This window comes from Haliotis rufescens, unplaced genomic scaffold (genome assembly GCF_023055435.1).
Source record: "Haliotis rufescens isolate VD_foot unplaced genomic scaffold, xgHalRufe1.0.p SCAF_16, whole genome shotgun sequence".
Classification (NCBI taxonomy): Eukaryota; Metazoa; Mollusca; class Gastropoda; order Lepetellida; family Haliotidae; genus Haliotis; species Haliotis rufescens.
Window position 1 is genome coordinate 26,370,293 of NW_025963846.1, and position 72,089 is coordinate 26,442,381.

A 72,089-nucleotide genomic window follows, 5' to 3' on the forward strand; every position below is an offset into this window, starting at 1 on the left:
TGACACATTTAACCACAGCCTGACCACCCGATCCCTATAGTAAAACTTACCGACAATCCAGTGACTGATATCATGAGCAACCATCCATCCCACCAGGACACCTTGACACATTTAGCCACAGCCTGAACCCCCGATCCCTATAGTAAAACTTACCGACAATCCAGTGACTGATATCATGAGCAACCATCCATCCCACCAGGACACCTTGACACATTTAGCCACAGCCTGACCACCCGATCCCTATAGTAAAACTTACCGACAATCCAGTGACTGATAGCATGAGCAACCATCCATCCCACCAGGACACCTTGACACATTTAGCCACAGCCTGACCACCCGATCCCTATAGTAAAACTTACCGACAATCCAGTGACTGATAGCATGAGCAACCATCCATCCCACCAGGACACCTTGACACATTTAGCCACAGCCTGACCACCCGATCCCTATAGTAAAACTTACCGACAATCCAGTGACTGATATCATGAGCAACCATCCATCCCACCAGGACACCTTGACACATTTAGCCACAGCCTGACCACCCGATCCCTATAGTGAAACTTACCGACAATCCAGTGACTGATATCATGAGCAACCATCCATCCCACCAGGACACCTTGACACATTTAGCCACAGCCTGACCACCCGATCCCTATAGTAAAACTTACCGACAATCCAGTGACTGATAGCATGAGCAACCATCCATCCCACCAGGACACCTTGACACATTTAGCCACAGCCTGACCACCCGATCCCTATAGTAAAACTTACCGACAGTCCAGTGACTGATAGCATGAGCAACCATCCATCCCACCGGGGCACCGGGTTACCTTGACGCGCATTTAGCCACAGTAAATTTTACCGACAGTCCAGTGACTGACAGCATGAGCAACTATCCAACCCACCGTCTGACCATCCGATCCCAATTAAGGCAACCCTTATGACAATGGTTTATACTATGGCTATCTGATATGGACCCACATGGTCTTTGTAGAAGATATTTTTTCCTCCTGTGTTCAATATAAATGCATTATGGCTCAAATGCATAACTCAAAATCAAAAGACCTTTGTGTCTTGGTTATTTAAGATTTCGATGGCATTACCTCTTTAAATTTCATAAACACACGTAGCATAATGGCCCGCCAAATGGATTAATTCACGGGAAATGTGTTCAACAAACCGATACTAATAACTACCGGGGACGCACACTGTCACAAAAAAAAGTTTTATTTCATGGAATAATGACATTAGTCACGCACAGATTTCGATAGGCAATAATTCCAACAGAATAAAAAACAACAACATTGTTTTCACACAGTGTCATGTCCAGACGTACGTGACTTTTCGACACACGCAGGCATATCCTGATTTCGGGGCAAGGCATGATCGTATGAAATTCTTTCCTCATGTACATAGTGAATCAGGAAGTGATTATACTAGGTAGCTGAAGTAATATCTCTGTTGTGTCAAATGGCATGACATTACCAGAGTTATAGCCTTAGTCATTAATTATATATAGGCATGTGCACATGTAGGTCACACTTAAATTTATTATCCTAGGTCCCTTGGGCATATGAGAAAAATGGTTTTGGGTTCGAATTCCGATTCGCCCCAATTATGTTTCTAGATTTGTCAGCATACCCGTGCTCGTTGGTTTCACGGAAGTGGTAAACGTCTGAGACCTGCATCACCTCGGGCTTTCCTCCCACATTAAGCTGACACGCCGTGATGTAACTAGAATACTGTTAAAAGCGGCGTTAAACCCAACTCACTCACTCGTTATCCTAGGTATGTCCGATGTTATTTCTCCGTGTCGTGTTGTCAGTTGCATACATACAGGGTATAAATAAATAAATAAATAAATAAATAAATAAATAAATGAATGAATGAATGAATGAATGAATGAATGAATGAATGAATAACGAAATAAATAAATAAATTAATAAAAAAATAAACGGATTAACCCATTCTTTAAAGGGGGTGATGTCATTATTTGTCAATTTTCAAAGTTCCAATGGGGCATATTTGAAATACAATAATTACGAAATACGCACATTACAGATACATGTATATCCAATTTATATACCGGATTTTTTGTGTAGTCAGGTTCAATGAACTACATACTACCTGTGCGTTTCTTTTTTGGAAGAGTGTATGTATACTCTACCACTATGAAACCCTGAGCAAAAAAGGTCGAACCACAAAAAAAATACATAAAATAAGAAAAATCGTTTTCTGAATACGCCACATGTAATAACTTTCCAACTGCCACAAACACATGGCACGAGCCAATGTTTAACAGACACCTATCTCACATCCAGCGACAGATGCCAGGACACCGCACGTCTAATGTTGCTCTTCCTTAAAATTGACGATACATACATATTCACATAGCCTTGCTCCAAGGCTCTACTGAAAGAAAGGTCCATGGATGCGTAGTAATTCTATCCTCCTAATGACAAGTCTAGATATGTGGACATTAAGGACTCCTGTCTCTTATTGGGACAACTTGTTCTTATTATTTACATAATCTAAAAATAGATTTAAACTAATAATAATTGCCTTAGAGGCTTGTGCAAGTCTAATATTCACGCAATACTCTGAAACAGATGTGTCAAAACAGGATCACGTGATCGAATACTTCGTGTTAACGATATTCAGATAGACAATGGAGAAATGAAAACATGACACCGCGCGTATGTTTTGTGTATTTATATTTCAAACCATGGTCTCCATTACATCGAGTGTCAGATGATCCGATCGCGAGCTTTATTGGCGGTTAGAGTACAAAGGTTAAACTCTAGCAAGAGACAGTGCGTCTTCTGGTATTTCCCCCGTATGACGATGGAGAAACGTGGCGTGTTCGTGTTCCTGCGGTGTTGGGAAAACCTCCGTATTACATAAGATGTGCTATTCATATCCTCGTGATGGTGGTTCGGGGCAGTTTCGATTCGGCTCCTGGGCCTTTCGGAGTTATTCCCTGCCCCGAGGTCTGATGGTATTGCGGGTTGAGCTGAATTCCAGAACAGTTATTAGTGATAATGGATGCATTTGCTCAGATTGAAATGAGTAGGGGCTCACGTACAAAAGGGAGCATTTGTTTATCATACCACCAAGGTGTAAACCTTAGGCGTGCGAAATTTTACCTACATATCTACATATTGATGTAAGTACCTACACCGTCGCAGTGCGCACATGTGTAACACAGAAGGTAAAAAAAATTAAATTTGCCTGTGGTACTTTCAGAATCAGGAATGAGAACATGGCACATTTCAGTTTAAATATTTATGTAATATACAAGATGATATTATGAAAACATAACTTGTAATATGTTTACACAACAAAGACTTTCTGAAACATTTGTTGTTGTTTTTAGGGAACATATGGTATTTTTAAACATGAACCATCCTTCTCTATGAGAGTTACTTCATATACTTAATATACCCGTATATGAATACACAATGCCATTTACAAAGTAGTCAAATGTAACAATAGCATCAATGGGATAACACTTTCTTCGTAAAGTACATATTCCAATACTTTTTGGGGTTGAGTTCCATCCGGGATTTGAACCCACACTGCCAGAGTGAGGCACCTAATCGCCAGCACACAAAGACAACGATCTATCCCACTCAGCCACCGTGGCTTCCACAAAATGAAAGTCCGACAACTGGCAGCCTAGATCACGTGCTTTGTGTACCCCTCTGACAAGTGTAAATTGGCACGGCTCCCATGACCGAAAACGATGAATACACACAATACCATTTTGAAAGTGGTCAAATATAACAAATATTAACGTTACGGGTGGGAATCAACCCCCAAAAGTACTAGAAAGTGTACCTTGGGAAATAAGTGTTATCCCAAATATAACATTTGTTATATGCGTGTATACATGTGTGTGCATATCGGAATGGTAACGTGAGAGAGTGAATGGTGTTTTACGCCGTTGGAATATTCAGGCAATTTCACGGCGGACTGTGAATAATCGAGTTTGGGCCAGGCAAACTTGTGGTTGATATCATGAGCATCGACCCACGCCGCTGACCCGCTCTACCAGCAAAGACACGCATTATGACCAACTCAGTCTCAGTTAGTTGGTTGTTATATGCATGTGTTATATATGTGTGTGTGTGTGTGTGTGTGTGTGTGTGTGTGTGTGTGTGTGAGTTGGGTTTAACGCCGCTTTTGACAGTATTCCTGTTATATCGCGGCGTGTCAGCTTAATGTGGGAGGAAAGCCTGAAGTGATGCAGGTCTCAGACGTTTACCACTTCGGTGAAACCCACGAGCACGGGTATGGTGCTGACAAACCTAGAAACATAATCGGGGCGAACCGGGATTCGAACCTACAACCATAGGTTTCTGGCGTGCCCAAGGGACGCAACTCTGCACAGCGAATTGTGTGTTATAAGTGGCCAGTGACGGAGTTGTTCTGATGGGGAGAGCTGTACCAAGCAATCTGACCGCTAAGTGTCGTAGAGACAGGCCACAGCGATGTGGTCGTGATGCAGAAATGTTCCAGAAGAAACCCAAGTGAACATCGTAGAGTAGACTAACAATTAGTCTCAGAAATATTATCTAAAAATAAAGATTTACAAAATCGAAAAATGGCGCCCAGAACAAAAGTTAATTTCAGCTGAGGCAATCTAAATTGCCAGATCAAGCTAGCCTTGAGTTGTCACTAGAAATATTGCCACTGTAGACATATTGTCACTGTAGACATATTGCCACTGTAGACATATTGTCACTGTAGACATATTGTCACTGAAGGCATATTGTCACTGAAGACATATTGTCACTGTAGACATATTGTAACTGTAAACATATTGTCACTGTAGACATATTGTCACTGTAGACATATTGTCACTGAAGACATATTGTCACTGTAGACATATTGTCACTGTAGACATATTGTCACTGAAGGCATATTGTCACTGAAGGCATATTGTCACTGTAGACATATTGTAACTGTAAACATATTGTCACTGCGGGCATATCATCACTGTAGACATATCATTACTGAAGGCATATTGTCACTGAGGAAAAGTTCATTACAGAGGCAGAAGTCAGCAATAGCGTAATGAATAACACATATCGACGTCATTCAACTCAAACAAAACACAACCATCTGGTCTTCTGGCGTGAATGTAATTTAACTCGTGTATAGAATTATAATTAATAATTAATGGCTATAAAAGCTAGAACAGTTCCGTGACTTAAATTAGAAAATGAGACCACGTGTCTAGCAATATCAGTATATTTCTTCCCTTTACAATAATGATGGTGGGGTGGAGGGGTGGGGGGGTGGGGGGGGGGGGGGGGGGGGGTGCTGCTGGCATGCAATGTAGAACAATAAACAAAATGATTGTGAGCAGTATTGATTTTAAGGAGCTTGTTATTAATTAGACATTGAATTCCTCTACTGATCGAGTTCCGTGATTACACCCCTGTACTGTCTCCAAACAAAGACCACAATTAACGCAGTATTGTTGTCTGAATGCCTCTCATAATTGCACTGAATTCCTGGCCTGAAAGCGGCTCATTTGACGATGTACCGAGTTTGACCGAGAAGCTCTCCGAGTTCCGCAGTAGCCTCAAACCTAATGAACCTCTCGTCAGCTCACAACACAGTCGTTGATCAACCTTTGAACCGCGGCTATCAAGACCACAATCAAAAGGACGGGGAACGACCACTGTTTTCGTCCATCTTCTATAAAATAACCACGTGACTAACACGTTTATAGTCAAAGTATCCCGCGGCTCTTCAAGCTGGGCGTCTATCCTGAAGAGCGCCGTATAACGAGGTGTACGTTTAATGTCGGGCAGTCGTGTACCTGTGAACATAAATATTGTGCTGTGCTGCTACAGTAACAGTCCATGTGCGATCCATCTGACTAGCAGATCCTTTACGCCAGACACAGACCGGAATTCCAACAGAAATGGTGCCCCGATAAGGTTGTAATTATACTGTGTGTACAGCGAAAGTGTCACTGGCAGACGACAATGGTGTAAAACGAAGCTCCACGTCGTTGACAACTATTTTTGTGTATGTGGAACACGTTTATCTTGCCAGTGTCAGTCAAGGCAGGTTTACCACGCTAACGAAGGACCTTTCATCGCAGCTGACGAGCAGACGACACTTTGTTTTCGTCATTCGGAGCAGACGGCAAGCTCAGCGTGGGATCAAAGTAAATAGAGCGGGGCTACAAAACTCGTTTTTTCAGTAGTCATCGTCGAGGACGTTACCAGTGAACATTTTGGACACGAGAAGTTTCCAGTTGACATCTCGTCACGCGATTAGGATACAGGTTCTCCATTTCCACCGTCTCTCATGGTTGTCACAAGTGCGTTCCTGTTTACAATCCTTCTCGAGACAGTCACGGTGAGTAACCACTGTTTTTTTATTAATCTCCTAATGCTCACGTTGAATCAATAGTCGATCAATGCCATTAGTTGTTTTGTTGCCCCCTTTGGATAGAAATGATACGACGTAACAGCATGCGTTTTTTGGGAAACTGTTTATGGTGCCCATTCTAACCAGGCCTCAATTGACACTGTCGTAAATAGTTTGTGCAGTCACAATATCACGTTTTTTCTCCTTACGCTTTGTCCATGGTATGTGATATATTAGTATGTTGACCGAGTTAGTGGTGCACAACGGGATATTGTTGGTTATTCTGTTCAGTGACAAATTTATTGTAGGTGGGGTGAATGGGGCTTAATTAATATCAGCTTAAAGATTATAGCACGTATATATATATATATATATATATATATATATATATATATATATATATATATATACCGACATGCATGTGTTGTGGCTGTTTGTACTAGTCCTGATTATCGTGATAGCCCATTGAGATACCTTCCCGCTTGACATGGATACCCCACTCGTGCACAGTATACTGACTCCGTGCCGACCAGGCTTTGTTTTATGTCCTTAATGCCGAGCGCCAGGCAGGGTAATATGAAAAAAACATCTTATGACTCACCCAGGGGATCTAACCACCGACCCCCCACTCTCCACACGTACTCCAGCTGGGAGCAGTATTCTATAGTTACGTCCGTGGCCCGTTATCCGATTCATGTTTGTTTGTTGTTTAACGCCGAACTCAGCAATATTCCAGCTATAGGACGGTTGTCTGTAAATAATTGAGTCTGAACGAGACAATCCAGTGATTGATATCATGAGCATCGATCCACGCAATTGGGATCAATCACTTGCATCAACCAAGTCAGCGAGCCTGACCACCCGATCCCGTTTGTCGTCTCTTACGACAAGCATGGTCACCTTTTACGGCATCATCAACATATTTAATGTCGGTCGGGGGAAGTGACATCTTATGTCTAAGCCACGGTTTCAGATGAGTCATTCAAAATGTGCAAGATGTTTTTTTGAAATATGGTAATCATATAGAAGATATATCCTATCAAAAGTTGACAAATCTCGAAAATATCGTAATGCCATTTGTCTCTATAAAAAAGCCAGAGTCTGCTTTAACAGGCTTGTATAGAGAAATAGGTACTGCCGTGTGACGATTAGTTAATATTATCATAATCACAGTCTCATTATCTCAGCGACAGGTATACAGAAGGTTTGTTATCTACCCTCATCCTGATACTCCGTCATCATCGTCATCCCCGGGACATGTTACGATGTCGTCAAAATCTGACATCGCCATCATGCACCGAAAAATATAATCCTCATCATAATAATGTGAAACGGCACATAATTATTGTCATGTTATCACAATCTAATATCATCAGCATGTCTTTGAAATAATAATAATGATGATGATGATGATATCATCAGCATGTCATTGAAATAATGATGATGATGATGATGATGATGATGATGATTTTGATCCGAAACGGCATATAATAACTGTCACGTCATCAGTAGATATAGTACGTGAGTATGGTTTTCCGCCACTTTTAGCAATATTCCAGCACTGTCACAACGGGGTACACCAGAATTGGGCTTCACGCATTGTACCCATTTTTAGATTCGAACCGGGTCTTCGGCGTGATGAGAGAGCGTTAACCACTAGTCTACCCCTCTGTCCAGTGTATCAAAACGTCATCAAACGTTTAATCAAAATCTATTCAATTAACATGGACAAAAGAACCGGTAAACGCGTACGTGGCGTTCAGCACATAGGCACGCATGGCTATCTACCACATACACATGCATAATGCACTAAGGCCATTAAGACCAGCTCAAGCTTTGATTGTCACCTTTTAGAATATATTACGAAACATGGTAACACCACGACCATCGAAATGTCGGAGTTGCTAGGATCTGGAGGGTAATAAACGGTTAGTGAGTCGAACAGGACACGTGGTCACGTGATATATTTTCTCACTTGTATCTGTACAAACCTCTCATACTAGTGCAGCGATTTATATCTTATCGTATGTTGACATTAGTCCGTAATAAATCTTGTAGGTCGTTGTCGTGTAGTATTTCTACATAGGAAATTGATAACAGTAGATTGTAAATACAGGTATGTCTGAAATGTTTGAAGCATGTTGTAAATCTTCTCTTAAAACCACCACTTTGACCGACCTATAGGGGGAGAATTCTCATGAACATGTCTACCAAGTCAGCAGACCACCCGATCCCGTTAGTCGCCTCTTTCGACAAGCATAGTCGCCTTTTATGGTAAGCGTGGGTTGCTGAAGACCTATTCTACCCGGGATCTTCACGGGTCAGTTGTATACGTTGACAACGGGTATACAACGATTCAATCTGACGAACACTACTATGAGCTGATCCCAATGTGGTGATTGGTCCTCAGTCGTGCTTGACCTACCAACCGATTAAAAGGAGGGTGGAGTAGGGGGGTGGGGGTGGGGTTGAGTGGCTTCAAGGAGTGACCTGAATAGTTACGAGTGACCTGAATAGTTACGAGTGACCTGAATTGTTACGTGTGACCTGAATACTTACGTGTGTACCAACCCCCTCTTCACGTGGGGATCCCGCGTTAGAATTGGTGTCCATTATCTAATTTATATGCTTGTCGTAAGTGGATTGGTTGGTCAGACTGGTTATCGCACTCCAACAGAGTGGGGCGTTTCTCATATTATCAATCATTGGATTGTCTGGACTCAATTAATTACAAGCGTCGCACCGCCTTTAGTGTTGCCAGAATATTGCGGCGTTACAACTCACATGTCATCATTAAACGACGGCGTGGAGCGGAGCTCATAACATTAACCACTAGTTCACTGGATCTAGCGGTGATACAATTGGGATATTGCTGACACAACGGCGTACAACGCACTACATGGGACATGTGTATAATATATGCTTACTGATTATACATGATGCGAGCACTGATACTTCCTATAATTGGAGTACTGTTGGTTTTGCGAACTCGTCGGCATGTGTGACGCTCAGAAATGAAGGTACGTTAAATGGTAATGGGTATAGCAATATGCAGCAGCCAGATCATTTGTTAAATGCACACGTGTTCACAACGAGCCATGTCTCGTAGTTATAGCAATTTCAAATTAAACGAATTCAAGTCATACGTCATAACTTAATGAAGTGCAAGTCACGTGTCCCATTGTCATGCCAACTGTAGGCGTGATCCATCAGTCCACCAGTTGTTTTTGACGAGCCTGTGCAAGTCTTCTTTCACCAGAGTGAACGCGGAAACTTTCTTCCTATTCGATACAGCGGATGAGCCTATACAAAATGGTAACAGACACGTTGTGTGTGTGCATGTGTGTTCGCCAGTAGCCTTACGTCAAATATGTTTCCGCGATTGAAAGGTGTAGAAATAGATCCCACGCACGGGTCGTACAGTACAGTTGAGCGTTTCTGTCGGATAACATTACGAACAAGCATATTGTCCCTTTAGAATTCCTGCTCTACAGTACCGTGCGATATCTGATACACTGACACGCTACATTACTACAAAAACTATTTTGATTTAATTTACTAAATTTATCATGCTATTAGAAACAAACCAATTCTTGATTATGATAATTCCCCGAAATATGGCTATGTACACGGTATATATCAATAGAAATAATTATGTAAAGGAAAAGAGCTGAAAGGGATGAATTTTGGCTGCTAGAGCTGACAAGATAGAATGGTGATTGTGTTTTAAATACTATTAAATAAATAATGCTCAGGAGTCTGAAATAGACACTACATTTAACCCGGAACAGTGCAAAGATATTTCGTCAAATTAAGGGCATACGGGTGTATGTTAAACAGACAGAGCTCCCGATAAGCTTTTGGTGTTGTTGGTATTTTACCCATGCGATTAAAAATCATTGGGTATCAGTAATTCTATCTTGGTATTCAAATTTCTGTTACCAACTAGTTTTTACACATGTGGGTATTTAAGTTAAATATTTAAAAACACTATCCATCTAGGCCCTGCAAACTGGTTTCGTGTGGGTTCGAAAGCTTTATAGGACTAAAAAATACCACGATACTTCCACAAGAAAGTGTGATGGCAAATGATCATGATGTAACTGTCATCGTGGAGTTCGGCAAGGTTGACGGAATGCCCGTTGATAATTTCATAATAAGTTGCTGATTTGCTCATCGAATACGCAGGGTTACTTCACAGTATTTTGATGATACGCACAAGTTTTATTTTTGTAGCGTATCTGTAATGTTCGTTGTGTATTTGATACGCTTGGATTTTATTTTATTGCGTATTTCTGATGCGTATTTTACGCAGATACGCAGCTTATCTGGAGCTCTGACAGATCAATCGGACAGATGGAAATTCGGAAAGAATGTCATGTCATTCTTTTCGGGCGTAAATTCACACATTTATCTCCTACTCTTCACAACATATTGACATTCGTCAGTATTTGGAGTAGAAAAAATCATATCCTTGTGGTAATTTAATACAACATATATTTACCAGGATATGAACAAATAATATGCCATATATAAGTAATTCCCGTTAAACCTTTAATCTTGTACCTTAAATAACTTCGTCTAATACGTGACATTGTGTTGTTTCCCGGCCACCTGAATCGCACGGGTCTCATATCCCAATTGCGTGGATCGACGTCCATGTTATCAATCACTTGATTGTCTGGTCCGGACTCGATCTTTTACAGACCGTCGTCATATAGCTGGAATATTGCTGAGTGCGGCGTTAAACAACAACAAACTATTCCACGTTCTTAGATATACGGAAATCACAGGCTTACCGCAAATATCTTCAGACTGGTGACTTAGAGATAGGTTAGTCCCAACACAGTATTTTAGTTTTGTTGTTTTTTTGTTTTACGCCGCACTCGGCAGCATTCCAGCTATATGACGGCGGTCTGTTAATAATCGAGTCTGGACCAGACAATCATGTGCCCGATGGACACCATTGGCATCGATCCACGCAGTTGGGATTCACCCAGTCACCGAGCCTGACAACCCAATCCATTTAGTTTCCTCACGAAATAAAGATTACGACAAGCATAGGTTGCTGGGGACTTGCATGCTTGCCCGGAATCAACACAGGAAGTTTCCTCTTGCGATATGATAGGTTGTTGGACGTAATCCACACAGGATTGGTCTGAGAAAGGGACCTATATTATGTATGTTACTATTTCCAGATGCATATATGTTATTGTAATTGTCATAACATTACCAAAACTTGTCAGAAAAATGATGATCGTTTCAGGTTATTTTATTGCCTAAATCTGGGCTGAATTCGTGAATAATGTTTGGCGCCGCAGTGAGCTTTTTCCCCTGCCGTATATCACTTCTGCCTGAACAATGTGGGCCTGAACCACACACATGAGTAAATTGATGATCAAAGTTCACTCCGTCTGGGCGACCCGTGAAGATCCGGGGTAGAATAGGTCTTCAGAATCCCATGCTTGTCGTAAAAGGCGACTAGCAGGTTCGGGTGGTCAGGTTGACTTGGTTGATGCATGTCATCATATCCCAGTTGGGTGGATTGATGTTCATGATGTCAATCACTGGACTGTCTGGTCCAGACTGGATTATTTACAGACCGCCGTCATATAGCTGGAATATTGCTGAGTTCGGCGTTAAACAACAAACAAACAAACACTCTGTCTGGGCACGGGTTCGAGCAACCACGGAACCTTATCAACCGATGTTTCTTTTGTCGCCTCTTACGAAAAGCAGAAGGCAACACCAAATCTCCATTCCCGGGGTTTTCAAGAATAGAAGTAGAATAAGTTATGAATCAAATATATCGTATATAATATATAAAGTAGGACAAAGTTGTCAGGTATTCATAACATCTTGATCACATGAGATTGATCACGAGTGTCACGCGTTATGTATCGAGTTTCAGGTTGAAGTGTAGGCCTGTATCATATGTTTGTGCTTCTTCAGTGCTTCGTATTGACCGTTCTATACAACAGATGCTATTTAAAGTATTGTACATGCAACGAACACTTGAATGTCAAATTTATGGATTCTTTGCATTGCAAGGGGCGATGCGGTAGCCAACTGGTTAAAGCTTTCGGTCGTCACGCCGTCAGCTGGACGGCTAACATGGAAAGGAGAAACGGTTCAGAGGATTCACAGGACAGGATACTCCATCAACCGAACTCTGTACGCTTAACAAAAGGAGTTTAATTTAATCCGGTTGCTAGACTGCAGCTGCTGTTTCCGATATATATCAAAAAAATCCTGTTCGTTGATTATCTTTTTTATTGATTACAATGGGTTTTTTAAAGTTTGTTTGTGTGCTCGTTAAGGTTATTTGAAGCATCATTTTTGTATTTATTGTCATCATTTTAAAATAGAGACTCCAGTCTTCGTGTAACCTTGTGGCCATCCTCCGACAATTCATCAAAACATTATTTACATGGATTTAAGCATTTGAGTATTAGTTTTAAATGATTAAAATTAAGTTCAACATACATTACCATGCCACGAGGCGGTGGGGTAGCCTAGTAGTTAAAACGTTGGCTCGTCACGCTAAAGACCCGGGTTCGATTCCCCACATGGGTACAATGTGTGACGCCCGTTTCTGGTGTCCCTTGCCGTGATATTGCTGGAATATTGCTAAAGGCGGCGTAAAACTATTCTCATTTATTAACTTTGCATTGCATGTGTATGTTATGACCAAGTCCTCTGGAGGAACGTGGGGTTGTTGTACCAACCTTTCACTTTCGGTGGTATCATTAGCAATTTAGCCTGTGTAAATATTTCTAAACGATGCATGGAATAAACGAAGGGATGATCCTAAACCGTTCTGCAAGTGTATAGACCGCCTCCGTGGTCTGGGGGATAGAGCGTCTGCCCGGAAATCGGAAGGCCGGTGGTTCGATCCCCGGGCGCGTCATACGAAAGGATGGTACTTATTGTTTCCTTCGGATGATAAAACAAGGACTGTTCGGCTCAGAGTCTGTGTCTGAGTGGGATGTACATGTGAAAATGCGGTAAGGTGGACTAGCACTTTAAAACCGGCATTACTCGGGACTTAGTACAAGCACACGCCACACACACTCGCCCCGCCCCGATCCCGCACAATGAGACAAAACATTTCATAAGATCCCCGTTGAGAGGCCATTTTATTCAGTTCGATTTGTGACCTGTGTTAAAGTCCAACTGGGCGTGTGTGGTGTATAGCGTGGGCAGTCGATAATTGGATTTTCGTATGTGAGATGCTTTATCTTTGTGGTTGTCAAGGACTTCTCTGCGTCCACAAATACAAGAAGTTCAAATTCAATATAGTCGTATCTCGTTGAACGTCGTTGTTTATGTACTGATGAGAGCTCTCTGTCATTCCAATATCATGTTCTGTTTGAAAGTATTGGAATGTCGGAATATTTACTTTCTTCGTGTTGTAGAATTGATTCTATTCTCAGAGGGAAGTTGAACCGCTTATGTAATGTATTATTGCTCGAATAATCGGAAATCAAATAAGTCATGGCGCGCGTCGACAGCCAACGTTATCCAATGTGTTGCGTTATCATTTCACGAGCGCGTTAGCTTCTCTACGCAGAATGTTGTCAAACCTTTGAGAACGTTATCTGATGAACTTTGATTTTCCATTTCCGTTCCTTACAGCAAACCCTGTCTGAAATATTTCCTGGTCCGCTCTAAGCTACTCGTGGCTTTTCTCCTTTTCAATTATTAAGATATTATGAAAAAGAAAATGGGTTCAGCTGTTTGGTCTGAGAACAAATGGAAATGGTAGTGCTTTATGATTTCCACCACGTGTAAAAGCAACACTGATTACAGGTCGTTTTGTACGGTGTGACCATATGATGCCTCTCAAATGATAAGGGGAGGCAGAGTTGCGACCCTTGGGTACGCCAGAATCCTATGATTGTGGGTTCGAATCCCGGTTCGCCCCGATTATGTTTCTAGGTTTGTCAGCACCGTACCCGTGCTCGTGGGTTTCACCGAAGTGGTAAACGTCTGAGACCTGCATCACTTCGGGCTTTCCTCCCACATAAACTGACACGTCGTGATATAACGGGAATGGAATACTGTTGAAAGCGGCGTTCAACCCAACTCACTCACTCAACTGAAAACAAGTTATATCTGGAAATTTGAAACTGGTACAAGCATTTTTAATTTGTTTCGAATTTCGTTTCGTTTTCAATTCTAGCCACAGAGATTCAAAAGAAAGGAAACAAGCAGACTTTTTTACACTTAAAAACACTATATGACGTTAGTGTGTGAGAGGGTATGGTTTTTACGCCGCTGTTAATAATATTGGAGCAATGCCGCATTAAATTGTATGGTTTGGTCTTGACGCCGCAGTCCCCTATATTAATTCCAGCCACCTAACGTTGCTATGTACAGTCGAGTGGGTCAAACAGATTAGTGGTTGTGATATGAACAACGACGGGGGGTGGCGATGACGTGCAGTCGACAAGGACCTATCATTTGCTATTTTCACCTCTTACATGCATGTAGATTAGCGTCACATTAAAACTATGTGTCCGGTTTCCCGACCGACCGCCTCCGTGGTCTAGTGGTAGAGCGTCCGCCCGGAGAGCGGAAGGTCCGGGGTTCCATTCCCGGCCGCGTCATACCAAAACACGTCCGGACCAGTACAAGCAGCCACACACACATGTGCATGCACGTCGCTATATAAGTGCAATAATCTTGGTCGCGACGTTAAACCCCATTTTACCTCACCTTAATTTTGAACCCCCGACATTTTATCTTTTTCTCGAGCTACACCATAGCTTTTACAACATCAATATTCTTTTAAGTGTAGGGGCGGTCGGGTAGCCTAGTGGTTAAAGCGTTCGCTCGTCACGCCGAAGACCCGGGTTCGATTCCCGACAAGGGTACAATGTGTGAAGCCCATTTCTGGTGTCCCCCGCCGTGATGTTGCAGGAATATTGCAAAAAGCGGCGTAAAACCCATACTCACTCACTCTCTTAAGTGTAAGTTTATATATACCTTATTTCCCTAGCGCTCAAAGTTTGTTTACATTTTCTGTCAGTTTTATTCAGTTTCAATCTGTAGCAAACTTGTTCAGAACTATCGCCCCCAAGTGCTACAGTCTGTGAGGCCTACCATCGTTGTCATCGGCTGAAGTTAGTGGTCTGGGCCTGCGGTCAAGCGTGATTTAGGAGCCTGTTTTATAACCACGCAGTATTGTCTAGTTAATTCTCTAGCGTACATTTGTCGCGCTTCACCATAGTCATTTAAAGAAACAAAACGACCCACGCTTTTTTAATGTACTGAAATAGGAAGCAGACATATTTTATTTGTGTGTGACCAACTCTACACGGGCGTCTAGCATTACCGTAAAAGTAGGAAATTTGTAACACCTTCAGTGCGTTCATGACTGATATAAAGATCCGGTAAACACGTCAAACTAACGCAAATATGTTTTATCCACTAATAAATATTAAAAGGAAGAATGATTCAGAAAGAATATCAAGCAAATTACTGAATGCTAATATTTTTAAAAACGAATAATTGAATAGACATTTACATGCAGTATTTTTGGTGGTTTCTAAGGACGAAAAAAACATGCAATTTCTAATCATACACTGCTGTGTAAGTTAATCAGCCGTCGCTGCTAACGATGATGTATATTAATATGTTGCTCAATTTATCATGGTGCCGTGATTAAAGAAGAGGAAGTAATCATGACCTAATTAGCCACGTGATGACCTAATTAGCCACGTGATGACCTAATTGCTTTGATGAATGTGGTGTTATCGTGAGTCATATGGAATAAGACCGAATTAATTATTCATTTCTGTCCACGACAGGGAGTTCTGATTTATTATTACGATACTAATGCGTTTATGAGTATTTTTATCGGGGTTAATAATTTACACCCACTTAGGAGGTAGTTTCATACTTATCACGAACGCAAGCAGAAAGTTGCAGATGCGGATGGAGGTGATTCGCGACCAGGACAATGGAATAATAGAAACAGGATGCTTGGATCATGCTGTGCTATATAAAATGATTCATCTGGCTACCAATGTGAATCCGCCAAACATGTTCACTTCCATGTAGATGCGTTAAGCCATTTGTTATTATTTATGGTAAGGAGTTATGCCGAATTTGTGTCGAATGTTTGTTAGTGCGTTTACATATGAAATACAGATAATGATATGGTGCTATGCTTGTTTTTACTTTATATCACATTCGAAAATCCCGCTAGTCCGCCAGCCCGGGACTACTAAATTGTGCTGAGGGCAAATAAAAATAAAATTATGGTAGTCCTCATTGACTAGAAGCATTTGAGGTCTATAATTCTGAATCAGTTCTGAATGCCTCAATTTTGCTACAGATTGGAACTAAAAAACTACTGACAGAAAATGTAATCATAGTTAACATTTTTGTTTCGTTCAATCAGGACGATCCATAAACGTTGAGAATTAGTGAAATAAAGTACAGTAAACTACGGTTATAACGAACTAAAAGAGACCACTATTATTAGTTCGTTATAACCGTAGTTCGTTATAAGCACATATACACCGTAAATACAGCAAATCGACGGGACCCCAAAACAGTTCATTATATCTGTTAGTTCGGTATAAACGTGTTCATTATAAACGTAGTTTACCGTATACACTTACACTTAAAAGAGTGAGTGAGTGAGTATGGTTTTACGCCGCTTTTAGCAATATTCCAGCAATATCACGGCGGGGGGACACCAGAAATGGGCTTCACACATTGTACCCATGTTGGGAATCGAACCCGGGTCGTCGGCGTGACGAGCGAACGCTTTAACCACTAGGCTACCCGACCGCCCCTACACGTTAAAAGAAGTTTTAAGGCTATTTAAAAGCTGTGGTGTAGCTCGAGAAAAAAAAGTTTAATGTAAGGGCTTCCAAATTAAGGGCGGTCTGGAAACGACACATATTTTTGTGGGGCGCTAATTTACATCCTCGTTGAAAAAGCATTGAGGGCTATTATTCCGAACCAGTTCTGAATGCCTCAATTTTGCTACAAATTGGAACTAAATAAAACTATACAAGTCTCGTTTAAGCAGGTCCAGCTACATACTCCGAGGTCTAGTGAAATACAGTTTACACCGGTCCACTAGACGAGGATTAAAAACGAATTTCGAAAGCTTCTGAAAAAAGACATTCAAAAGATTTTCCCCTTCCTTTTGAAAACGTTCATTTGTGGGTTGCTGGGCCGCTGGTTTATCGTGAGTTCAGTATTCCAGGTATATGACGACAGCAAGTTATAAGGCTGAAAAGGGGGTGTTGCTCTGGCATCACCGTGTCTCTTCATGCGCGTCAATCATTCTTTTGCGAAAATAAATTTTAAAAATTCAAATCTCCCGCTTCATTTAAAGTGTGCTATACTTTACAACTGACATTGCGAGTTCAAGGTGCGCCCGATTGTTTTTGGTGATATTCTTGGTGGGCTGATCATAAAAAGTTTTTTTTAAAAAGCCTACCTCGCTCCTCGCTTACAGCTTTCTTATCCTGATGGAAAGTGTTTTGTCGCTTTTAATTAGTCTAACAAACATGTGCTCGATATGTTATTTTCTTTATGCAGCCTTATCGAGTCCAGGACAGATTAGCCAGCGTTCCACTGGTATAATGAGTTGAGGGATTCGTGTTGGTCCTCAGGGTTACCTTGTTAAGAGAGCCATGTTGACCCGTGGGTTTGTGAGTTAAGGGGGAGTCGTGTTCACCCAAGGGGTTAATGAGTCGATGGAGTCGTGATCCATTGAGTTAATGAGTTAAAGGTGTGGTGATCCACGTGGTTAAAGAGTTAAAGGAGTTGTGATCCACGTGGTTAATGGGTTAAAGGAGTGGTGATCCACGGGGTTAATGAGTTAAAGGAGTTGTGATCCGCGTGGTTAAAGAGTTAAAGGAGTGGTGATCCATGTGGTTAAAGGAGTGGTGATCCACGTGGTTAAAGAGTTAAAAGAGGGGTGATCCACGTGGTTAAAGAGTTAAAGGAGTGGTGATCCACGGGGTTAAAGAGTTAAAGGAACGGTGATCCACGTGGTTGATGAGTTAAAGGAGTGGTGATCCACGTGGTTAATGAGTTAAAGGAGTGGTGATCCACGGGGTAATGAGTTAAAAGAGTGGTGATCCACTGGGTTAATAAGTGAAGGGAGTATCGTTGATCATGGGGGTTAATAAGTAAAGGTAGTGGGCTATGGGTGGTGATCCATGTGGTTAAAGAGTTAAAGGTGTGGTGATCCACGGGGTTAAAGAGTTAAAGGAGTGGTGATCCAAATGGTTAAAGAGTTAAAGGAGTGGTGATCCACGGGGTTAAAGAGTTAAAGGACTGGTGATCCACGTTGTTAAAGGAGTGGTGATCCACGTGGTTAAAGGAGTGGTGATCCACGTGGTTACTGAGTTAAAGGAGTGGTGATCCACGGGGTTTAAGGAGTCGCGGTGATAAGATAGTTTAGTGGACCGGATCCAGTTGTAAAACAAAATAACATAAAATACGTGTAGCAACATATCCGCTATGCACTTTTCGAGCCACGTTCCCGTTGTTACGGAGCGGCCGGGATAGATACATGTTACACAAACAGTACATCTCGCTCATTAGAAGCGACGCGAGTCTTACTCAATTATTCATATGACCCTTCTGTGATCCTTGATGAAGTCAGTCTGATGTCAGTTTCACCTTGCGCTAGATAGACAGTTCCGTCTCGTTTGCGAGTGCAGCATACGTCAAACAACTGCCTTGCAGTATGTGAGCTGTGTTTATTGATCCCGAATTTACCACTAAAAAACATTGTATACTGCAGTGTGTTGGAAGATTTCAAATTTCCTCAAACCATTGTTACACTAGAAGCAGCGCTTAATCAATAATCCTTGAATGTGGTGCTTTCGCTTTATTTGACACAGAATAGTTGTGTCGCTTTTAAAGTTGCAATTGAGTAGTAGTTATAGCAGTACAGTTTACAGAGCGGCAAGGGCGATTTAATGCTTCTGGGGGCGGCTGATGTGGTGACTTGGCAAGAGTTGGGTGCTCTTGGTACAACCTTGTTCTTTGGCCCTTTTCCGACCGAGTTTGTGAAAGATACGGAAGCCTTTTAGGGCCATTTGTTTTTTTTATTTTTTTCGATACTATCTTGAAATTTCAAGATACTAAGTTGAAATTTCAAGATTATTCACTTCAAACGTATTTTTACATCTTAGGATGTTAAAAACTTATTATCTTGAAATTTCAACTTAGTATCTTGAAATTTCAACTTAGTATCTTGAAATTTCAACTTAGTATCTTGAAATTTCAACTTCTCTATCTTGAAATTTCAACTCAGTATCTTGAAATTTCAAGATAGTATCTTAAAATTTCAACTTAATATCTTGAAATTTCAAGATAGTATCGAAAAAAATAAAAAACCAAATGGCCCTAAAAGGCTTCCGTAGAAAGACCCTTGACATTATTGATTTGCATTCAGATCACTAATTATATATACAAGAAGGGATATGATCCCCCGACAACAAAAACTGATGATTGTGTGAAGTTCGGGTCTAAAGATCTCGTTTCTCTTGGGACTCACTGGGGACATTTACACTTCAATATTATCGAGCGTGGTAAAAAACGTCTGTGTCGGCGCCAGGTAGCGTGTTAGTGTTATGACAAGCGAAAAGACCCGTGAAGATCCGTGGTGGAATAGGTCTTCAGCAACCCCTTGCCGTAAAAGGCGACTATGCTTGCCGTAAGAGGCGACTAATGGGATCGGGTGGTCAGGCTCGCTGACTTGGTTGATGCATGTCATCGATACCAATTGCGTGACTCGATGCTCATGATGTCAATCACTGGATTGTCTGGTCCGTACTCGATTATTTACAGACGGCCGTCCTATAGCTTGAATATTGCTGAGGGCGGCGTTAAACAACCAACCAACCAGCGAAGAAAGGACAGGAAAAGTATATTACGGTTATAACGAACTCGAAGGGACAACTAATTTTAGTACGTAATAACCGTACTTCGTTAGAAGCATATATACAACAAATGGTCAGGTCTAAAGAATAAGTTCGTTATATCGGTCTGTTCGGTATAAGCGTGTTCGTTATAAACGTTGTTCAACTGGTAATGCTTGCGAAATAGAATCGACTGGCTTCTTCATGGCCGAGGGGCGGTCGGGGTAGCCTAGTGGTTAAAGCGTTCGCTCGTCACGCCGAAGACCCGGGTTCGATTCCCGACATGGGTACAATGTGTGAAGCTCATTTCTGGTGTCCCCCGCCGTGATATTGCTGGAATATTGCTAAAAGCGGCGTAAAATCAAACTCACTCACTCACTCACTCACTATTCATGGCCGATGTTTCAGCGTACATTCTTAGTTGTCTGTAGTTATTTGTGTTGAAATATTAGTTATGGCAGGCTGTCTATCAGCTGGGATATATAACTGAATATTGCCGATTGTGGAGCAATTAAGCCATCATACAATTACTTACTCTGATCTTGAAGTCTGTTTTAAACGAACAAAAGTCAAACCGAAATTACGAAAGTTGTATATATATAATATCTATATATAATATGTTTTATTGCGTTGTTAGTTATACGGGTTACTAGTTCACAAGATCAGCTGATCCGACAATTTTGAAAGCGAAATTCGAACCTGAACTTAATCTTACTATGATAGAAATTAATAATTTATTTTGACCAAAAATACATTTCACACAAATGTCGATGGGTCAACAATAGAAATAATTTATATTAGAGCTTTCAATTTAAAAAATGAAATAATTTCATCAAGGTGTTATTCTGGCCCACAGCGTTCCGAACCAAGCGATAACTGTGGCTTCATAAGCAGCTGTGTGTAATTCGTCGCTGTGTACGTGTTGACCTGATAACTGTTGGTTTGACCTACATAAGTAAGGAACTATACTTGCCTAAACGCATGTTCGTATTCATAATTTAGGAGTAACACCGGGTTTTATTTCGAGTTTCTTCATATAATTATGTTAATCCATATTTTCATAAATTCATTTGTTGTGAGCCAATCTTTAGCGACATGTTACCGTTTTATGTAATATGTACACCAATTACGTTGCTCAGTGCGTGACCGACATCTGGAAGGTTATTCCGGGACAAGCCTAGGGCAAGTGACGGGAAGAGACGAACATGAACGACTACTTTATTCCGTAACCTCTCTACCAAATGTGCGCTGACCGCCGCTGTTTTGGGATGGGCTTGGTCCACTTCCATCATGTAAATAACACAATGCTGTTTATTAAGGTCATTGTGTTCAGGGCACGTAACACTTAAATAGGCTGCGATAGACACCTTGTCGCGTGTTGAGTGATGGATGGCCGCACTGCTTGCCTTGAATAAGTCATTGGCTTGCTTCTTAGGATGGGTCAAAGAGAACTTTTTGTTTACCTTTTCTCAAAACATGACCTTAACATTGACCGAGTTCAGGGACTATAAATAGTCAATTCAATCATCGGGAGTAATTTAAGTCAGTTGTGCTTAACGCCACTTTTAACAGTGTTCCTTTGATTTGTTTGTTTGCTGTTTAACGCCGAACTCAGCAATATATTCCAGCTATATGATGGCCGTCTGTAAATACCGGACAATCCAGTGATTGACATTATCAGCATCGATCCACGCAGTTGGGATACGATGACATACATCAACTCGATCGCGTTAGTCGCCCCTTACGTCAAGCATGGGTTGCTGAAGACCTATTTTACCCCGGATCTTCACGGGGGTGTTGTTGGGACAGTGCTGATTTTAACTCCGCGGACCCTCAAAATATATTACCAATAGTTCCAAGGACTCACAACAAACATACTGACCCGGTCCAATCCCCGACTGAGCCTAGCGTCTATTCTAATGACAATACTGATCGAGTCATAATTGACGCCTCTGTACTCTGTGACAGGAGTGAGTGAGTGAGTGAGTTGGGTTTAGCGCCGCTTTTAACAGTATTCCAGTTATATCACGGCGTGTCAGCTTAATGTGGGAGGAAAGCCCGAAGTGATGAAGGTCTCAGACGTTTACCACTTTGGTGAAACCCACGAGCACGGCTATGGTGCTGACAAACCTAGAAACATAATCGGGGCGAACCGGGATTCGAACCCACAATCATAGGTTTCTGGCGTGCCCAAGGGACGCAACTCTTAACAGCGGGCCGCGGCGCCTTAAACGGCTTGGCCACCCGTGCCCCCCTGTGACACGATGTACAGTCTACGTTAGGTCGTAACGGAAATAAGCCTCGCTGTTTTAGACTTAATTTTAATTCTTCTAAAAACTTCAGCTGTTGTTTAACCAACACAGCATTGAAATTGGCCTCATCTTTTCAATACTTCTCGTCGTTCGTGTTTACTTTCTGCGCAGATTCTCACATCCGTGGCAGAGCACTCGATCGTTTCCCCGTCTCCCTTAATTGTCGCTATGTTATGAATGTGGCACATGTGTCTCGACAGGAACTTATTGCAAAACATGGAAAACAAAGACATCAACGCCTTGTCTATATTCCAGATACATTCCAAAAATCCATTTCTCTCGTGTGACGAGAAAATGGGGCGGTCGTGATGAAGCGACGTGTATGTGTTATAAATAAACCTATATGTTATGCCAGCTGTTAGGGATTACACAGGGATACGGTGTACATCTCGCCCACTGATGGCATCTGGATGCAGTTGCATACTACACTCATTTCTTGGTCCACCCACATTCGCTGCGCCGGCGTGGTTGGACTTAAGACTGCATCGTATTTTGCCGATACATTTCGTGACCACTGCCTCCTCCATAATACATGACCAGTCCCTGAATGTGTTACCATCGGGAGTCAGTTCAAAGTCCTCGTCTCCGTACACTTGTCAATGAAGGAAATATGTACAAGAAACGTTCTTGTCCTATATCCGACACGTGTTTTGTAGTCATGAAAGTGCCGTATTTTTGGCACAGTAATTATTGAGTGAGCCCGGATCTGCAGTTGCCCTATTTATTTTGTGGCGGCTAAATAGTCTATTGTTCTCGTGAGAGGCAACCGATCGGGTTGTCAGGATCGGTGACTTGGATTATAACGTGTCGTGGTACCCCGGCGGCGTTAATTGTTGCTCATATTATCAATCATTAGTCTGGTACCGACTCCATTATGAACAAGTCCCCGCAGTGTAGCTCTCTCTCTCTCTCTCTCTCTCTCTCTCTCTCTCTCTCTCTCTCGCTCTATCTCTCTCTCTCTCTCTCCCAGTCCTATTGTGAATTTTGTGATGGAATGCTCTGTCTGAAGATATTCCATTAATATCTCATTGGCGTAATATAACTTGTGAAATAACACTCGAATCCCAGTTCGCCCCGATTAATACCCGTGTTCGTGGGTTTCACCAAAGTGGTAAACGTCTGATACCTGCATAACTTCGGGCTTAATACCCGTGTTCGTGGGTTTCACCAAAGTGGTAAACGTCTGATACCTGCATCACTTCGGGCTTTCCTCCCACATCAAGCTGATACGCCGTGATATAATCTGAAATACTGTTAAAAGCAGCGTTATACCCACTCACTGTTACTATATTAAACTTGATTATGTTTGTTTGTTTGTTGTTTAACGCCGCACTCAGCAATATTCCAGCTGTATGACGGCGGTCTGTAAATAATCCGAGTCTGGACCAGACAATCTAGTGATTGACATCATGAGCATCGATCCAAGCAATTGGGATACGATCCCATGACTATGACTAGTATAGCATCTATGAACGCTTCGAACGTCTGAAAGGCTGAGAAACTGTTTGTTGTCTATAGCAGTGTCATGGGGATCTCGAGAAGCATTAATTATCGCGGATGAATTAGAATTCACATTGCTTTTTTCTTATTTGAGGGGACTAGCTTAGATAGTTACCTGGCTGTGATACCAACGTCTGTGGCGTGAAGATTTAGTCTAACCAAGATTAGCCCAGGAATTATTCAGTGAGGTAAGATTAATTATACATGAGATGGAAATAACCAACACGACACGCGAGCAATTTCTACTTACCTTTGAAACGTTTGTCTAACTAACCTTAATTAGGAAAGCTGTAGAGCTATATCCTAAATCGGATCAGCGCCAACCGAAGCATTACCTAATGCAGTTGTATATAGTTATGCATAGATGTTGTGAAACAAGGTGATGTTTATGTTGCTGCAGACCCACGCACATGTACACAGCATCCCGTCGACGGCATCCCCTTCCCCATCTGCTGGTTACTGCAGCCGCTCCGTGTCAATTCCTTACAGCGGAATCCACACCAATTCCCCCTTGTGCACCAACGTCAAGTGTATTCGATTCATAAGTGCGCACAAGGGACGTGAAGAAACTGACGATATTGGTATATCAGATAACCATATACATCAGCTTAGAAAATACAAAAACTTGAGTTTCGGAAGTTCAGTTCGGTACAGTTCGGAGCCAACGCCTACCCTCTATCAACACGCGGTTACTTCCGTATGACGGAAGCTTTGATCAGGCAGAGCTACGGCCAACTATAACCAAGATCCACCTCGCGTAAACGCACGATCTTACCGCCTGAATAACAGACTCACGGTGAATTGAGCGAGTGCGCGATTCACACCTTGTTCTACTTCACGTTGTCTGTAGATAATCGAATCTGGACAAAGCGAAACAGTGACTGAAATCATGAGCAGCGATCGTCATCAGGTCACGGTGACACGCAATCAGCAAAGTCACCGGGCCGGACCGCCTCATCCCTATGATAGTATTCGGCCTGCCCGGACCGGTTATCCCACTAAAGTGCAGTTTAAACAGGCTGTCTACTTACTTTTTTTATTAGCTGTATTGTAGACACAAGGGTGATTAGTCAGATTAGGCTGTTTGCACAGGAGGGACCTGCTGTGTGAATTATGGGACATTGTATCCAACTGAAGTAAACGTTTTCACGCCCAGAGCGCAAACAGAGGTACGTTTGTTTGTTTGTTTTGTTTAACGCCGCGCACAGCAATATTCCAGCTATATGACAGCGGTCTGTAAATAATCGAGTCTGGACCAGACAATCTAGTGATTGATATCATGAACATCAATCCACGCAATAAGGATACGATGATATGCATCAACCAAGTCAGCAAGCCTGATCCTCCGATCCCGTTAGTCGCCTTTTACAGCAAGTCGATATGTAAAACTATCTACGGGAGAAATGGAAAAAAAAATACTCTTGCGTGCCACCTTCCCAATCCCCTGATCCCGTTAGTCGTCTCTTAGGGCAAGCATGGGTTGCTGAAGACCTATTCTACCCCGGATCTTCACGGTTCACAGTGGTACATATATACATATTTACATACATTTACAGAAAAGGACAATCTGATCTTTTTGAATAGACTTGACATGTTGGCATAGTTTTTGAAATTTTCGTAAGATTGTATATTTGATTTGTTATTGTAACAAAAGGGAGGGTTATTATATCATATTTCGATATACATGTATATTCATCTCCATTCAGACTGGGAGCGGTCGGGTAGCCTAGTGGTTAAAGCGTTCGCGCGTCACGCCGAAGACCCGGGTTCGATTCCCGACATGGGTACAGTGTGTGAAGCCCATTTCTGGTGTCCCCGCCGTGATATTGCTGGAATATTGCTAAAAGCGGCGTAAAACCATACTCACTCACTCACCAATCAGACTGCATGGTTCCATGGGTCTTTGATCATCATAGTGTATTTGCCCTTCCCAAACATGACAAGACGTTTTAGGTCGGTGTGATTTACGTCCCACTTGAACGTGACAACGTATACCCATTCACGAAAACTCTGTTATATTCATGTTGTGTTGTACCGCCCACGTATATATTTTATTAAGCGTAATTATATTAAAGCAGGTCAAAACAATTTTCATTCATAATGCCGATTTCACCATATACGCGTTGGTAAGGAGTGGCATGTAGAGCGGTAGGAGTGAATACAACACACAACAACGAATCCTAGGTTCCGTTTGTGTGACCATGTCAATACTAGGGGCCATCCGCTGTGTACACATTGCTGCGTGGGGTGTTTGGGTGCGGTACTGTATACTTGGAAAGTGTACTTGACTTTGCATTAGTTGCAATGATGTATCATCAGGCAATATGAGTCACGTGCGTCAGTAGCGGAATCTACAGTATTTTACGAGCTGAAAGGCTTGTACACTACGAGGCTTAAGATTGAGGGAGTACGCGAACGTTAGTCTCATAGAATCCCATTCACCCCGTTATTGACACATTTAGCGAATTCATCGTAATTACAAGGAAACATTTTGGAAATGTTTGTGTGTGACAATTACGTCTTGTGTTTGCTGTCGGACTCTCAGGCTGACTCGAATTTCGAAGTGGATCAATTGTGACGTTATAAGAAAGCGACGTCACATCAAACGTTATGACGTCATGATATCACAGGCTGGTCAAGCGACTTGTATAGGTTTCTTCACAAGACAGCGACTCCCAATCAGATAGTGAGATTCCATAACGAGTAGTGATAAAGACTTTCCCGAATTATGTTATTCAATAATGACAGGAATAATCATTTGAAACTAAATACGATCTCACCTTCGAGATGCATTTACTCTTGGCGGTCCATCTAGCCAGCCATAATTTATTATCGTTTCACTGTTAATCAAACTAAAATAATGGAGACCTTTACTGACATGTGGTTTCCATACATCACCGGTGGAAAAACAACTTTTAAAAAACCCCGCGAATCTGCAGTAAATGAGTGAGTGAGTGAGTTTGGGTGAGGTGAGGTGTATACTGACTCCGAGCCGGCCAGTCCTTGTTTTAGCCCCTTAATGCCGAGCGCCAGGCAGGGTAACAACAAGTCCCATCTTTTAGCGTCTTTTGGTATGACGCGGCCGGGGATCGAACCCAGGACCTTCCGCTCTCCGGGCGGACGCTCTACCGCCAGCACTATAACGGCGGGGAACGCCAGAAATGGGTGCAGTGAATTAGCCACGCACAATGCGACTGTGTTTACGGTGTTCAAAACAATGAAATCGATTTGGGCTTTGTGCGTGCCTTAATTTCACATGACTCCCCACTTTGCACGGTGATGCATCAATAGCTCAATACATAGTGACGGTGTACCGACCTGAGACATGACCGGGCACCCTAGCACCGGAGTTGGGATTGCAAATCTCTGTTTGTCTTTGATCTATTGATGAAGGTCTAGGGGCTTTACCAACAGTGATTACCTACTGCACAGACAGGATGACTGGAGCCTGGCCCGGGAGATATAATGACGGATCAGACACTAACTAGGAAACGAAATCTGGTGTTTGAATCTCGAGCGATGATTATGCTGAGTCTTTATACTGTAAAATAATGTTCAACATTTTTAAAATTCATGAACGCGGTAACGCCTGTTTACTGTTTTGCTAGGAAAATCAGAAACGCTGAATCATCATGTTTGTACGGCTGTATCTAGGAGGGCGCCTCACCTGTGAGTTAACCGCGTTTGATGTGGGGTATATTTGTTAAAACACAGGCACGTGCAGTTAATCAGCGACGTTACTTTGTGACCTCTTTTTAAAGAATGATTATTATACATGAGGGGATATCTTAAAGGGGGTAAAAGTCCAGTAGCCAAGACCCCACATATGTAGTGAGTGTGTGTTTGTTGGTTTGTTTGTTTGACCGAATTCAGGGTTTGTAAATAGTCAATTCAATCAATAGTAATTTAAGTCAGTTGTGCTTAACGTCACTTTTAACAGTGTTCCTTTGATATGTTTGTTTGTTGTTTAACGCCGCGATCAACAATATTCCACGGCGGTCTGTTAATAATCGTGTCTGGACCAGACAATCCAGTGATTGACATCATGAGCATCGATCCACGCAATTGGAATACGATGACAAGCATCAACCAAGTCAGCGAGCCTGACCACTCGATCCCGTTAGTCGCCTCTTACGACAAGCAGATTCGCTATTTACAGCAAGCATGGGTTGCTGAAGACCTATTCTACCCTGAATCTTCACGGGTCTTGAAGTATGTGTGACTGCTACCACCTTTTCATGAACCGTCTGAAGGAGAGTTCTTCTCCGGGGCCAGTGGTTGAAGGGTTGTTGATATGGAGAGTAAAAAACACGAAATCCGAGGAAGTCACATGTCAGACCCATAAAAGACTTTTGTTACTTTTTTTGTTCGATGCGATTGTGTAGCGTATTTGTGGCGTTTGGCACATAGAAGAAAATAGATGTCGCCATGCCTTTGCTGATGTTCATTGTAGTAGCGTCCGTTTCTGGTTGTAAATACAGGAGAATGACGGTTAAGAAACAGTCGCGAGAAAACGAAAAAAAAGAGTCTTGTGTTTTGACCTTCACGTGTCTGATACAGCCTAGTTTGAACAGATGCTGTTTTTTAGTCCCGTCAACAAAGACGTGATTGAAGTACACGGTGTCGGGCAGATTGTTAACTTTTTTAACTACATGCTTGGGAAACGTCGAGATAGTTGGAATTATCCGTGGCGAAGACGTACTGTCGCTTAAGCTACTGCTGTTATTGTCTGTTATTGACGTACGTACATTCAAATACACCTACATGTCGTGGTGGCCCTGCTTGTCTTCAGCAGTCCTTGCTTGTCTTAAGAGGCGATTAAGTGGATCGGGCGTCAGGATCGTTGACTTGGTTAATGCATTTCACCGTATTGCGATTGCGTGGATCGATGCTCATGATGTCAATCACTGGATTGTTTGGTCCGAAGTCGATTATTACAGACCGGCATGCATACAGCTGGAGTATTGCTGAGTCCGGCGTTAAATAAAAACAGCAATTCAAACAGAAGGGTCAGCGTACATTCAGTCAAGCACATGCAGTGCTATGATCTGGCGTACATTCATTTAAGCACATCTGTACACGTCACCGAATTGTCAGGCGTACATAAATTCAATCAAATGTCGACGAAGCAAAAAATGAATAATGATATCGATATTGGAAACGCAAGCAGGTCGAAAATCAAGGCAACTCGTAGAATAATAACTTCTATTCGGACAGATGTCAATACGTTTGCGTAACAGTATTCATCGTCATGGTGTGCATGTCATTTACTGTTATAACTATGATATACCCGAGTGCTACCGCACCCTGTTGCTGATAGACCCGTGAAGATCCGGGGTAGAATAGGTCTTCAGCAACCCATGCTTGCCGTAAAAGGTGACTATGCTTGTCGTAAAAGGCGACTAACGGGATCGGGTGGTCAGGCTCGCTGACTTGGTCGATGCATGTCATTGATCCCAATTGCGTGGATCGATGCTCATGATATTAATCACTGTATTGTCTGGTCCAGACTCGATTATTTACAGACCGCCGTCATATAGCTGGAATATTGCTGAGTGCGGCGTTAAACATCAAACCAACCAACCAACTGTTGCTGATAACTCAGTGACTTTGACCTGTGCGCCGTGTATCGATCCAACGTGTTTCACTGTCATGTTCGCACAGAGACCTGCATGGGCGGGATATAACAGATATTCTTGTGTATTTCAAACGTAACCGATTCACTTACGGACAGTCTGCTGTAACCCGAGTCACAGTTGCACTGCGACCGTACATACGTCATCACTTCGTTTTGTTCCAAATGTCTGGACCAGATAATCCAGTGATTGACATCATAAACATCAATCCACGCAATTGGTATCGATGACATGCAAACCGTACGCGGAAGACGCGAAGACTCTGAGCGATACCGCATATTTCAAATCACGTCATTTTAGACGGGACTAAACACCGGGAGTGTTTAACCCACGATGTACCCTGCACGTTAAGGCCAAAACACAATGTCACCTTTTTCGTTTTCTCGCGACTTTTTCCAAACCGTGAGTTCGCTGTAGCGGCATCCGGATCGAAAATGACATGATCAATAAATGGACAATGATTTATAATAATTGTTGAAGTTTGAAATTGATGAAAAATTAAAATAAGTTCTAAAATATGATATTTTATGTTCATTGATCTGTTTGGTATTTGCCATGTCAACCTCAGTGAAACAATATGTGTAGCTTTTGTATATTAATGTTATAGCGTATTCCAATTAATTGCACACTTTATATTCTCCATATCAATATGTGTGTATACATATGTATGTGTAATTGGTGTATATATTCATTTTTACTTTAATATTGCTTCAAAACAAAAATGGCAGCACAGTAGTCAATAAAACATACAATATCTCATCAACGACAGGTTGTTGAGAAGAGTAAAAATTGATATTTGATATACTGATGCGATTTAATATATGACCTAAGCAATACAGGATACAGCTGTGCCCGATGTAAGTTTTCGCCTGTGCGTGCAACAGCCTGCTAGTACATTCATTTGAACCGGACTCTATCGTTGAAATATACCCTACTGCACGCGGCTTTGCTTCAATGGCGGGTGGCCAAACTATGGTAGGTTTTTTTGGTCTGTTTAGATGATGACTGATCATTATGCACTGCAATATCCACACGTTGTTCCGTGAGTCAAGTTCCCTTTCGAGCGTGACAATCGTGGATGGTGGCGAATTATTGATTGTAATTCATGCACTTTAAGTATGCTATGGTTAATTCAGAGAATCATAAACGCGCACTGTGGATATGCTATCAGTGTGTTGTGATAGAGTTATCTAAAGGCGTGAGCAGGTTGACGTGTCTGTATGCATGACTTCTCAAATGTGTCTCATGTGAATGCGGCATACTATTTAAGAGCGTCGACCATGTTAATCTTTCGTATATATGTACTTATATTATTTGACTAGGTCAGCAAATAACACTCTGATTTGTTTAACAAAACATATCTACTGTTTACGTCATATTATGGAATGTGCATTTTTCTAATTTATATCAAATTATGTATATAACATATATATAATTAATAACATATTTTCTCATTTGTATATGTATATAACATATATATGATTGATAAAATATTTTCTCATTTGTAAGAAAACAGAAAATTGGTTTTCCAGTCACTATTACCACAATTCTAGGTTGTTATATGGCATCAGGAACTGGTGACATGTTGCCGCTGACGTTTCTAGTTTGTGCGAAATGACTGGCAACATATTGCATGATCATAATCACTATCTCCCACTCATCTTCCCCCAACCTGCTCAGCTTTGCTACTAAAACTCGTTCCACTCCGTCGGGGTCGGGGTCAGCGGTCGACCTCACTACCGTGTGCGTGTTTTGTTGTAAGTGCTGACTAATGTTAATCGCGTGTTTGCAATGTGTGGCCTGGTAGCTGATCGTCTTATCGTACCCCGATGGCGTGAGTCGTTGCCTATGCTATTTTTCAAACACATGCGTTGGCCTGGGATCAGTGGCTGTACAGACCTCCGTGATATAACAGAATACTGCAGACTATGGTGGTACAGGTTTTTATTTACCTAAATTCTGAGGTATTTTAACATTGTGTTCACTGCGATTATGTAAAACTAACCATCAATGCCTCTTCCACTTTCATTTCCCTCATGGGCGGTGGGGTAGCCGAGTGGTTAAAGTGTTCGCTCGTCACGATGAAGACCCGGGTTCGATTCCCCACATGAGTACAATGTGTGAAGCCCATTTCTGGTGCCCCCCGTCGTGATATTACTGGAATATTGCAATAAAAGGTGTAAAACAATATTCAATCATTAGTCGCTCTGTGGTCAGTGAAATATAAGTTACCCTCATAAAGCCATGACATTTATTATAACTATATTAGCATAAACTAGATTTTGTAATATTCACATTTAGGAATTTCTACTTCCATTTGCTGCAGAATTAAATTTGGGCCAATTATTGGCCTTGGAGCGGGTCTGCATAATATCCCGGATATCGAGTGAAAAAATATTGTTATATTTGATCTGCAAGTATTTGCATCATTCCCGTCTTCGAAAGAAATATTGTTTTTATTTTGATTGATTTCAATCTGATATCACTCTTGCTTTAGTCTATGTTTTCTACATTGAACCTCGGTATGTAATGACTTGTGATGTGTAGGTTTTGAGTTGGGTCTCGCTATATTGTCATATGATCTTCAAAGCAGGGATGCACGTAATTACCGTTTAGACAGCACAACTCTTTTGAGTGAGTGATTGATTCAGGTTTAACGCCGATTTGAACAGTATATTTCAACTTTATAATATCATGGCGTGTCAGTTAATTGTGGGAGGCAAACGTCTTCTGCGTTATTAACCACTGTGATGAAATCCCCGAGCACGGGTGTAGCTTCCTGCGGACAAACAAAGCTTCAAGCCGAATATAGGTTTCGACCCTACTGTCATTGAATCCTGGCACGGCCAAGAGGCGCAACTCCGAGCAGCGAATTGCTGCGTCTCACACCCATGGGTCCCCCATTCTGTTGCCTCTCACTATACTCTTTTATGTTTGTTGCAATCTGAATAAGCAACCGTCTCTCAAATACACCAAGTGTTGAAGCTTTAGATTGGCAATAGAGTACACATGGGGCAAGTGACCAAATACAGGGATAGACATGATAGACTTGTCCGGTAGTCCGAGGCAAGTGAAAATTAAGACGGACTAGTTGTTATCATCTCAAGTTATTTCACAAGAACCCCACAAGTCCGAATTGAGCTGCGGACTAGATGGATAAGGCCATTGGTGTCTACCCTTGATATGCCAGCGATCTTGATGGACCAATTTCAGAGACTCTGACAATCAAGGAAAAAGGTAATATTTATAATGCGCCAAATCCATGTCCGAAAGTGCGCTCAAAGCGCTACATTATTATTCCGGTCAATGGATCAGTGTGCGTTCGATTTTCATGCTCAGCTTCCTTGGGAGAATTCACCTCCAGCTGCCTTTGAGGCGCTAGAAGGTTAAGAGCCACCATCTCATCCTACCGGGTACCCACTCACTGCTGGGTGAACAGAGTCACATTTCGAACAAAGACAATTGCCTGAGACACCACATGTACTTTTGTGCTTCAGTATGGGGCAGGACCGAAGCCCTAGAAACTCTCAGAGGAGTCCAGCTGCTGGACGCGGTTACCCATCCGTCTATTGTTGCTGAACTTCCCCTGATTTGTGACGCTGTGCACAGGACCACGTGTCGCCACTGTTAGGAGTTAATTAATGTGTAACAGCTACGTGAATCCTATCACTATATATAATATATCGTATGTCACCAGCCAATATATATAACATGTCATGTATCTCCAGTCAAAAGCCAATATGAGCATTCCAAATAACCATAACATCCCGGAGAGTGTAACAGGTTGGACTTATTTAGAAATGAAAGCTGATATATTAATTATAATGTATCTATACACCGCCGTATTCTTGTGAAACGCTCCTTGCAAACATATGGTAAAACTCAATAGAAAATAATCTAAAACTCACTTGACTATAGTTAACGTGTGGAAATGCCTGCAAAAATGTATCTTTTTCCGGGGTTAAATCTATAGAAGACATTGCGCTTATCTCTTACAACTCAGTTCCGACTTGCTTAAGAAATGAAATCATTTATGAAATCTCTTTAGTCTGAAGAATTGTTCATAATGTAGTGAAATCCCGACACTCTCGTAATCCCCCCCCCCCCCCCCCCCCCCCCCACACACACACACACACACACACACCACACCCCATCCCCTTTCTACTGGACGATTACTTAAAGAACATCGATATGTTTACCAATGGACACGTGGTCGTGTTTCGTTTATCCGTTTGTCTTAATCCAGGTGAATTAACTGGGAACGGCACCGTTCGGATTAACGGAGTTTCGCTGTATCGGATATATGACACGTGAAGATCCGGGGTAGAATAGGTCTTCAGCAATCCATGCTTACCGTAAAAGGCGACTATGCTTGCCGTAAGAGGCCACTAATGGGATCGGGTGGTCAGGGTCGCTGACTTTTGCGTGGAATGATGCGCTTGATGTCAATCACTGGATTGTCTGGTTCAGACTCGATTATTTACAGACCGCCGTCATACATCTGAAATATTGCAGAGTGCGGCATAAACAACAAACAAACTGTATGTGATATTGTGCGTTACCTTGGTTACATACTCTAGTAAGTTTGTGAAGTTACCATATTATGGGTCCTCGCATTGGACATGTAAAAAATGTACGAGTATCGCGAAAAACACTGTGCAACAAAGACAAACGGGGTGTTGAGTGGGATTAAAAGTAGTGGTTGCCAAGTCACGTTCACACTGAGATCGTGTGACCTTTTATTTACCAAATGCATTGAAGTTTGCATCGAAGTTTGCATTGAAGTTTGCATTGAAAAAGACACGACGGATTGGAGTGGGGTGCAAACATTATTGTGATCTTATTTCATTCAGGACTGATATTTGTCATATGGAGAGGGAAGGGATGTTGACTTTTCTAAAAGTGCACATGCACATAATCTCATGATTTAATCAGAACTTGGTATTCGTGCGGGAGGACCCTCCCGGTATTATGGGGTGAAAGCTTCCACTCTAGACTAACCCTTAGTGTCTGAAAATATGTTATTTTGATAGAAACAAGCAACTACATAAATTGAAAAGGAGCCACTCAGATCCTGTGGAAAATCTAGACTTGCTTCAAATTGGTCAAACATTACAGTAAGGGTTGGGTGGAAGGGAACATAATATGGCCAAGGGACTCTGAGACAGACTGCCTCCACTCGTGGAACCCAAATTTAAAGCACATTCAACACGAAGAATGAATAAGTGAGTTCTGTTTAGACAGTATTCCAGTTATTTCACAGCGTGTCAATTTTATGTGGGTGGAAAGCCCGAAGTGATGCAGCTCCCAGACGTTTACCATTTTAGTGAAACCCATGAGTATGGGTATGATGCTGAAAATCCTAGAAACATCGGGTCGAACCGGAGTTCGAACTCATAATCATAGGTTTCTCTGGGCCAAAGGGACACAACTCTGCACAGCGAACTGCGGCGCCTTCGACGACTGGGACACCTGTGCCCCCAACATGAAAAGTGTTTATGATCATGATATACATTTTATATGTTTATGATAACGACTTAGGACATCAAAAATCGTGTCTTAAACTTGATACGATGACTTGCAGTATTTAGTTCACCAGTGTACATGTGTGTTCTGTGTCGTTCCAGGGGTCAGGCGAGGACTTTAACGGCTATGGCCGAGCGGTGACGGAGGGAGAAGCAGAACACAGCTATGTCCAGGACGCCCAAGCCGGTCTCTCTCACGTCCTGGATGAGCTCAAAGCCTTTCAGAAACGTATGTACATGCCATTCCGTACACATATACATGTAACCCAACAAAGTCGTACTGTGAGAAAATGGCGAGAGTTTCAGTTCTATCACTGCTGACCGCCTCCGTGGTCTGGTGGTAGAGCGTCTGCCCGGAAAGCGGAAGGTTCGGGGTTCGATCCCCAACCGCGTTAGAAGATGGTACTTGTTGTTAGCCTGCCTGGCGCTCGGCATTAAAGGGCTAAAAGAAGGATTGGTCGGCTCGGAGTCAGTATACTGTGTCTTGAGTGGGGTATTCATGTTTAACTGCGGCATGGTATCAATATGAATACACAATGCCACTATGGTATCATAGTGGGTTAGCACTACAAAATCGACAATAGTCGGGACTACAGCAATCTCATTAAAATCAGATCTTAGTTCTCGCTACCGCTAAACATCAGATCTTAGTTCTCGCTACCGCTAAACAAAGCGGTAGCGAGAACTAAGATCTGATTTTAATGAGATTGTAGCGAGAACTAAGATCTGATTTTAATGAGATTGTAGTACAAGCAGCCACACACACACACACACACACGCACACACACACGTGATGACAATTCTTTAGCTATGCCCGTTTGCGTTAGACGGAACCAAGTCGCAAAAATGGCCACGCGAGGGGCACGATTTCGCTGTCCCGAAATAACACGAGTTATTCACGAATGCGCCGGTGTGTGATTCATCGCGGCTTGCGCGTTGTGACGTCATAGACATGTGACCATGCCTGACGTCACACGTATTCATTTCGTGTTCTCCTCTGTGACGTCACGGTATTGTTGTCGCCGTGGAATTAAAACTTCATACGAGCAAGCATTGGCTACAAACATGTAGCATGTGTGTTATTAGTGGGTCAGCATTTGCCTGGATATTGAGTCAGTGTAAGTAGATTCCGAATACGAAATCGAAGATGGTGGGATTCTTACAACATATTTTCATTATAAACTGTTTTGAATTGTATCGATTCTTACGTATTTATAATATGGACTGTTTCTCAATTTTAAAACCGACCGCATTCCTAGGGAAAGTTGATGAAGTTGGAGAGTTCATTCAATATGATATGTATACAGATTATGCATTCTGAAAAAGTTCGTGCAAGCCAGTCATTTTCCTGTTTCCGATGAAAACAAATTAACTTTTGTTGCAATAAATTACGCACGAATTTTGTGAATTATTTTCGATCCGTTTCAGTAAATATATTTGTCCATTTTGTTGTTGAATATATAAGTGTATGTCAACATAGTACACACGAATAACACTCACTGATATTTTTAGTTCTATGAAATATTAAAGGAAATATTTTTATTCCCATTGTCGTTATATCTAAGGGAGATAACTCTCTCTGCCCTGTGCACAGTTTTATCAGATTGCTGGCAGTGCAATAGCAGAGCATGAAAAGTCAGGTTCGATCCCAACCTTAATTCACACATGTATTCAATGACGATAATTACATGAGTTGGGTCATATTTTTGTGGCCTTCAACAGAAGATGTAAAATAAACAAAGACAGCATCTCGTAAAAAGACGACACTGCTTGTCGTCACTGCTAAATTGTATTAATACAACTTAGGTATGGACAGTAACTCGTAGAAAGCGAAACCGTAACCGGAACCGGAACCGGATTCGGATTCGGATTCAGCTTACGAAAAAGAAATATGAAAAAGACACGTATTTCATTTGTATTCGTGGCCTTATATATTAAAATTTTGTTCTGTGTACAAACACATTCATTTCATATTTATATTTTCATTTGCAGGTATTGAACATTCAATCCTCCACACGGAGAAAGGAGCGTTCATCTTGGCTGGAATCCTCTGTTCCATTGCCATGGTGGTGTTAGTGGGCGGGGCTCTCTACTGCCATTGGTTCGGGAACTATGTGCCAAAATACATCCGGGTGTCTCGAAAAGATGGGAAGGAAATTACCGAGGAAGCGGAAAAGGAGGCAAAGAATGGCCACTTGAAAGGAGAATAATGTCATTAATTTCAAAAAAGGGAACTGTGATACCCTGAACACCCATGCGCATTGGAATACACTGATACGTTTCCTAAAGCGCGTGTTGAATTATGAGTGAATGTTGCATAGATTTATATATCTGTTTTGTTGTTGTGAAACTGGTGTTGATTGATATTCTATTTTGATAATGTGCAAATTCTATGAACTGTTTGTGCCTTGAAACGAATTGACATGCCAGATCTCACGTGTTGTGTGAAGTTACTGCGTCTTGTTACCATAGCAACCGAACACCGTGATTTTTTCGGTTTAGATCTATGCATTGTTTTCCAGTATATATGCCTTTTGAATGTGAGCTAGATTACATCAGATGTATGAACTCTTGGCTGTACAGTCAGACATATCTGAATGTTCCGATGCAATTTTGACAAGCCTGGAAGCGTTAGCAAATGTTCTAATTTAGAACACAAACATTGTTAAGTTATATGTATATAATCACTTTAAAACCTGGCTAACCAGAGCACTATTCAAATTCACTCTATATATCATCCTAAACATTTGTTCACCATCTTAATATTTACACAGACACAACTATGACAAAATATTGACTAATCCTTTGTTAGTGAACCAGACTATATTAATTAGAAATTATTTACAAAAAGCTAAATCAAAATTTTACGATAACGTTTTTGACACCTATCTCGTTCGCGTTATTGACGTTCGTGATATACTAATGTATATTAATATAGACACGCTCCCTCAGTCATATAGTGTATTTACATAAACAGCGATTTTCCATGGCTCTTTGGTTTGAAAAAAATCACTGATGACGTCCTAAGAACCAACGAACTTTGTGATCGACTTTCAAAATTATGTTCTGTTAAAATCAACCAGTGTTTGAAAATGACATCCAACTGACGTTAAGAGTGAATCTATTGGTTGTATTTCTCTGGCTGGAGTATGCGATGTTTTCAATGTCTTTATCACGGATGAAGATACAGTCATGTCGTTACATACGGGTAATTACATTCATAATTAATTAATTAATTTCTTGTGATAATTTGTTGTGAAAACATTTCCGCATAAATGTATGACATCCTGCCTCGTATGTGTCATATAGTACAATATTAGTATACAATATGCATATATACGACACAAATCGCACATAGATATTTTAATAATTTCAGCATAGCTAAACCAATGATGATAGCACGTACGATAAATGAGCTGACGTTAGTTCAGGGGTCTAAGCTCTGGGTATTTGGCAGTCCTACAAACTTTTTATAAGTCATTCAAAATTGACTTTCTTTGTCTGCAAGCTCGAAGTGTATCGATGAAGCAGGTTATGACAACATTTCGAATACACAGACGGAAATTGACAGCATCACATGCGTTTGATATACACGAGCACCTTTGTTGGGTTGTGCCTGTCGGCGGAATTAACCCTTTAAAGTCAGTATTCGATGTAAATTGCGATTTGTTATTCGAATAGATTCCGTATCAAAGATATTTAGGACTTATATAGCACTATCTGTGTGAAAACGTTAGTCCGACATTATTTATTCATATACACCCTGTTTTATTTTCTATGACAATGTTCTTTGTTTGTAAATAGAGGGAGTTTTTATACTATTTTATTGACATAAACGACTGAACTTTTATACGATCCTCTGTGGTTATGTTCTTGTTTATATGGTGAATGAGTGAGTATGGTTTTACGCCGCTTTTAGAATTATTCCAGCAAGTTCACGGCGGGGGACACCAGAAATGGGCTTCACACATTGTACCCATGTCGGGAATCGAACCCGGGTCTTCGGCGTGACGAGCGAACGCTTTAACCACTAGGCTACCCGACCGCCCCCTTCTTTATATGGTGAATGAATTAGTAGTGAGTCGCTTTGAGTGGTATATACGGTAGTCACGACGCGGGGATATCCCGAAGAGGCATGATCTAGACTTTAACCATTTCTGTGAGATCCACGAACACGGTGTGGTTACATGCCGAGTCTTAAAATGGGGATGAATGTGGAAATCGATTTGTTTGTTTTGTTTGTTGTTTAACGCTGCACTCAGCAATATTCCAGCTGTATGACGGCGGTCTGTAAATAATCGAGTCTGGGCCAGACAATCCAGTGATTGACATCATGAGCATCGATCCGCGCAATTGGGATACGATGACATGCATCAACCAAGCCAGCGAACCTGACCACCCGGTCTCGTTAAGCCTCAGCCACTCAGACAATGCGACCGCGATGCAACCTCCTGGCGACCAGAATAACTGACAATCGCAATAAGGTTTCAGGGGTCTCTGAAAGATTTCACTGAGGTCGCTACAAGGTTTCAGAGCGGTCGCAAAACGGTCTTTTGAACATTCACAAAAGACTGGCTGCGACCGATTTGGTCGCTCGGGGGTTTCTTTGGTCTCCTAGAGGTCCCCAAGTGGTGTTATTTTAATCGCAGATTGGTTTCCAGTGTGCGGCGATCGGTTTCGACTACGCAAGGGTGTTGACCGTTTTGCAACCCAGTGGCGACCTATCGTTGATTGATCAGTGATGAGGCGGTGATCGACCGGCGCTTCATCGGTAACTGGTTGTCGATCGGTTGCAAAGTGGTTTCCAAGCGTGTGTTGGGTTTGCAACATGTTACCGTCTATAAAAAGACCTGTCTGCGCGTTACAGCATGATTTGGTCATAAGTTCTCAGAGAGTTCACATCAATTAATTCCATTCATCACTATGGTCCGTAAAAGCAGGAAAATTAAAGAACCAGAAATTGTAGAAGATACAATAGAGACAACTGCTGTGGTGCACAGGTCTGCTCCAATTGAGCCAGAGCCAACATCTCAACAAAGGAAGAGTAGAGGGAGCCATATTTACTGGGTGCTCTAATGGCGACTTGCTTTCCATCTGTGGCCCCAACTGCATGTGGAAAGTTCAATCTTGACCCGAATTTGTCGCTCAATTGGCGCCACTCTTCAGGTGTTGAGAGTGTCATCACTACACTACGATGATGGTTTCACAAACTTCACGAACCAATACTGATATTGTGTTTTGTGCCACTCTGAATGTGAAGGCCAAGCTGTGATACCTGTTTCCAGTTGCCAGGAGCCGAAGGGTGACAGCAAGCTGCAGTCCAGGACTCAAAGGTCTTCTCCAATTAGTGTCTTCTTTGGTCAATCTGGGTGTGAGTCTTTGTACAAATACGTGAAAAATTGCAGGCTCCATTCTGAGGTAGCCCACGAAATCACCACTTTGCCATCAGATTCTCATAGTCTCCCAATCTCATTAAAATCAGATCTTCGTTCTCGCTACCGCTAAACAAAGATCTGAGGACATCCCATTACGGGTCACGTCAGACCGACCTTGCGCGAACTTTGACCGACCAATGGAATGACCAATCAGAAGGCAGCTTTCTCGTGCTTTACGGCACTAATTTCAAATTGGCAACTACGCTTCGAAACGTATTTTGACAAATTCTCGATTACAAATTTGAAACCTCAACAAAAGAACATTCTGGAATGGCTAATAGATGGTCTAGATTTATGGATACAGTCGTTAAACCCGTAACTATCGTTCGGAGTTAAAGTTTTCGAGGCTGCATGATCAGAAATCACATTCCGACTATCACTTTCATAATCTGGTAAGCCACGCTTTGATTGGTCGGATGAAAGGTCGTTCTGACGTAACCCCTAATGGGATGTCCTCAGATCTTTGTTTAGCGGTAGCGAGAACTGAGGTCTGATTTTAATGAGATTGATAGTCTCCTAGCTGTGGCATTCTTGCGATCCAAGGTCTCAGACAATACTGCCTTCGCCTTGTCCTTCTCATTCTTCTGTACACCATCATGGCAGCAACTGCAGCATTTTGATTTATTCTTAGCAGGCGGAGCAACTGCAACTGTTCTGCTGTTAACATCTTGATAACTTGCAAAGAAATGATTTGATTCAGAAAAGCACCCTTTTATATGCATAATGTTTTGATCCGTGATCGATCGACAACTAGTTCAGTTGAAACAAGTAACCGAAGATTCGCCGACTAGTCACCGATCGGTCTCAACCAGTTGCAAACATTTCGCCGTATCTGCGGTGAACAGTTGCCGATCAATCACTGACAAGTTGCAAAACCTATCGCTGATTGATCAGCTATCATACGCTAATTCCAAATATGGAGAGAAATAGTTGCACCGGTCTCAGCGATCGCCAGTCGGTCGCAAAGGAAATCAGTCGCCAAGAGGTTGCATCGCGGTCGCATTGTCTGTGTGACTGAGGCTATATTCGCCTCATAGCATAGTCGGCATGTACGGCAAGCATGGGTTGCTGAAGACCTATTCTACCCCGGATCTTCGAGCATTTGATCATTGGATTCTGCAGCTGGTTAGGGCGGTGGTGGCCAAATCCTTTGAGCGTAAAAGAGGTTACGTTTAGAGCTTCAATAAAACTGTTTCGATAAATACTAAATAAATATGCAGTGTCACGCTTATGCCACACACTATTGTAATTTCGCTCTCGCGCAGAATAGTATATACTTTTTTAAAATTTTGTTCCTAAATGTTAAATACCTCATTCGTAAGTGTGCGAGCGTGCGTGTGGTGTTCCAAGCCTCCTTGAAGTTGACCTCAGTAGCGTTTGAATCTTGGGACCCAAGAGACCACTTGAAAATCTGAAACGTTTTACATTATAATAGGGTCATGAAAAGGTCCTATTGACTTAAAACGTTTCAAACAATGATAGACAATCCCAATGTGGGTAAAGAATACCTTGATTGATCGGATTGCAAAGACCCATCGATCTTCTCACAATAATTGCAGCATGTGTCACACAAAAACATGTTTAAAGGCTGCAGGTCATGAACGAGATGTCTTCACAATTGTGGATTTCTAAGTGCAAATGTTAACGTTCCAATGCATTCAACAAATAATTTGTGAGTACATAAAGTGCAAATATCCACTAACATGTTTCATTCGTCACCACTCGCCCCTTTCCGTAACCTGCAAGAAGACTCGTCCCCCATCGATGAATGTTATGTGCGAAAATACGACAAACCAATCAGAATGCGCGTATGATTTCAATTTCTTCGTCAAAGAAATAATTTTTGATTTTGCATATGTCATGCATCTAAAAATATACCCAAGACACAATTAAATGAATTCTATCATACTGTATAATTCCGCATGTCCAGATGTGCTTTAAATTGCATCTGAAACATATATTATATACGGGGAAATGTATGTGAACCATTACGCAACGAGTTGACAATTGTATTAGGTATGCCCGTTTGCGCTAAGACGGAACCCGGTCGCAAAAATGGCCATGAGAGGGGCACGAGTCGCTATTCGGCTTGTCCCGGAATAACACGAGTTGGTCACGAATGGAACATGTTTATGAGAACGTACTCCCATATTGCTATTGTGTATACAATTATGCACTTAATACCGTGCATGCACTAACCCTATTATCGCAAACTGTCATGATAACTGACTGTGCTTGACATCAATAGTCCATCCTGTCCTCCAAAGTTCACAAGCTGATATCAGGGAGTATCTCGTAGAATCATTGCTAATGTTGTCGAGAATGCGCAAGTCTTCTTTCACCTGGTGAACGCGGAAATCTGGAAATATTCCTACTTTGCGACACAGCGAGAGTCCCCGCTGAGTCAACACAAACGGTGACAGTCACGTTGTGTGTGCATTTGTGTTCGCACGAGTTACCAAATCTATATCCGCGATTTAAAGTTGTTAGAAGTGATAGATTCTTAACACTGGTCATACGGTACTGTTTCCCTCATATGTATACGACCGGCATCAAACAGTCACAGGATCCGGCCGGGGTAGAAGAGGTCTTCACCAACCCATTCAGACCGTAAAAGACGACAATGATTGTAAGGAGCGTTATCGGGTGGTCAGGCTCGCTGACTTAGTTGGTGCAAGTCATCGAATTCCAATTGCGTGGATCGATGCTCATGATATCACTCCCTGGATTGTGTGGCCTCTATATATCTGAAATATAGCTGAGTTCGGCGTTAAACAACAAACACACTAATAATAAGTATTCACAAGAGTGCCATTTTACATTCAAGTATCACACACACACACACACACACACACACACACACACACACACACACACACGAAACTGCCGATTTTATAGTGCCAGCCCATTGAGATTATATCATGTCGCAGTTTAAAAAGGATACGCAATAAACGGACTTCAAGCCGATTGTCCTTGTTTTCGTCCGCAAGCCAGGCAGGGTAACAACAAGTACCATCTTTTAACGTATTTTGGTGTGACGCGGCCGGGGATCAAACAGCCGACCATCCGCTCTCCGGGCGGACGCTCTTCCACTAGACCACGGAGGCGGTCAGTTATGTATACGTTGATGTCCTCAAAACACATGCTATCCACTTTCAATTCATTAATGCATAAACTGTAGAAAAAACAACAACACAAAAGTGTAATTGGTGTTGAAATTGATTACACGATGTTTTGAATTATGTTTGCAATAATTATTATGCAGCCCCAGCCTTGCGTTAATGTTAGTCTTTCCTAAATTCAAGATGGGTCAAGATTCCGAGTTATTCCGAGACTTATTTGCTCCTTTGTCTAGAAGCGTGGCGTTTCAAAGTAGAAGAAATACATATGCCAGGAAACAATTGTACGTAAGAATAGTAAACTGAAATGTCTCTAGTTTTTGTGACGGAGTGAATGGGTGTTATTTTATGCCGCAGTCAGAGTATTACGGCTATTTCTCGGCGGTCTGCAAACCAGTGACTGAAAGCATGAGCAACGCCATGGAATCAGTGGAGCCTGACCATCCGATCCTCTTACAAGTATGAGATATTGGTGTCTATATAACCCCGGAATCTCCCCGCAGGAGCTGGGTTAGGGCTATGTACAATTGGTGAATCAATATCCCAATATTTTCAGGAAAGGATTAATATGGCTTCATACGACTTCAATAAGGCCGGTTTTCATACAATCTCATTAAAATCAGATCTAAGTTCTCGCTGCCGCTAAACAAAGATCTGAGGACATCCTATTACGGGTCACGTTAGAACGACCTTTCGCGAACTTTGACCGACCACTGAAACGACTAACAAGAAGTCGACATCAGCCAATTTAGAAAGCAGCTTTCACGAGTTTTACGACACTCTTTTCAACCTGGCGACTATTATACCATTTCAGACTACGCTCGAAAAACAAGTTGACACAATTCTCGATTAAAATGTTGTAAAACTGAACAAACGAACATTCCGGAATGTCTAATATATGGTTGCGATTGTATGGCAGTCCTTCCCACGTACTGTGCAACGCCTCCTCCGTTCAAATGTTTATCCCGCGTAAGCGAGACAGACGATAATTTTGACGGAATCAGTCGTACGGGCCGTAACTGTCGTTCGGAATACCCCGTGTTAACGTATTCGAGGTTGCATGATTAGAAAACACATTCCGACTGTCACTTTCATGATCTGGTAAGCCACGCTTTGATTGGTCGGATGAAAGGTCGTTCTGACGTGGCCCGTAATGGGATGTCCTCATATCTTTGTTTAGCGATAGCAAGAACTAAGATCTGATTTTAATGAGATTGGTTTTCATATCTCATGAAATATTTTAAGTATTCCGAAAATCAATAGTGAATTAATCTGTGCACCTCAATCGACTCTCTTCGGTTGCTGACTTGGTTAATGCATGTCATCGTATCCCAGATGCGTGGATCGATGCTCATGATGTCAATCACTGGATTGTCTGGTCCAGACTCGATTATTCACCGTCATATTGTAGCGATGTGAAGATGTAAGGGAGCTAACTCTGTCCCTACTATATTTGTGACCCGAAATATGGCTGACACATGATAAAGCTGGAATATTGCTGAGTGCGGCGTTAAACAACAAACAAACAAACAAACATCAGACATGGCATCTTATGGGCTACTTTTGTTGCACTTCAGTTTAACAGCGGTAGTTGAATAGGACGTGTCAGTGAGTGTGAGTGTGTTGGATTTAACGCAGCTTTTTAACAGTATTCCAGTTATATCAAAGCGTGTCATCTTAATGAGGGAGGAAAGCCCGAAGTGATGCAGGTCTTAGACGTTTACCATTTCGGTTAAACCCACGAGCACGGGTATGGTGCTGACAAACTTAGAAACATAATCTGGGCGAACCGGGATTCGAACCCACAATCATAGGTTTCTGGCGTGCCCAAGGGACGCAACTCTGCACAGCGAATCGCGGCGCCTTAGACGACTTGGCCCCCGTGCCCCCAGGAAGGACGTTTCAGTCATCACTGGATCTAGATCTCCGTGGAATTTCCTTATTCGTATACCTTCGTTAATGCAGGCACCCAGTCACAGCTAGTTTTTAAGTTCCCAATTTCTCCTCACCCGTGTCAAATTCTCAAGATGACATCTCGAACACTTACAGTCTAAAATTAGGAGTCTTCCAAGGGATGATATTGTTCATCTTCGAGTTGAAACCCCATAATACACAAAGCAATATAGATGAAACCACGAAGTGTTAATTGTCCGAGACGAACGCCCAAATGAATAGTTTCATAGTTTCCCTAACCGAGAAGCAGTTTGTCGTCGGCAAAGCGAAACACCCGGAAAATTCTCATTACTTCCTCGCCATGCGCCGTTGATGGAGATATTTTACGAATGCTTCGGCGAGTTAATGTTCCAAGCAAGCATGGTCTGGTGGGAGCGTTCGAGCTTCTAAAAAATAGATAGGCGGAGGTGTAAAAAAACTGTCAATCTTATGTTCTTGTCAGACGCTGTCACAGGACTTGAGTGTCTGAGTCATGCAAGGGTTGTGATAGACGTTCTTTATGCAGTGTGCAAGTTTGTACACTACCGGACAAAGGAAACCATACAGCCATGTTTGTTTCTTGGTGGCTAAACGTGGAAGAGTGAGTGAGTGAGTTTGGTTTAACGCCGCTTTTAACAGTATTCCAGTTATATCACGGCGTGTCAGCTTAATGTGGGAGGAAAGCCCGAAGTGATGCAGGTCTCCACTTCGGTGAAACCCACGAACACGGGTATGGTGCTGACAAACCTAGAAACATAATCGGGGCGAACCGGGGTTCGAACCCACAATCATAGGTTTCTGGCGTGTCCAAGGGACGCAACTCTGCACAGCGAATCGCGGCGCCTTAGACGACTGGGCCACCCGTGCCCCCTAAACGTGGAAGAACAATGAAATGGTTATTTAATGGTACATTAAACTACGGTTATAACGAACTCAAAGGAACTGCTAATTTTAGTTCGTTATAACCGTAGTTCGTTATAAGCATGTATACAGCCTGGCTACAGCAAATAGTCGGGACCAAAAAAGTAAGTTCGTTATATCCGTCAGTTCGTTATAAGCGTGTTCGTTATAACCGTAGTTTACTATATTGCTTTATACGGATATCGTAGGCGTTATTTTGCGAAACTCGATGCTCGGAGACTTCTTGAGACATGTGTTTTGGCTGCGAATGTTGAGATTATGAAAAAAACGCCTCCGTAGCCGGAGAGGGGCAGGTCGCTGGTTCGGTCACCGTCACCGTCCAACCAATATACGTAGAAAGATGGTACTTGTTGCTGCTCTGCCTGGCGCTCGCTTTAAGGAGCTAAAACAAGGACTGGCTCGGAGCCAGTATACTAGGTCTGAGTGGGGTATTCATGTAAAACTGCGGCATCGTATATCATATGGCTAGCACTATCAATCGGCATTAGTTCGGACGAATACAAACAGCCGCGCGCACGCACGCACGCACGCACGCACGCACGCACGCACGCACGCACGCACACACCGCCAGGTATTTATTCAGTGGACTATTCCAAAAATTATTAGTAAGTACAGCAATCGACGGTCACAGCCGGTAGTGTGGAAGATACTCCACGCTGTCAGTGTGCATGCGGTGATGCTCAATTTCATTCCGTTAAACCAACCGTGTATCAGCAGTGACTCTGTTTCCCTGACGGTTCTGGCAGGACAGGTTCTAATTGCATCAAGCTTATGCAATAACTGGTAATTATAAGATTCCAAGGCTTATGTACACCTGTGTAAATAAACATATAATTAACTTGTATATGTCTTGCGTGTATCACGTGTATTAATGACGTCTTGCGCGCCAAAAACAGTGTTAGTGAGTACTCTCGGCGAGAAGAAAACGAAAGATGTCGACATGGATATGCCAAACCTGAGACATGTTGCGTGTTGTTAGTCTGTGTATCAGTGAAATGTGATAGATTAAACGATTTCAACACACACAACTCTTAGGACAACACAACTGAGTGACACGCGTGAAGATCCGGGGTAGAATAGGTCTTCAGCAACCCATGCTTGCCGTAAAAGGCGACTATGATTGTTGTAAGAGGCGACTAACGGGATCGGGTGACTCGCTGACTTGGTTGATGCATGTCATCGATCCCAATTGCGTGGATCGATGCTCATAATGTCAATCGCTGGATTGTGGGGTCCAGACTCGATTATTTACAGACCGCCGTCATATAGCTGGGATATTGCTGAGTGCGGCGTTAAACAACAAACAAACAAACACCCGAGTGAGAGAATGACTGACTGTTAATTCTGCTTTAAACAGTTATCACTTCGGTGAAACCCACGAGCATGGGTATGGTGCTGACAAACTTTATGGAACGACATACTAGCCGTAATTTAGCTGTACACGTATGTATGTTTGTTTGTTGTTGAACGACGCATTCTACAAACATCCAACTTTATGACGACGGCAGTATGTAATAGCATCTGGACCAGACAATCCAGTGATTGTAAGTATGAGTATCGATCCACGCCGCCTGACCCCTCGATCCAAGTTTCTGTCACCTTGTATGACAGACATTGGATGCTATAGGGACCAATGCTTATTCTCACAGTGTCTCGAACTCGAATGTGGAGACTCCCCGCTTGTGTCCCGAACTCGACTCATAGTCCAAAACATTAAATTAAGTTAAAACGTACCCTGGTAAGTCGAACAAAAACACAGCTTAGCACAATTTCCAATTTGTATCAGGTATCATAGCCTGACCACTGTTCATGTCTTAGAATATAAATGTACGATGTGGTACGTTTGTTTTCTGTTGTCTGATGGCTAGGTCAGACCGTAATAAGATCGAGTCGGATGAGTCGAAGCTTTGATGAGTCGAATTAATTCCCTGGTTCCCCGGAGTTCGAAGCAAGGCGGGGGTCGTCTTTATATACCATGCGGTGGCAATAACAATTATTACTTAATGCTAAACCCTTTTTCGATAAGACCGCCTCCGTGGTCTAGTGGTAGAGCGTCCGCCTGGAGAGCGGAAGGTCCGGGGTTCGATCCCAAGCCGCGTCATACCAAAAGACGTTAAAAGATGGTACTTGTTGTTACCCTGTCTGGCGCTCGGCATTAAGGGTCTAAAACAAGGACTGGTCGGCTGGGAGTCAGTATACTGTGTCTGAGTGGGATATTCATGTTAAACTGCGGCATGGTATCTCAGTGGGCTAGATACCACCCTCGTGTCCCTGTTCTTAATGAAGCCTTTTTCTCCACGTGCCCCAAAGTCTGGCACTCATTGTCATGCAGGTGTGCAAGTTATGCAGCAGCCTGGACTAATTTAAGTGCATGCTCGGTGTGCATCCAGACAACCCATGCAGTCTCCGATGCATTTTCATAATAATTGCAGCTAGCTATTAGACGAACCTTGGTCAAAACATACCACCCCTCACGTTGATAAGATCCTACATGTACAGCTCAATCAGAATAAATAAATAAATAATTTAATAAATAAATAAATAAATTGTTCCTGCGTATATTTGTCATACATGAATGTGGCCTCACAGATTGCAACATGTGCATAGCATTATTTAATAAATACCTGTATATTTATAAATGTTATCCTCGGGGATTCACTATATTTGCCTACTCCTAGCTCTGTTCTTGAAAAATACCTTTGATATCAACATAACTTGATATTTTCCCAAGAAAAAAACGTTAAAATTGCAAAACGACAGACATGTTTACATTCCCACTTAGCATTGAAGTACGCATCTATATATACCGCTGTCTGTGCAGAAATAGTCTTAGACAAGTAGTGTAACATATGTGAATTCAGGCCTGTGGCCTAATTACATAACTGGGAGGGATACACCAAGATTTGGATCCACAGTGTTATGACATTGCCAGGAAGCATATACGCCCCTTGATTTTATATCAGATCAATTGACACGTGCTCTGAACGTGCATGCATTTTTGTAAAAATAGGTCACTTATGACGTCATTGCTTTGACCTTGGGGTCAAGGTTAGAAAGTATAGAACATATTTTTCTCTTGGATTCTCCAGCAATAATTGATATGCTTTACATCATTCCAAGCGGAGACAAAGAGTACTCAGAACGATATATAACTTATATTAATATGTCTTATATTAACTAACAACCGCCTCCGTGGTCTAATGGTAGAGCGTCCGCCCGGGGAGCGGAAGGTCCGGGGTTCGATCCCAAGCCACGTCATACCAAAATACGTTAAAAGATGGTACTTGTTGTTACCCTGTCTGGCGCTCGGCATTAAGGGGCTAAAACAAGGACTGGTCGGCTCGGTGTCAGTATACTGTGTCTGAGTGGGATATTCATGTTAAACTGCGGCATGGTATCTCAGTGAGCTAGCACTATAAATCGGCATCAGTCCGGACTAGTACAAGCAGCCACACACACACATACACGTGCATGCACGTCGCTATATAAGTGCAATAATCTTGGACGCGACGTTAAACCCAATTTCACCTCACCTCTTAACCCCCAGTCTTATATGATATGTACTAGTATATCTCATATCCATTTATTTTTAGAAATTATATCTTTTCGTTTCTCTTTTACTTGAATTTGGCTGAGCAAACTATTTTGGGTGAAATTTCGTCTGGATCTCATTGCAGGTTGAAGTGGGTCACTATTGTTATTTCATGAAGTCTACAATTATTAAATAACATTTTTTCCAAGAAGTTTGAAAATACTCGATTCTGAATGGTCAGGGGTTTCAAATCACAATAACAACCTCTCATTGAAACAGTTAATTTGACGATCGCATCACCACGAAAGATAATATTTATAGAAAAAAGAAGCCTGTTTTCAGTCATTATTGGTACAAATTCTGAAATAATAATATGTACAAATATAGGTTACAAATTTTAGAGTTTCGGTTTCGACAATATTAACAACATGTGTTGCAACTGATGTTGGACAAGAAAACACAATAAATCGACTGAGAGAGTTTAGTTGACGTTTCGGGACATCCGTGACCCTGGATTTTTGCGACTTTTGTATATCCGAGTGTCACGTCATGTACCCTCTGCGTCACAATGAGTTAGCTTACGAAGTGAGGTGAGGTGAAATTTGGTTTAACGTCGCGTCCAAGATTATTTGGGGGCACGGGTGGCCCAGTCGTCTAAGGCGCCGCGATTCGCTGTGCAGAGTTGCGTCCCTTGGGCACGCCAGAAACCTATGATTGTGGGTTCGAATCCCGGTTCGCCCCGATTATGTTTCTAGGTTTGTCAGCACCGTACCCGCGCTCGTGGGTTTCACCGAAGTGGTAAACGTCTGAGACCTGCATCACTTCGGGCTTTCCTCCCACATTAAGCTGACACGCCGCGAAATAACTGGAATACTGTTAAAAGCGGCGTTAAACCCAACTCACTCACTCACTCCAAGATTATTGCATTTACATATATAGCGACGTGCATGCACGTGTGTGTGTGGCTGCTTGTACTAGTCCGGATTTATAGTGCTAGCTCACTCAGACACAGTATACTGACTCCGAGCCGACCAGTCCTTGTTTTAGCCCCTTAATGCCGAGCGCCAGACAGGGTAACAATAAGTACCATCTTTAGGTATGACGCGGCCGGGGATCGAACCCCGGACCTTCCGCTCTCCGGGCGGACGCTCTACCACTAGACCACGGAGGCGGTCTGCTTACGAAGTAGCTCTGCCACACACTATGAATGCATACAGTATAAGGGTATTGTGTTTATGGGATAGTGTCTGTGTTTCCTTCAGTCAAATCGAAAACCGACCGCCTCCGTGGTCTTGTGGTAGAGCGTCCGCCCGGAGAGCGGAAGGTCCAGGGTTCGATCCCGGGCCGCGTCATACAAAAAGACGTTAAAAGATGGTACTTGTTGTTACCCTGTCTGGCGCTCGGCATTAAGGGGCTAAAACAAGGACTGGTCGGCTCGGAGTCAGTATACTGTGTCTGAGTGGGGTATTCATGTTAAACTGCGGCATGGTATCTCAGTGAGCTAGCACTATAAATCGGCATCAGTCCGGACTAGTACAAGCAGCCACACACACACATACACGTGCATGCACGTCGCTATATAAGTGCAATAATCTTGGACGCGACGTTAAACCCAATTTCACCTCACCTCACCAAATCGAAAACCCAATATACTGAACTCAGCCAATGCCGCTTCCCCTAGTCCTGCAACATGACCGTGGAATATTTTTATTTTATGAAAAAATAATAATCTAGAAATGCATACAAAAGCAAGTCTAGCCAGCTCAAGCTAGCTCTATCCGAAATCAGCATAGGGATTTTTTTATATATTTTTAGAGTCAAGAAGGATATTGTGTAATATAAGATTTCAGAGACTAAATGTTAGTCTACGCTTCCCCCTACAATATCTTTGCTGGCAACAACAGACTTCGCGTTTAATTTCTGAAGGTAGAAATGAGATAAATTATGGAATCTTAAAAGGGAAATTATCTCATTGTCGCCCTTACAAAAACTAGCAAAAAGTGTCAAAACTAAGCAAAAAATGGCAATCCAACAACACGACATTGTTGCGCTTTGAATAATATATATTTTTTAATTTACCGAAGGGCGACAATGCTGCAACTCGACATTTTTCAAGGTCAAAATATGTCGCATTGTCGTGCATTTTATTGCCTCACATTTTAGATGGGGCGACAATACAACAACGCGACATATTTTAACCTTGAAAAATGTATTCAATGTAGAAAGTTAATTGCGATAAATGAACATTTAATACCTCACGCAGCGCGCTCGGTTCCAAAATTGATTAATTTAGTACAGTGGCATCAACAGGTAACCTTCAAAGTACGTTTATCTCAAAATTAACACTTGTATGAAATTTTACAAGTCTGTAAGTCCGTAAGATACATATTAAGAGTGGATGAGTGAGTGAATATTGCTTTAGGCCGCATCAGCAGTAAAGAAAACATGTACAAGAAGAAATGGTTCAGCGGGTTGTCAGGACAGGGCGCTCCGTCAGTTTAACTGTCAATGCTTAACAAGAAGGACTTAATCCTGGGCTCCGTCCGTTTGCTGGACTGCAGTTCCTGTTTCCAATATAAATTTAAGATTATAGTGAGTGAGTGAGTCGGGTTTAACACCGCTTTTAACAGTATTCCAGTTATATCACGGCGTGTCAGCTTAATGTGGGAGGAAAGCCCGAAGTGATGCAGGTCTTAGACGTTTACCACTTCGGTGAAACCCAGGAGCACGGGTATGTTGCTGACAAACCTAGAAACATAATCGGGGCGAACGGGGATTCGAACAAACAATCATAGGTTTCTGGCTTGCCCAAGGGACGCAACTCTGCACAGCGAATCGCGGCGCCTTAGACGACTGGGCCACCCGTGCCCCCTTAAGATTATAGCATTTCAGTTCGTTGATAATCTGTTTTCTTAACTTATTTGGAACAATGTTGTGTTTTGTTGTTTTTTTAAGTTTGTTGGTTTGCGGTTATTTGAAACATCATTTTTAAATAAATGTTATCATAGTAAAATAGAGACTTCTCCAGTCTTCGTGTAACCTTGTAGCCATCCACCGACAATTCATCAAAACATTATTGTCGTGGATTTATGCATTTGAATATTAGTTTTAAATGATTAAAATTAAGTTCAACATACGCCATACAACATACATTACCATTCCACAGAACATATGGTGAAATATATGACTTCAACAGAAGTGCTCACATCGTCCAAATTTAAACCAATCTACAATTAAGCCATTAGTGTATCACTCAATCTTAAGATAACAGAATATAATCAGGCTGTAGCCATTAGGCTTTCTTTCTTTTAACACGACCCCCATCACGCGAGAACAATCCTGTAAACTCTGATGTTTTGGTGTTCATCCGTAATATCCTAATTGTGAACAGAAGCACACACCCGCTGCACATATCAGCGTGTGTGGATCACTCAGTACTAAACTCAGGGCTATATGTAACCTGATATATTTCGCCTAAATTAGCGGCAGCTGACTGTATTTCTCTTTCGTACGCGAAAAGATGAGCTTTTCATATCCACTCCAATAACAACAATGCCACAAGCCAATGGAAATATGCATACCACGCATGTGTTTGGCGGCCCTAAAAAGTGCCATCGTTTTCTCGAGGTGCCGGGCCGTAGTATACAGTTATTTCTCTCAGAAGGTCAAACATGACGCGTTAATGTACATGTATGTCTAGAGTATTAACTACTCTGTGTTGTGGTTATTGATGAATGAATGAATGAATTTCTTTATTTCCTCCAGAGTTGAATCCGAAGATTTTACATGGGCAAGTACATTATTTACAATACATCAATGAAATTACTTGACTATATACAAAGAAATCATGTTATACACTGCTATGAATAAACAATTTACAATGTACATTTTGAGAGCAGTAAGGTATCTAGTAGATATACATAAGGTATTTCTTTAAATTCCATATGAAGTGGCAGAAAGACAGTATGATGCTTTGCCAAGTATCGTAATCAAGTTCGTTTGTCAAGTCATGGACATCTGCACCGAGAAAGAAAGAAAGCATATCATCATCGTCAAGCATATCTATTTTCACGTATACATCTACATCAAGTTTATCAATTAGGCATGAGAAGAAATTATTTCTGTCAGGCATCAACGTTTCACAGTGCAAAATAATATGGCAATCATAGTCATAGCAATGTCTATTGCAATGGTTACATTCTTTCGACACTTTTGCTCTTGATCCGATTGTGTAATAGTGCACAACAGTATCACTGTGTAATAGTGCACAACATTATCACTGAGTAATAGTGGACAACAGTATCACTTAGTAATAGTGCACAACAGTATCACTGACTAATAGCGAATAACAGTATCACTGAGTCATAGTGCAAAACAGTATGGATAAGTAATAGTGCACAACAGTATCACTGAGTAATAGTGCAAAACTGTATCACTTAGTAATAGTGCACAACAGTATCACTGGGTCACAATGCACAACTGTATCACTGTGTAATAGTACACAACAGTATTACTGAGTAATAGTGAACATCAGTATCACTGAGTTATAGTGCACAACAGTATCACTGACTAATAGTGAACAACAGTATCACTGAGTAATAGTGCACAACAGTATTACTGTGTAATAGTGCACAAAAATATCACTGAGTAATAGAGGAAAACAGTATCATTGTGTAATAGTGCACAACAGTATCACTGTGTAATAGTGCACAACATTATCAATGAGTAATAGTGGACAACAGTTTCACTGAGTAATAGTGGACAACAGTATCACTGAGTAAAAGTGCACAACAGTAGCACTGAGTAATAGTAAACAACAGTATCACTGTGTAATAGTGCACAACAGTATCACTGAGTAATAGTTGATAACAGTATCACTGAGTAATAGTGGATAACAGTATCAATGAGTAATAGTGCACAACAGTATCACTGGGTCACAGTGCACAGCTGTATCACTGTGTAATAGTACACAACAGTATAACTGAGTAATAGTGAACAACAGTATCACTGAGTTATAGTGCACAACAGTATCACTGACTAATAGTGAACAACAGTATCACTGTGTAATAGTGCACAACAGTATCACTGTGTAATAGTGCACAACAGTATCACTGGGTAATAGTGGACAACAGTATCATTGTGTAATAGTGCAGAACAGTATCATTGTGTAAAAGTGCACAACAGTATCACTGAGTAATAGTGGACAACAGTATCACTGGGAAACAGTGCACAACAGTATCACTGAGTAAAAGTGCACAACAGTAGCACTGAGTAAAAGTGCATAACAGTATCACTGAGTAATAGTGCACAACAGTATCACTGAGTAATAGTGGATAACAGTATCACTGAGTAATAGTGCACAACAGTATCACTGAGTAATAGTGGATAACAGTATCAATGAGTAAAAGTGCACAACAGTATCACTGAGTAATAGTGAACAATAGTATTATTGTGTAATAGTGCACAACAGTATCACTGAGTAGCAGTGCACAACAGTATCACTGAGTAATAATGTACAACAGTATCACTGAGTAATGGTCCACAACAGTATCACTGAGTAATAGTGCACAACAGTATCACTGAGTAATAGTGCACAACAGTATCACTGAGTAATAGTGGACAACAGTATCTTTATGTAATAGTGCACAACAGTAGCGGTGAGTAATAGGGCACGACAGTATCGCTGAGTAATAGTGCACAACAGTATCACTGAGTAATAGTGCACAACAGTATCACTGAGTAATAATGTACAACAGTATCACTGACTAAAAGTACACAATAGTATCACTGAGTAATAGTGCACAACAGTATCACTGAGTAATAGTGCACAGCAGTATCACTGAGAAAAAGTGCACAACAGTAGCACTGAGTAATAGTAAACAACAGGATCACTGTGTAATATTGCACAACAGTATCACTGAGTAATAGTTGATAACAGTATCACTGAGTAATAGTGGATAACAGTATCAATGAGTAATAGTGCACAACAGTATCACTGGGTCACAGTGCACAACTGTATCACTGTGTAATAGTACACAACAGTATAACTGAGTAATAGTGAACAACAGTATCACTGAGTTATAGTGCACAACAGTATCACTGACTAATAGTGAACAACAGTATCACTGTGTAATAGTGCACAACAGTATCACTGTGTAATAGTGCACAACAGTATCACTGGGTAATAGTGGACAACAGTATCATTGTGTAATAGTGCAGAACAGTATCATTGTGTAAAAGTGCACAACAGTATCACTGAGTAATAGTGGACAACAGTATCACTGGGAAACAGTGCACAACAGTATCACTGAGTAAAAGTGCACAACAGTAGCACTGAGTAAAAGTGCATAACAGTATCACTGAGTAATAGTGCACAACAGTATCACTGAGTAATAGTGGATAACAGTATCACTGAGTAATAGTGCACAACAGTATCACTGAGTAATAGTGCACAACAGTATCACTGAGTAATAGTGCACAACAGTATCACTTAGTAATAATGTACAACAGTATCACTGAGTAATAGTGCACAACAGAATCACTTAGTAATAGTAAACAATAGTATCACAGGGTAATAGTGAACAACAGTATCACTGAGTAATAGTGCACAACAGTATCACTGTGTAATAGTGCACAACAGTATCACTGAGTAATAGTTGATAACAGTATCACTGAGTAATAGTGGATAACAGTATCAATGAGTAATAGTGCACAACGGTATCACTGGGTCACAGTGTACAACTGTATCACTGTGTAATAGTACACAACAGTATTACTGAGTAATAGTGAACAACAGTATCACTGACTATTAGTGAACAACAGTATCACTGAGTAATAATGCACAACAGTATCACTGTGTAATAGTGCACAACAGTATCACTGAGTAATAGTTGATAACAGTATCACTGAGTAATAATGTACAACAGTATCACTGAGTAATAGTAAACAACAGAATCACTGAGTAATAGTGCACAACAGTATCACTGAGTAATAGTGCACAACAGTATCACTGGGTAATAGTGCACAACAGTATCACAGGGTAATAGTGCACAACAGTATCACAGAGTAATAGTGCACAACAGTATCACTGGGTAATAGTGCACAACAGTATCACAGAGTAATAATGCACAACAGTATCATTGAGCCAGTACAACAGTATCACTGAGATATAGTGAACAACAGTATCACTGAGTAATAATGCACAACAGTATCACTGAGTAATAATGTACAACAGTATCACTGAGTAATAGTAAACAACATAATCACTGAGTAAAAGTAAACAAGAGTATCACAGGGTAATAGTGCACAACAGTATCAATGAGTAATAGTAAACAACAGTATCACTGAGTAATAATGCACAACAGTATCACTGAGTAATAATGTACAACAGTATCACTGAGTAATAGTAAACAACATAATCACTGAGTAAAAGTAAACAACAGTATCACAGGGTAATAGTGCACAACAGTATCACTGAGTAATAGTGCACAACAGTATCACTGAGTAATAGTGCACAACAGTATCACTGAGTAATAGTGCACAACAGTATCACTGAGTAATAATGTACAACAGTATCACTGAGTAATAGTGCACAACAGAATCACTTAGTAATAGTAAACAATAGTATCACAGGGTAATAGTGAACAACAGTATCACTGAGTAATAGTGCACAACAGTATCACTGTGTAATAGTGCACAACAGTATCACTGAGTAATAGTTGATAACAGTATCACTGAGTAATAGTGGATAACAGTATCAATGAGTAATAGTGCACAACGGTATCACTGGGTCACAGTGTACAACTGTATCACTGTGTAATAGTACACAACAGTATTACTGAGAAATAGTGAACAACAGTATCACTGACTAATAGTGAACAACAGTATCACTGAGTAATAATGCACAACAGTATCACTGTGTAATAGTGCACAACAGTATCACTGAGTAATAGTTGATAACAGTATCACTGAGTAATAATGTACAACAGTATCACTGAGTAATAGTAAACAACAGAATCACTGAGTAATAGTGCACAACAGTATCACTGAGTAATAGTGCACAACAGTATCACTGGGTAATAGTGCACAACAGTATCACAGGGTAATAGTGCACAACAGTATCACAGAGTAATAGTGCACAACAGTATCACTGGGTAATAGTGCACAACAGTATCACAGAGTAATAATGCACAACAGTATCATTGAGCCAGTACAACAGTATCACTGAGTAATAGTGAACAACAGTATCACTGAGTAATAATGCACAACAGTATCACTGAGTAATAATGTACAACAGTATCACTGAGTAATAGTAAACAACATAATCACTGAGTAAAAGTAAACAACAGTATCACAGGGTAATAGTGCACAACAGTATCAATGAGTAATAGTAAACAACAGTATCACTGAGTAATAATGCAAAACAGTATCACTGAGTAATAATGTACAACAGTATCACTGAGTAATAGTAAACAACATAATCACTGAGTAAAAGTAAACAACAGTATCACAGGGTAATAGTGCACAACAGTATCACTGAGTAATAGTGCACAACAGTATCACTGAGTAATAGTTCACAACTGTATCACTGGGTAATAGTGCACAACAGTATCACTGGGTAATAGTGCACAACAGTATCACAGAGTAATAATGTACAACAGTATCATTGAGCCAGTACAACAGTATCACTGAGTAATAGTGAACAATAGTATCACTGGGTAATAGTGCACAACAGTATCACTGGGTAATAGTGCACAGCAGTATCACAGAGTTATAATGCACAACAGTATCACTGAGTAAAAGTGCACAACAGTATCACTGAGTAATAGTGCACAACAGTATTACTTAGTAATAGTGCACAACAGTATCACTGAGTAATAGTGCACAACAGTATCACTGTGTAATAGTGCACAACAGTATCACTGAGTAATAGTGCACAACAGTATCACTGAGTAATAGTGCACAACAGTATCACTGTGTAATAGTGCACAACAGTATCACTGAGTAATAGTGCACAACAGTATCACTGAGTAATAGTGCACAACAGAATCACTGAGTAATAGTGGACAACAGTATCACAGAGTAATAATGCACAACAGTATCATTGAGCCAGTATAACAGTATCACTGAGTAATAGTGCACAACAGTATCACTGGGTAATAGTGCACAGCAATATCACAGAGTTATAATGCACAACAGTATCACTGAGTAAAAGTGCACAACAGTATCACTGAGTAGTAGTGCACAACAGTATCACTGAGTAATAGTGCACAGCAGTATCACTGAGTAATAGTGAACAACAGTATCACTGGGTAATAATATTCAACAGTATCACTGAGCCAGTACAACAGTATCACAGGGTAATAGTGCACAACAGTATCACAGTGTAATAGTGCACAACAGTATCACTGAGTAATAGTAAAAAACAGTATCACTGAGTAATAATGTACAACAGTATCACTGAATTATAATGTACAACAGTATCACTGAGTAATAGTAAACAACAGAATCACTGAGTAATAGTACACAACAGTATCACTGAGTAATAGTGCACAACAGTATCACTGGGTAATAGTTGACAACAGTATCACTGAGTAATAGTGCACAACAGTATCACTGAGTAATAGTGCACAACAATATCACTGAGTTAGTGCACAACAGTATCACTGAGTAATAGTTCACAACAGAATCACTGAGTAATAGTGGACAACAGTATCACAGAGTAATAATGCACAACAGTATCATTGAGCCAGTACAACAGTATCACTGAGTAATAGTGCACAACAGTATCACTGGGTAATAGTGCACAGCAGTATCACAGAGTTATAATGCACAACAGTATCACTGAGTAAAAGTGCACAACAGTATCACTGAGTAATAGTGCACAACAGTATTACTTAGTAATAGTGCACAACAGTATCACTGAGTAATAGTGCACAACAGTATCACTGTGTAATAGTGCACAACAGTATCACTGAGTAATAGTGCACAACAGTATCACTGAGTAATAGTGCACAACAGAATCACTGAGTAATAGTGGACAACAGTATCACAGAGTAATAATGCACAACAGTATCATTGAGCCAGTACAACAGTATCACTGAGTAATAGTGCACAACAGTATCACTGGGTAATAGTGCACAGCAGTATCACAGAGTTATAATGCACAACAGTATCACTGAGTAAAAGTGCACAACAGTATCACTGAGTAATAGTGCACAACAGTATTACTTAGTAATAGTGCACAACAGTATCACTGAGTAATAGTGCACAACAGTATCACTGTGTAATAGTGCACAACAGTATCACTGAGTAATAGTGCACAACAGTATCACTGAGTAATAGTGCACAGCAGTATCACTGGGTAATAGTGCACAACAGTATCACTGTGTAATAGTGCATAACAGAATCACTGAGTAACAGTGCACAACAGTATCACTGTGTAATAGTGCACAACTGTATCACTGAGTAATAGTGCACAACAGTATCACTGAGTAATAGTGCACAACAGTATCACTGGGTAATAGTGCACAACAGTATCACTGAGTAATAGTGCACAACAGAATCACTGAGTAATAGTGGACAACTGTATCACTGAGTAATAATGCAAAACAGTATCACTGAGTAATAGTGCACAACAGTATCACTGAGTAGTAGTGCACAACAGTATCACTGAGTAATAGTGCACAGCAGTATCACTGAGTAATAGTGAACAACAGTATCACTGGGTAATAATATTCAACAGTATCACTGAGCCAGTACAACAGTATCACAGGGTAATAGTGCACAACAGTATCACAGTGTAATAGTGCACAACAGTATCACTGAGTAATAGTAAAAAACAGTATCACTGAGTAATAATGTACAACAGTATCACTGAGTTATAATGTACAACAGTATCACTGAGTAATAGTAAACAACAGAATCACTGAGTAATAGTACACAACAGTATCACTGAGTAATAGTGCACAACAGTATCACTGGGTAATAGTTGACAACAGTATCACTGAGTAATAGTGCACAACAGAATCACTGAGTAATAGTGGACAACAGTATCACTGAGTAATAATGCACAACAGTATCACTGAGTAATAGTGAACAACAGTATCACTGAGTAAAAGTGCACAACAGTATCACTGAGTAAAAGTGCACAAGAGTTTGACTGAGTAGTAATGTACAACAGTATCACTGAGTTATAATGTACAACAGTATCACTGAGTAACAGTGCACAACAGTATCACTGAGTAACAGTGCACAACAGTATCACTGAGTAGTAGTGAACAACAGTATCACTGAGTAGTAGTGAACAACAGTATCACTGGGTAATAGTGCACAACAATGTCACTGAGCAATAGTGAACAGCATCACCATTAACAGTGCACAATATTACCAACTGTCAGTGTACAACATCACCAAGTAATAGTGTACAATATCACCAAGTAACAGTGTACAACATCACCAAGTAACAGTGTACAAGATCACCAAGTAACAGTGTACAACACTATCACTAAGTAACTGTACAATATCACCAAGTAACAGTGTAGAATATCACCAAGTATCAGTGTATAATATCACCAAGTATCAGTGTATAACATCACTGTACACTGTTACTTGGTGATATTGTACACTGTTACTTGGTGATATTGTACACTGTTACTTGGTGATATTGTACCCTGGTACTTGGTGATATTGTACACTGTTACTTGGTGATATTGTACACTGTTACTTGGTGATACTGTACCCTGATACTTGGTGATATTGTACCTTGATACTTGGTGATATTGTACACTGGTACTTGGTGATAATATACACTGTTACTTGGTGATATTGTACACTGTTTCTTGGTGATATTTTACACTGTTACTTGGTGATATTGTACAGTGTTACTTGGAGATATTGTACACTGTTACTTGGTGATATTGTACACTGTTACTTGGTGATATTGTACAGTGTTACTTGGTGATATTGTACACTGGTTCTTGGTGATATTGTACATTGGTACTTGGTGATAATATACACTGTTACTTGGTGATATTGTATACTGTTACTTGGTAATATTGTATACTGTTACTTGGTGATATTGTACACTGTTACTTGGTGATATTGTATACTGTCACTTTGTGATATTGTATACTGTTACTTGGTGATATTGTACACTGTTACTTGGTGATAATATACACTGTTACTTGGTGATATTGTACACTGTTACTTGGTGATATTTTACACTGTTACTTGGTGATATTGTACAGTGTTACTTGGAGATATTGTACACTGTTACTTGGTGATATTGTACACTGTTACTTGGTGATATTGTACAGTGTTACTTGGTGATATTGTACACTGGTACTTGGTGATATTGTACATTGGTACTTGGTGATAATATACACTGTTACTTGGTGATATTGTATACTGTTACTTGGTAATATTGTATACTGTTACTTGGTGATATTGTACACTGTTACTTGGTGATATTGTATACTGTCACTTGGTGATATTGTATACTGTTACTTGGTGATATTGTACACTGTTACTTGGTGATATTGTACACTGTTACTTGGTGATGTTGTACACTGTTACTTGGTGATACTGTGCGCTGTTACTTGGTGATACTGTACACTGTTACTTGGTGATATTGTACAGTGTTACTTGGTGATATTGTACACTGGTACTTGGTGATATTGTACACTGGTACTTGGTGATAATATACACTGTTACTTGGTGATATTGTATACTGTTACTTGGTAATATTGTATACTGTTACTTGGTGATATTGTACACTGTTACTTGGTGATATTGTACACTGGTACTTGGTGATAATATACACTGTTACTTGGTGATATTGTACACTGTTACTTGGTGATATTGTACACTGTTACTTGGTGATGTTGTACACTGTTACTTGGTGATACTGTGCGCTGTTACTTGGTGATATTGTTGTGTACTGTTACTTCACCAAGTAACAGTGTACAATATCACCAAGTAACAGTGTAGAACCTATAAACCGTCTTGGCCGAATCACTCGTCAAGGTGACTTGAGATTCATCTTAATATCCATGCAAATTTCACGTGGCTGAAAACAAGCTCTGTTGTAAAACATGTCCCTTGAGAAAGATTTTATTTTGATGGTGAACTTTCCATCATAAAATGTTAGAACGAATTCCATTATTACCGCTGGGACCATACATGAACCAGCAATTGAAATTCGTTTGAGTGAAAATAAGGCAAATATGTTTAATTCAGTTCGTTTTTTGATCAAAATAAACATCGCAACAACGTCTCTTCACATCGAATAAACTCCCAATTATGAAACATATGACCTTGAGGCATGCTGAACCAAAGTTATGTACTACAGAACATATGTATTCGTGTAACATGGTTCCATCGACGAAGTGAGGATTGACATGCGTATCGTTATCAATTCCGAAATGTAACCTTGTCTAATGACAGCTCTGCAATAAACAATACCTAACGTCATCTGGGCGATTACACGAATATACGGTATATGATATCTAGGCCGATCTTTCATAAAAGTACCATTAATCTGTTGTAACAGGCATCAAGCTTTCATACAAATACCATTAATCGGCTGTGCCAGGCATCAAGACAGGTAACCAGCTCGCGACGCAGATACCATGCCTCAAAGGTTCCGCGATATCTATAATTTGAGTTAGCCATGGATGAGCGCCACGGAGCTGATTGTATTCGTGTGTAATTGGCGTATGTAATGTAATGGTTGTGTAAGGAGCTAAGTAGTGCATGCTTACACAGATCAAATGTCCACTCGGGATCTGACCCAGGAGGCGAGGAACGGTCAGACAGCTCTGTGGACATTGGTCACGGTTCTTGGTCGGGTAATTGCTGCCTACTTCTCGCGTACCAGCTCGCGTAATAAATCAGTTATAATAATTGAAATTGAATTGGATCAATGCCAGTATCTAAGTTATATTTTTTCCACCATGGATTAAGTTTGAAACGTGTTTGTGACGTTTCAAATGAGGCAACTTCCCTGAGAGGTAATGGGTCCAACAATTGTCTGGATAGGGATATGTAGCCTGAAATAAGTCGTGTTGGCAGGTCCATCTTTCTTGCTGATAATTGCACATCAAGTGAAAGGCAAATGTATATTTGAAATTGAGGAAACTCGGAACCGCCACCACCCCATCGCTCTTCCCCAAACTACTCTATCCTCACACCCTGTCTAGGCATATACCCTCCCTACGAATACATAACCTTCCTACTCCCTCCCCCCCCCCCCCCCCTACCCCACACAACCTACCTACTCCCTACCCCCCACAACCTTGCTACTCCCCCCCACACACACAACCTTCCTACTCCTGCTCCCCCCCAAAAAACACACACAACCTTCCTACTCCCTACCCCCCACACCCTTCCTACTCCCCCACACACAACCATCCTACTCCCTACCCCCCACAACCGTCCTACTCCTGTCCCTCCCCCCCCCCCACGCACACAACCTTCCTACTCCCCACCCCACCCCCCACCCCCCACACCCAAAACCTTCCGACACACACCCTCCCTACACGCACACCCTTTCTACACACACACCCTATCACACACACACACACACACAGCCTTGCTAAACACGCACCCTTTCTACATACACACCCTATCACACACACACACACACACACACACACACACACACACACACACACACACACACACACACACACACACACACACACACACACACACACACACACACACACACACACACACACACACACACACACACACACACACCCTGGCTACACACGCACCCTCCCTGCACACTCACCAATCCTACATACACACACCATTTTCATATGCGCGTGGACATTATTTTCTTTCCGAATGAACATATTGAACTGTCAGACAAGTCAGTATAACATATGTTTAACCGCAAACCTCTTTGGGAAGTGTTTAACGACTGTGTTATTAAACAGTATCAAAATTAATTACATGAAATCACATCATACAGAAAGTTCATGTTATGGCGATTCAAAAGATCATTTATCGCTTATGCAATGATACATACACATGAATTATTCATAGTGATTTCATCACTGATTAACGCATTTAATTCCTTGACATTGTGACATATATGCCAGCAACATCTGAATGAAAACGTGACGCATTTACGCAATTACAAACACCAATCATCACCATGACTGGACAAGTGTACGCTGAAAGTGCATAACAAACAAACATAAAGAGAATTACATAATGCTGATTACAAAACCGCTGTAACAACGCCACATTAAAGAAACACTCGGAACATTCGTTAGTAGTGCACGCTAGTAAATTATTCCATGGACTTAATTAATAGCATTCCTAATTACGCTGACACATGTCCTCTAATCTACTACAGTGACGCACGTTAACGTCAAGTGATTATAGCCTATTTTTTCCCATATTGTTATATTCATAAAAACTAACCATAGTCGTCACTCTATTACTGTGCGCGTATTACATGGTGTGTGTGTGTGTGTGTGTGTGTGTGTGTGTGTGTGTGTGTGTGTGTGTGTGTGTGTGTGTGTGTGTGTGTGTGTGAGAGAGATAGGGTGTGTATGTAGAAAGGGTGCGTGTGTAGCAAGGCTGTGTTGTGTATGTGTGTGTGTGTGTGTGTTTAATTGTGTATGTTTGTGTGTGTGTGTGTGTGTTTAATTGTGTATATGTGTGTGTGTGTGTGTGTGTGTGTGTGTGTGTGTGTGTGTGTGTGTGTGTGTGTGTGTGTGTGTGTGTGTGTGTGTGTGTGTGTGTGTGTGTGTTGGCGCTATTCAGGACTAATGCCACGTTTACAGTGTACTGACTTCGATCCGACCTGACCTTGTTTTATCGCAGGCAGGGTAACAACAAGTACCATCTTTTGGTATGACGCGGCTGGAGATCGAACCATAGACCTTCCTCCCTCCCATCCAATTTATCATGAAAGCAGTCCTATAGTAATGAAGATTTCAATCTCTTGTAAACATTATAAAATATGTGTTCATTATATGATTGATAGGTTCATGACACATTCAAACTATTAACGCTTTGTTGGTGAGACAAAATGAAATAAATGCCCTTTCGAACATGTGGTTAAGATTCAGAATGAATTTGATGAGGCTGACAGGACCAACGGATGGGGATAGCATCCACATATCTGCTTGTATTCCATTAACACCCACTCACTACTGACCCGTGAAGACCCGGGGTAGAATTGGTCTTCAGCAACCCATTCTTGCCATAAAAGGCGACTATGCTTGTCGTAAGAAGCGACTAACGGGATTGGGTGGTCAGGCTTGCTGACTTGGTTGATGCATATCATCATATCCCAATTGTGTGGATCGATGGTCATGATGTCAATCACTGGATTGTCTGGTCCGGAATCGATTATTTACAGAACGCCGTCATATAGCTGGAATATGCTGAGTTCGGCGTAAAAAAACAAAACCCAACGCACTCACTACTGACCGTGTCCATGCAACCAGTGCATCCTCCTCACAACAAAGAACACAAAGACCAGATTACATTCGTACAGTTTTATCATTGGAATGGCTTCATTGAGGTGACTGGAAAGTATAAGGAATCATCATTATGTAATGAACATTATTATACTCGACACTAGACACGGTAATACAAATGTTCGCACACACCCCACACCAAGTTTGTTTCTTTCAGTAACACTGTGTCCACGGACAAAAGCCATGGGAACTGTATCACAATTGTGTCTATCATCGCACGACAGCGTAGACAAAAAAATATGGATAACAACTTCTTTATTATACTTTAAAAGCGACGTTTCAGTGTAGTTTCTTATACCATTGTCAAACAAGACATCACGACAGATTGTAAGGGAAGAGTGGATCTAGATTCAGTATGTGCTTTTGTACCAAATGATAGTTTGGTGAACACAATTATACACTGTAAACATTGCCTTGTCAACAATTCAAACAAAACGGAAGAGCATATGCAATTTGTTTTGTTGATATTCACTATTTGCATGATCATTTGAAAATGTATCCTGTACTCATTTATTTGGAGTTACATAAACCCACATAAATATAAACCACATACCCTACGTCATACAATGCATGGGTGTTGCTCGTCTTCTCCGTAGCAGCTGTTTGTACCATGTTTGAAGCCGATCGGTCTAAACATTTAAAATAAATCCTTTTCCTAAAATAAGGCAATATTTGTATTTAAGTATCTAAGTCACAATGTGTGTAAACTAATCGCTATTACAACCACTAACATTGATCCATGTCTACCCTACATGACTTGGAACCAGATCAGTCTTTTTAAACATCCGAACACAAATTATAGTTATTCTAGCATTTCATTGAACCATACACTTTTAGTGTAAACTTCGTTGCACAAAAGAACAGTAAATGAGTTGGACGTGAACATATTATTGCATGAATACTTCCAATGTTAAGTCCAAATTAAATTGATGAGCTCATTTCATCAACATCACGTCTAGGTACAAGGAAATACCACCTACATTTTGCTTTGGCACGCGGGACTATTTACTAACAGAATGAACGGTTAACTGGCCATTCGTACCACTCTCTATATATTCTCCTTGATATCACACAGATAAAACCATACATATCTCCGTAGACTTTAACAGCCTGATGGTAAGTTCCAGATTACATTACGGGGTTTGTGGAGGAATCGATACAAAAATACACAATCGACAACGTTTCATCAATAACTGATATCCTACCAATCCTATAGTAGCGTAGGACCCATTTGCCTAAATTGATCACAGTCCAGTTGCTATAATTCAGTATTATTTAAATGTAACACTGCCAGACGAATCATTGAACTAACTACGAATTACGAGCTTAAACGCGTTGCTAAAGTATGCAGTGCTTGGAAAGGACATATTTACTATATTACACGCTGATCCATACATGATAATAACCCTCCATCATAAGGCTTGAACACAGGAAGCGTAAGTTGCAAAGATCACATATTTACATCAGCCATACTTTACCCGTTAATTGTATCAACATCTATTTATCTGGTCACAATTACACAATTACTAATGAAAACATATCACAGACAGGTTATTACCGATTGAGTCATTGTTGGTTTTCCCTGAGCGCTGATGCAATACACACTTATTACTCAGCAATTCGACCAGCAGTCGACTACATATTTATGCATATAGGAGCAGTGTGGCCTGTGGTCGTCGAATACACATTTATTGCTCAGAGGCGCAATGCGACCTGTGTTCGTCCAATACATATATATTGCTCAGAGGAGCAGTGGTGGTCGTCGAATACACATATATTGCTCAGAGGCGCAATATGACCTGTGTTCGTCCAATAAACATATATTGCTCAGAGGCGCATTCTTGTAATGCATATGTTTGGCGCAGTCCTGCTTGAGGCCATCCACATCTTGGACTGCGAGGAAGCGCGTATTTCGTGTGTATTGCACGTCAGAGGACAATTGTTTGATGGGACGTGATCCAGTAGAACACCGGGAATGGTCGGAAGACATATCACATGAAGGCGCCTCTCTCACGAAAGTCTCGATTGACTTGTTTATAACAGCATTGCCACTTTATACCAATCAACGTTATGTCGAAATTAGATAGGTGTTATAGAGTAGGGCCCGGTTTGAGACACTTGCATAGCATCTTGATAACAGCATTGGCACTTACACAAAGTAGAAACCGTTATCATGAGCCACATTTCGTACTCATTTTCTAAAACAAGGTCCATAGTCAAAAATGAAAACATTCCATGAGTTAAATATACATTGATAGAGCAGTGATCCCATATCATAAGTGAGTGAGTTGTGTTAACGCCGCTTTCAACCAGTATTCCATTCATATTATATCATGGTGTACCGGTTTAATGCGGGAGGAAAGCCCAAAGTGATGCAGGTCTTTACATCTTTGGTGGATCCCTCTGCATAGCGAATTGCGGCGTCTAAAACAACTAACCCCCCCCCCCCCCCCCCCAAAAAAAAAAATTATAATAAGATTGTAAGTATTCAGTTTGATAAACAATCAAGTTATGTAATCATGTACGATGTGCTCTGATTATTATTATTATTTAAGAGCTGTTAAAAGCATTATGGCTATCGTCTAAAGACATCAAGACCCCTTGCTGTGCTGTAACGTTTGGCAGAAACAATGGAGATGGGTTACATGCGATCGACATGTAAAGAATAGCTTTGATATTAGGGTTGACGTGATTGATCACTGACCCAAATCAACGGAGATACTACCAACCGATACAGTTTGAAAGAGGTCTGACAAATGTACTGTTCTGGCACAGTCAGCAAAATGCGTCAAGAGATCGCTGATAACCGATCGTTCATGTGACCGTAATTCAACCACGGAAGATAATTTAAATGACATTATTGTCGACATGAAGTGCACGTAGGTTAACAATTGAGCGCCAAATAAATATATACGTGGCTCATAATCGTCAGTTGGAATAATACTCATTTCTGTTTTGTTTCCATGCAATAATGATTTCATTTTTAATTTACTGAAACATTTAAGTGAGTGAGTATGGTTTTACGCCGCTTTTAGCAATATTCCAGCAATATCACGGCGAAGAACACCAGAAATGGGCTTCACACATTGTACCCATGTCGGGAATCGAACCCGGGTCTTCGGCGTGACGAGCGAACGCTTTAACCACTAGGCTACCCGACCGCCCCTCTGAAACATTTAAATCACTAAAAAAAAAGTTCATATATATTTTTCGTTTCGTTGCCATGTGCCAATGCCATTTTTAATAAAACCAATATGGATTCTCTTACATTGATGAAATCCTAGACAGATCCGTAACCACGACCAGTATATTGAGTATAGAAATGATTGAAGTTGGCAACAATTACTGGGACGGGAAGAGCAATAGCCAGAACACCAGACACTAAACACAACACTCCGAGACATTTGCCTATAACACCTTGTGGGACATAGTCTCCGTATCCTACGGTAGTCATGGAAACAATTGCCCACCAAAACGCATCCGGAATACTTGTAAACTGGCCGTTTTCTTCTGCCATTTCCGCATAGTACACCGCTCCAGCGAATATCACGGTCGCAATTCCTAAGAACAACAGGAACATACTTAATTCCTTCATGCTGCATTTCAGAGTCATGCCTAATATTTGTAAACCTTGCGAATGTTTGCTGAGTTTTAGTATTCGTACCACTCGCAACACACGAAGAACTGACAACCCGCTTGCTTGATCGCCTTCGATACAAGCGTTTGTTGCCAAGGTGATAAATAAGAACACAAAGTAAGGACAAATCGCTATGATATCAATCCAGTTGCTTAAACTTTTGAGGAAGGCAATTTTCGAGTAACTCACACTGAAGCGTACAATGGTCTCCGCAACAAACCACGTTATACAACAGCTCTCAATCATAAACAAGGGATCCCAGTAGTTAGGTACTTTCCTGATCTCCGTCCTGTTATTTCCAATGTGAAAGGTCTGGTTTACACAGTCCCTTCCTTTGAACTGAGGCAGCGTTTCTATGCAGAAGGTCACGACAGATACGAGAATAAACACAACAGACAAGACAGCGACAACCTTGGCGTAATAGGAACTCTGAGGAACCTCCATCACTTCCCAAATCCATAGCTGGACTTTATTCGCAGGTTTTTTGACCACCTCCTCTTTTTGTTTCACTCCTTCCGTTCGTTCAAAGTTGGCAATAGCTGTGTTACCAAGCTCGTAGAAATGTAGCTCATTACGGAATATATCCCACGGCACGTCGAGGGGTCGTTTTAACCTTCCACCGCTCTGGTAGTAGTACAAAATGGCCGGGAATGACAATCGATGGCGGTCAAAGAAATACTCCTGACGTTTCTTATCCCAAAATTTGGCTCTTTTTTCTGGATCACCCAAAAGGGTGTGAGGAAGACGGTTTAAAGTCCTTAGCTGGGTTTCAAATTTCATCCCGCTGACGTTGATAGTCACCCTTGTGCATAGCTCTCTCCTGCAGTCGTGGTCCTCGGGTAGTTCCTCAGTGTGAGCGAAACAGTAACTTTCAGCTCGGCCTTCGGGTCCATGAGGCATCAACCGACTGAAGGCTTCATTAGATGACCCGAAGTCATCCATATTGATATCGTCATGGTTGACGGGATGGAAGACGTTGCTGCAAATTGAGCCATGACGACTGGGAAGAGACAGTGACTCCAAGTACCCGTCTCCAGGTTTCAGATGATAGTTCTGGTTGTGGGGATAATTCCTGTCCGGTGCAGTGTGAGGAACAAAATGCATAATTGAATATCACAGCGTCTGATTCACAACCCCCACGCTCACAAATAAAATAAATATCATCCTTGGATATCAATTATATCAATACCTATGTCACAATCTGGAAATCCCAATTCCTTGACCTTTGCTCGATAATTTTCCTTCCGCAATGTATCCAAAGTGTAGCGCAGATCATCAGAAGGTTACTAACATTACGCATTCATATCAATTAGTACACTGCCGTAATTAACGTAAGACGCCTTAATCACAATGTCATGCCGCAAGCCAGAAGTCCATTAACTCAGCTGGAGATACAATTCCAGGCTGCAAATTATCTCAAGCGTTCAAATGTCTCGATAACTCTGCATTAACAGGACCATTGGACCTGAATACTACACATATCATATATCTCAACAGAAGAGATCAGAATCCGTCGTCCTAATGTTGATGAGTGAGCGAGTGAGATGAGCAGCAACCATGACAAAAATGCATGACATGCAAATAATTCAATCAGTCCTTGCTCTCCTGCATGAGTGTTCCGGGCTATCAATGTTGACCAACGGCACAGCGTGTCATGCTGGGGTTGTGGCAGTTAAGCAGTATAAGAAGACTCTCCGCCACAATAATACAATACGCCTATCCAAATTCTAGTGCC

General features: G+C 41.3%; 2 protein-coding genes across 3 annotated transcripts in view; one reads left to right on the plus strand and one right to left on the minus strand.

Moving 5' to 3' along the window:
• The first annotated feature begins 5,610 nt into the window (after positions 1 to 5,610).
• Positions 5,611 to 39,130, plus strand: LOC124115819. Of its 2 annotated transcripts, none has more exons than XM_046476960.2 (3): positions 5,611 to 6,381; positions 35,376 to 35,502; positions 37,266 to 39,130. In XM_046476960.2, the coding sequence occupies exons 1-3, from the start codon at positions 6,331 to 6,333 to the stop codon at positions 37,481 to 37,483; spliced, it is 396 nt and encodes a 131-aa protein (XP_046332916.1). In that variant the 5' UTR covers positions 5,611 to 6,330; the 3' UTR covers positions 37,484 to 39,130. The 2 variants fall into 2 exon arrangements, with proteins under 2 accessions (XP_046332916.1, XP_046332917.1); XM_046476961.2 differs by lacking the exon at positions 5,611 to 6,381 and adding an exon at positions 30,666 to 30,723.
• A 30,736-nt stretch (positions 39,131 to 69,866) lies between these two features.
• The window catches only part of LOC124115828 (potassium voltage-gated channel subfamily A member 1-like), a 2,358-nt gene continuing 135 nt past the window's right edge, over positions 69,867 to 72,089 (minus strand). The window contains exon 1 of the mRNA XM_046476969.2: positions 69,867 to 72,089. This exon is cut by the window's right edge and continues 135 nt beyond it. Coding sequence (XP_046332925.1) covers positions 69,998 to 71,458 — 1,461 coding nt within the window. The 5' untranslated portion in view covers positions 71,459 to 72,089 and the 3' untranslated portion in view covers positions 69,867 to 69,997.

Excerpts from the sequence above, each read along its gene's own strand:
- LOC124115819 (XM_046476960.2), top strand. The coding sequence starts at position 6,331 with ATGGTTGTCACAAGTGCGTTCCTGTTTACAATCCTTCTCGAGACAGTC. Across the intron at positions 6,382-35,375 it reads TCCTTCTCGAGACAGTCACG|GGGTCAGGCGAGGACTTTAA; the intron begins GTGAGTAACCAC and ends GTGTCGTTCCAG. Across the intron at positions 35,503-37,265 it reads GCTCAAAGCCTTTCAGAAAC|GTATTGAACATTCAATCCTC; the intron begins GTATGTACATGC and ends TTTCATTTGCAG.